Consider the following 65,000-nt stretch of genomic DNA (forward strand, 5'->3'; position numbering starts at 1 on the left):
TTAACATTTTGTGAGCTTTATTCCGCAGTCACCGTGAACATATTTTGGCTTTACAACCTCCATCAGTCTAAGCAACAAACAAATGATTATTGGTTGGGTGTTTAGTATGGGACCACTTCCTGGAGGGATGGTTAAAGGCATTGTTCACACAAAATGAGAAGTGAATGAAATGCATAAATCGTGTTCAAGTTTTCCAGATTTTTCCACCTCCCTTGTCATTCTTTAATTTTTGAGTTGAGCTCCCCCAACTTCTATTTCTACTATTCACTGCTCCTCACAGCATTCGCTATTAAACATGCTGGGTTCACATTTTGCTATGTGACTATGTGACTGGTTTCATACACCATAGGAGATCCAATAATTACTGCCATGACCTCACTGAACCACAGCTCACATGGGGTCCGCATTACACATCAGGTCAGCAATATAGCATGTAACAGGCACCAACCTCAGTTTGGAGGCAAAAGTAATTATTTTACGATAAAAAAAACAATACCTGAACAGGTAAGGAGGCCCAGCCAAACTGAAAAAGATGGGGAAGTGCCTTGGCCAAACACACAGTGCGCCGTTGGACTGAGATATTCCCCCTAAACTACCAGAAAGATAAGAGAAAACCAAACCTAACCAAGCAGAGCGGTGAAAACAGTACTACTGGTACCTCCTTCCTCTAAAGAAGAATTACTGCCAGAGTTCTTGTTTACATAGCCAGTAAACAAGAATGGCTACTGCCAGAGTTTGTTGTCAAGGGTTACAGGTGCAAACAGGTAGCAGATTAATTGGAGACAGCTGGAGAAAGAAGCAGACAAAAGAAGAGAAAAGGCGGAAGCATACATAACAGTCACGATCGCCCAAATTGGTATGCCATCTGTTGTGCTATATGTTTCAGCCTAATTAGTACACTCACACTTTATACAGAGCCACTCAACCTCTGTGACAATGTTTTCACAGCCGCTTTGCAACCGCAAATGATTTGAAGGTTTTGGTTGGGAAAGGTTTCATATGTTTTCGTCTCAGGGTATTGTGCCTTTTGTTGAGAGTCAGGTATGCTGTGTTAACTACGCTACTTTTGGTGCCCAAACACAACAACTTTTCCCTCCCTGTTCGTCCTGTTTAGTGGCTGCGGTGCGGGTGAGCCCCTGCCACTCCCGCCAGCCCTCCATCATCTCCGACGCCTCGGCTGTGGAGGGAGACCGCTCGTCCACGCCCAGCGACATCAACTCGCCGCGCCACCGGACCCACTCCCTCTGCAATGTAAGAGCTGCCCACCATCGCACCCTCCCAAGTAATCACCTCCTTCGTAGTAGCCTACTATTCTAGTGCCCTGCCGCTGCCTTTCCGTCTGCCATCTTTCCGGCGCTGAGTGAATGCATGCCCCTTGCAGTCTATTCACTTTGCAACTGTGACTTGTGATGATTTATTTGAAGGTCAGTTGTTGGGTTGTGAATAAGTGCATGTCTGGCAGCTTGTTCACTTCCTCTCCGCGTTGTGAACTTTATCTCTCCCTTGCTCTTTTTCGCTCACTCTCCATCCCTTTCGCCGACTTCTCTGGCCCTCGCATCCCCTCTGTTCCTTTGCCCATCTCGTCATCTCATCTTCTTCCCTCTGATCTCTCTCGCTCTCTCTCTTCAGTCCCCTAGAAGATCTGGAGGAGGCGAAGCGTAAGAAGAAGAAAGAGAAGATGGGGCTGGGCTCGCTGTCGCGTGTCTTCGCCCGGGGCAAGCAGCGCAAGTCCCTGGACCCTGGTTTGTTTGATGGTACTTCAACCCCCGATTATTACATAGAGGAAGATGCAGACTGGTAAAAACACACATGTGTGAACGAACCACCTGAGGAGCCTTTGTGGCAATTGGTGGAAGAGAGCATAGTGTTGATGCGCATGCGTGTGTGTGTGTTCGAGGGTGGATGAGTGTTGTTAAAGGTGAATGTTGGTGTCAATGTGTATGGACATTATTGTGTGTGTGCGTGTGCACTCTCACACGCACTCAAGCAGATGTGTGTGTGTCTGTGTGTGTGTGTGTGTGTGTGTGAGAGTGTGTGCATGTACGTGTTGTCCATGGTCAGAGGCCATGTCAGAAGCCTGAGGCGCGTCTTGCTTCGCTGAAGTGTAAACCTTACGAGCAAATTGCACCTGTATGTATGTACAGTACTGTAAATAGAGTGGGCAGTGTGACACAGCTAAGATGTGGATATGTTCTATTGTATCTGCCCTCCAAAATGGCTGTGTTATTGATTCTTTTAATTGTTCTTTACATTTTGACTTTTTTTTGTTTTCAATCAACTGGAAACTTGAAGGACTGCTGTACTTGTAAATAACAGTTGATGTGCACTTTGTGCTTGTAAATGTCTCTTTGTCCTGAATGCCTTTTGTTATTTTTGACATGTTTTCCCCCCCCTCACTACCTTTTAACTTAAACTCCTCCTTGTTTATTGTCCTGCTTGGTCCATCCCCTTTCACACTGCCATGATGAGAACAGTTTCCTGTAGGCAACATGCAGACTCCTCAAATCCACCTCCAATTTGGTTGCACCATGCCTCCCTCAACGACCAGCAAAACTGTGGGGAGGCACTCCTTCATGTTTGCTCAAATCAGACTTCAAAGACACCGCTAAGCAAGGATTAAGCTTTCTCTGCAGAACTATTTGTTCCACAGCAACATGAAGCCAAACAGGAAATGTAAGAAATTGACCAATGTGTTTTCTATCTGTTGAGAAGCATGTGTGATATGCATGCATGTAGCCCCGGTACCCAAATGCATGGTGAACAAAACCTTTCCCCTATTAAACAGAAATGTCTCCCTCTGGATATGCTGTTGAAAAGGTCATAGATTGTCTGTGTAAAAAAAAAAAAAAAAGAGAGGTCAGTTACTGATTTCCTGATGTTCATTCATGATTTTCCTCCATTTAAAATGAAATGATTAGACTCACAAAACTGACCTTGTGTTATTCAGGGATGTTCTGATTAATGTTCAAGAGGAGACAAGCATCCTGAGATAGAAATTGAATTTTTGAATCTGCACCTGAAAGGCACACCGACCAAAATTACATTGCAGAAGAATTATGAAAGGTCAGCAAAGTTAAGTCAAAGAGAGAACCCGCTTTCAATCATTAAATAACGATTATTCTGCTTATTCAAGAGATCTTTTTGCCATTCCCTCGCTGTAGGAACTTACAGCTTCATTCTTCAGAATCACGTACTGAAAGAGTTTTCGGAATTGGAATTATACTGGGAAACGTTATGATACAAATAAATGACACCTATTATCACAAAATAAATGATAGCACAAACTTCAATTCAATCAATTATGGTAACTTTTAATTGATAGTAGATATGATGAGAATGATGGTCAAGACTAGAAAGCCGTAGCTTCAATTTAGAGGCCTGAGCATGGAGTTGATGCTAAATTAACTATTTATAACAATACAAGTGCCATCCCTGGAGGTTTAGAACCAGATTTAGGCAGGCTAATCAGTCCGAGGCAAATGCATACCTTCTCCCATGACCTCATGAACTCGCCAGAAATTCTGATGCCGAGTTCAGGCCTTTGCTGAAAAAAGCAATTAACCGTGTGCCAAAGGTTAATAGTGTTTCTCCAAGCAAAAGAATTGCCACAGACGTTGGATTATTTTCATCCTTTCACTGGATTGAGCTGGAGTCTGCACTGCCCCCCAGGAAATCTTTTCTCTCCCTGATGTTAAACTAACACCGGGTATTTGTCAATCTCACCTGAGTCAGTATAGAGACACAGATTACATTGGAACTGTATTTAACCACAATGCTTGTCAAAAGAGCGCCCATATTAGCAGTGAGAGGATTATGATTTAACCCTTCGCTCAACCCACATTTGGAGTTGAAGATATTGGATTTAGAGGTGATTAACTACAGTAGCTCAAAGTTAAGTCATGAGATAAAGTGTATAAGGACAATGACGGGTTTCTCAACCTGTCAACACACTCATTTTCATTAAACATTAGTAAGCTAGACGTACATCATGGATAACTTTTTTTCATTCAACCAGCCTTGATAATCCTCTCCTGATAAAAGTACCATATCAAATGAGAATCACTGTATCGTTTTATGTTGTGAGCCAAGGTCTCTCTCATGTTTTTCTGGCAAATATTTTACTTTTTGTAAATGAGATAACATTACAGAAATGAAATTAATATTATTATTATTAAAGAGTTTTATTTAAAGTCAAAGATGTAGGCCTCGATGGAGGACTTCTGTTTTGAGGTCCTGAGATGTTTAGAAGTGGATAGTAGCAGAGAACTTTTAAAGGCATGGCAACAAAATTACACTCAAAAGAACTAAGTGAGAAAATAAGATTATTTTAAAATAAAATAAATGACATTGAATTTCCATGTGGCTGTCCTCTCTTTCCCTATGTTGATGTTTGTGTGTGTATTTGTTCATGTTGTTGTGGTATGGCTCTAATCCTAATACCTCCCTTTATGCTGGGGGGCTGCCATTTTTAACATACGCGTGACAGCTTCCCTCAGCCCTGCAAGTCCATCTGTGACCGGACTGCATCCCAAAAGCTTCCAAATGGCCTCCTTTCCTCTCTTTCCCACTTTTACCTCATTACTCGCACTGAAAAGCATTCCCTCCACTTCTGCCACATTGGAATAAATGATCAGAAAAGAGAGGAGATGGAAAGGAAGCCATCACAGATTGTTGGAGCAGAACTCATGTGTGTCAGCACTGGTGTCAATAACATTCTGCTTTGATTTGACCCCTAACCTCTAATACTGACCCCTCCTGTCTGACCTCCCCTGGACTCTGGACACAGTCATGTGACCCAAGTAATCAATCCATCCCAGTAAGACTAAGGTCCATTGGTTCCAATCAATTTCAAAATTAGTGCTGCTGGGTTGCAAACTGTGTTTGCAGATGCCTTATAACTCACAGAAACATCAAAAAGTGACCTTCGAATTAAGCCCTTCTTCAAGTTGAATGAAAATTGTTTGTTTTTTATATCAGATGATCCAATTCAAATACCATCCTAAAATAATTATGTGCTATATAATATTGTTTTGAGGGCACTAGCAAGTTTTTTTTGTCGTTGTTTATTAACCTTATTCCCACAGCGTCCATGAGCACGTCACACTCAGGGTGAGAAACTCGACCCGGAGGTTTTGCATACTATATAAAACTGGCATTACTTCAACAGATAGGCCTAAGTGAGGACTTCAGATAGATCTAACAGTTGTCAAATTATCTAGCAATCTTGGGAACAACAACAACTGCTTGAATTTAGCAGGGACGTTAGCTAGATTACTAGCTACTTAGCTACTAGCTCGCTATAGGCTAGATTCTGGTAGATTCCGGTATCTAGCTATAGTGGGCCAAATATATTAACTTAAAATGTGAACCTATATCCCTCCGGATTCTTGAGATTAATTTGTTTCTAATATGCTTTTCAGTGGGGAATCTGTGAAATGATAAATTTACATCTGAGCCATAATTGCTCTTCTGGTAGAGTTTCCCACCTGTGTGACCAAAGTTCAAAATGGCTGCTGTAGGGATAAGGTCCTTTACACAAACAACTGAAAGGGACTGATCACTTACACAAGACAAGTCCCTTGTGTCTTATAAGAACTGTACATACAGCTATAATCTCTCTATACCAACCATTCCCTCACAAGCTTTACAAATCACTCCACACCAAGCACTGTTCTTTTACGGCCTCAGAAACATAGAAGAATATATTGAGTGGACACAAATCTTTTCACAGTGGTGGAGCCACACAGCTCAGATGTTCTTCTAACCCACTCTATTCGCGAGGAGTTTTTAAAACCGAATAAGAGGGATGGTGTCTCTCAGAGGGCCCAGTTCTCGGGTCACAGCAGTCTCCACGGCAACAGTTTGGCCTTTAAACGGATGTCAATCAAGTCTGCAGGTCTGGAGGAGTGTGCCGTGCCCTCTCTCAGTCTCCGGTGTTTGAAAAGAGACCTTGTATCTGCTCGATAGTACATTTCTGGTGGAAGAGCAAATCCACTCAGCTCAATATGAATTGCTCTCAGAGGGGCACTTAGAGGAGCACCTTCAGCTTATGCATTGCTCTTAGGAGAGCACATAAAAGCATCCAGTTCAAGATGGATTACTCAAGTCACGTTTAATAAAATAATTTTATTTGGGCCCCCCAATCATTCAATTGTGGATCTATTTTGAGAAAATGTCTATTTTGGTTTTATTTATCCTTTACTTAACCATGAAGTCTCTTGAGATATATCTCTTTTAAAAGAGAGACCTGGCCAAGGCAGCAGCATGAATAAGTTATAAGCAAACACACATTATATATACCACACATAAAACACATATAACATACATTACAAGTCACATAGGGCACATAAAGCAGCCTTGTCTGTTATTAAAAGCAGTTACAATGTTCCTGGAAAGATTTCTGAATAAGATATTTAAAATCCTTGATTGGGGCAGTGTCTCCAATCTAATATCGATACTGTAGGTTATTCCATGCCTAGGGTGCATGATGAGAGAAGGCAGCATTGCTAAAATCAGAGTTGACCCTAGTCACTTTATATTGTGGATCTAGTGTGGTAGCTGTTTGAGGCAAGAGACAACATGTTCCGGAGATAGGAAGGAAGCTTACCAAGAATAGTTTTGTAGATAAAAAGATACATGTGAAGCTTTCTACGTGGCGACAGTGAAATCCAACCAACCAAATCATGAAGGCTACAGCGATGAGTGTGCGATTTAGCATTCCAAATGATGTGCAGAGATGCGTGATAAACAGAATCTAGCTTGCGTAACAATGAGCAGGATGCATGTATATATAGGACATCACCATAGTTTAACACAGTCAAAATTGTGGATTGGACTAGCTTCTATCTTGCCTCAAAGGAAGAAAAACATTTCTTAAAACGAAAGTAAAAATCCAGTTTAAGCTTAAGCTTCTTCACAAGGTTTTTGGTATGTATATTAAAGGATAGCTTTTCATCCAGCCATGTACTTATACTTATAGGACAAGACTTTTTCTAATTCAGTCCCCCCTAATGTCAGGATGGTGACGTTTTGTGCAGGCTGTATACAACCTAATACATTTAGTTTTATGTGCATTTAAGACTAACTTCAACTTGAGAAGTGTAATAGCAATATTGTAGCGTATAGGCTATCCAAAAACATTTGAAGAATGTGAATGGGATGAAGTGGAACAAGGATTGCACCTGCAATGCAGTTTTATTGCCCAAGATGTTAGAATTCCTTGAACCGGGCATGAAATCATTTCCTCTCCTCCAGACTCTTTATAGGGTTGTAGGTCTCATCTTGGTGTTGCCCTGCGTTTTCTGTCTGTCTTTGCTGGAAACAACAGAAACAAGGGAACACAAGCAGAGGGAGAAGTGTTGAAAACAAAAAGAACATGCGGATTGAATACTTAGTACTTAGTCTTTATTGTTCCACTGAGATAACTGTTGAAACAAAGTGGATGCAGAGTCAAGCACCCAACAGGCAAGACAGTTGCTTAATAGATTCTGTGGCCTTCCCTTATAACCGAGCTCATATGCATACTACAATTAAAACAAACATTTATGCCATTACGTGGATCCTTTTATCCAAAGCATTACAATACCAGGAGTCCAAACAGTTGTAGCACTGATGGCCCCAGTGGGAAACAAAGCCCCGACCCTGGCAGTGTTTACCTGTTGAGCCATATAGGAGCAATTGAATTTTTCATTTTTTGGCAGGAGAGCAGAAGGCTTTATTGATGTGTCTGTTGTGTAAGTGGATGATGCAGCCTAGATTCTTGAATAAGCTAGGTTGGAGATGATGGTGTATGCATTTATATGCCATTATATTATATGTGTCCATGTAGCATTGGCTTATTCTGAGGGCTGCATCAAGAAGAAGTTTTTGAGGTGAAATAGGGATTTAAAAAAATATTGGACAAGGTATGCAACACTGATTATGAGATATTTGGGTGTTTTTTTTGTCTTATTTGAAGGAAAATGCTATATTGTTGTAAGGCCATATTGTTGTATAAGCAAGACTAGGTGTTCCCAGTGACGGCTGGGCCGTTCTCCTGTCTTAGGCACAAACCAAGCAACACCTCACACCTCTACTCAACAAGCCACGCCTCCAGGCATGCACACTTCAAAATGTTCAACATGAGGGCAATGTATGGTGCTGTGCCTACAGCCCAGGCCAAAAATGGTCCTAGATTGCCACCCACTGGTGATCACAATGAAATGGGTTTCACACTGCTGAACTAAAGCACAGGTAAACTGAACTGAACCAAAGTGAACTGCTTAGCTGGCCAATACTTTCCTGGCCTGATTACCCATCCACACATGGAAATCTGTTGTGAAAAATGTAAACAGGAAATATCTGGGCCAACTCAGTACAATAACAGGTAAGCATTACAAGTCTACAGGGAATTAGCATGCACAAAACTAATTTAAAGGGGCTTTGAGTATACATCGCAATTCCGAGGCAAAACAGATAACAGGAATTTCTAAATTGCAGACCCTTTGTTTTCATGCAACAGTTGCTGCAGGCTAATTTAGACAGACGAGCTATATTAATTCAACCGCTCAAACAGCTGCCCGTTTAATGGACTTGGTAAGTGGGAAGCTTGTTTGTAAAAGTGGCAACTTTGTTTACAACATCCTTGGCAAACTCTTGGCTTGTTGTCATGCAGCCAAAAGTGTAATATGTTGTTAAAGCGTGTTCGTTTTGAGGAAACGAGGTGCCACCCAGTTCTCTCCCTTTGGTTGATTTTATTTTATGTTGAATTGATTTTAATTTGTTTTAATCTATTGTAATCCACTTTTGTTTTTCATTGCCCACTACACCCACTACCACCTCTGCCTTCACTCACACCCACAACTGCCTCACCCACATGTCTCCCCCTCCCCTCGCCCACCTACCAGACTCAGACAGTCTCTCCAGCCCCACCCGCCTCAGTCTTAGCCTGTCAGATGGATCGGAGGACCAGCTGGACCGCCTCCAGCAGGTGGAGCTAGCCAGGACTACACCTATGTCCCAGTGGAGGGCGGGCACTGTGCAGGCCTGGCTGGAGGTTGTCATGGCAATGCCCATGTACATTCGCACCTGCTCAGAAAATGTCAAGAGTGGCAAGGTGGGACCCAAACCATCAACATGATGTAGGCTGACTTATCTGCTTGATAGGGCCATGGAACTTTACATTCAATTATTATACAATATTTTAACGAGACATCATAGACTCCACTTATCATTTTACTTTATTGTGCACAAAGGCATACATGTAGGTCAGCAACACATTGTTTTATTTCAATCCACTATTTTGAAACCACCGACCTTGCTTGTCACCAAGCTTTTGGCGATTTTATAGGACACATAGATTGTGTGGCTTTAGTTCAAGTTCAAAGAGTGCAGTGTAACAATGTTACCTTGACATTTTGCAGGTTTTGCTGGGGCTAACGGATGAGGACCTGGAGCTGGGTTTAGGAGTCAGCAGTTCCATGCACCGCAGGAAACTCCGCCTGGCCATCGAGGATTACAGAGATGCTGAGAACGGCAGAGGGTGAGGGAGGGAAACGGACACTTCTCTGTGACTCTCACACTGAAAATACTGTAAATATGCAATTCATGACAGTGTGAGAGGGCCATCTGTTGGACATATATAGTCAAGGCATGTACATAATGTAGTGTGGGATCTACATCTCTCATTATAGCCATACATCTCCAAAATACTACTTCAGTGTTCAGTGAAGCCATAATATTAACTCTGAATCCTGAGATAAAATGGTTAGTCATACACATTCATTAAAGGCCACATTTTCACTATGTTTGCAACTATTTTGAAGATTATTTTAAGGTCAGGAAAATACTTGATATATTGAAGTTGTATGTAGCAGTTTCATAATACAGTGCATTTGTTGATAAGAGTCAGGTGGTTTTCTGTGCTTGTTTCTGAGTCACAGTGAAAATTAAGATAATGGGAAAATTAAATGTTATGAACAGTATTACAGGTTATCAAGAAATTGGCACACGTCTCCCCTCCCTGCAGGCTGTCCAAGGCTGCAGACATGGACCACCACTGGGTTGCCAAGGCCTGGTTAAGCGACGTGGGCTTGCCTCAGTACTCCCAGGCATTTCACACCCACTTGGTGGACGGGCGCATGCTGAACTCCCTGACACGGCGCGATCTCGAGCGCCACCTCAACATCACCAAGAAGTTCCACCAGGTCAGCTTGCTGTTGGGCATCGAGCTGCTGCACTCGCTCAGTTTCGACAAGGAGGTATGTGAGAATCTGTTCCGTTTTCACACACCACACACACAAGCAGAGGAATACAGTGACTATACTCTTTGCTCAAATGAGCCTTCAGGTGTATGAAGAGGTTGTTGTTTTTGGTGTGTGTGTGTGTGTGTGTGTGTGTGTGTGTGTGTGTGTGTGCGTATGTGTGCGTGTGTGTGTTTCAATGCTATCCCAGGCACTCCAGAATCGCCGGATGCAGTGTGAGCACCAGAATGTGGATCCACTGGTCTGGACCTCTCATCGGGTCATCAGGTGGATCAGAGAAATTGATCTCAAGGTGGGGACAGAGATAAAGAACGTACCTTATTCATAGTATTACCATGATGTCACATGCATATCCTAACATTACCATACACACAGCTCACTGGCTGTGACTGTCATTTAGATATAGTCTTTATTGTCCCGCAGGAAATTTGTTTTCACAGCCAGTACATGCACAGAAACATAGATAACCACTCCATACAGATATACATACAGATACATAAACACATACCATTCACCCCCTGTCTGTATCCCAGCACATATACATTTGATTATGATAACATGTGAAGTTATTACAATCACCTGTTATTTGCCTACCGAGATGGCTGTGAGGTGATACAACAGAATACTATGTATGCGCTGACCACATGTAAAGCATTCTGTTAGCAGGTTTAACAAGTATGCAAATGATGCGTTTGCTCTTTTGTACTCACACGCTGAAACAAACTAAAGCTTGCAAAGTCATAAAAGTTGCGGACAATCACAGTACATGCAATCAAGCAAATAATTTTTAGGAAATAATGATACTAAAAAGACACTAATGTGTTGAGAGTTATATAATACTCATGTGTTTTTCATTGTGGTGAACGGAGGCTATTTTGTTTACTCGGTGCTTCTTATCTCCAGAGAGTGATAGAAAGCCTTTGTTATTGTAATTCTAAGCTGCTACTAGTTGATTACAAATCCTTTGAGATTAGAGCTTCTATGCAGATGCTGTAATATGAATATCCAAAGTCAACATTGTCTACGGTCTTGGCACAGGAAAACCTGTTTCCATTAAAAGGCATGACAACATTCAGGGTGTATAGAGATAAGACTGTTTGGACTGACATCCTGTTAATATCCTCAGGGAGTTTTAATTTTGATATTAAACAGCAATTATTGAATTTAAATATATTTTCTCACAGAGCAAGATAATTTTTTGAGAGAATATCACCTTTCGCCCGCAGAATTCTGTTTTATTAGTTACACCGTAATAATTTTAGATTTGACTTTTTGAATGAAATAAATCACTTTTTGACCTGTATCTACCTGTCTGCCCAGGAGTTTGCCGAGAGTCTCCAAAGCAGTGGAGTGCATGGAGCCGTCATGGTGCTTGACCCCACTTTCAACACCGATGCCATGGCAACAGCACTGGGAATCCCCAGCAGCAAGCACATGATTCGCCGACACCTCATTGAGGAGATGAAAAGCCTGATTGGGCCGGCCAGGTGAAGGGAGGGAGAGAGAGAGAGAGAGAGAGAGAGAAGATGAGAATTAATGTGACTCTCTGTGTGTTTTGTGATGCATAATGTGTTTGATCTGCATTCGTTTACAGTTATTCTTTAAAGTCTGCGGTTACAGTTTCATTTTCTTTGCTTATGATTATTATCAGTTATTGTTACCATTATTTATGTAAGCTTTGGCAACACACAAATTACTTGTCATGCCAATAAACCTGATTGCAATTGAATTGAGAGAGAGAGAGAGAGAGAGAGAGAGAGAGAGAGAGAGAGAGAGAGAGAGAGTGAAAGCGAGATATTCAAGATAGACCTCAGCCACAGTGCTATTGATACTCAGCCTTTGTTTTTGTGTGAGTAGATTAGCTACACTGTTACATTGATAACATTAAACTATGTTCATGTGATTCTGTATCACACACCGCTGACATCCTCTGACCTCAGTGGGACTATTTGTGACAACATTGAAGATTGTGAATATTGCATGTTGTATTCATCTCTAAAGTTTCTAAAAGAGTGGATTCTAGTGTCTGCTAAAAGCTGTTTTGGTGCTATCCCCAGCACACTGATCCTTCCCTTGCTCCCCGCAGGGCGAATGCCAAGCAGGACTACGAGCGGCTCGGTCTGGGAACGCCACCAACCCTGCTCCGCCAGAGCTCCCTGGGCAGACCACCCAGCTCCTCGGGCCGGCACACCGATGACGAAGGCTCTCTGAGGAGGAGGGCAGTCAAGGTGGGCGAACGTGATTGGACTGGGAACATTTTCTAGAGTCAAAGAGTTTCTCCTGACTTGAGTGGCAGAATCAAGATCAGACTCAGAATCGGCTTTATTCGCCAAGGAATTGCATCTGGTGGACGAGTGCTGACATGTTACAAGACAGTTAGACAATACAGGATTGACATATTAGGCACACAACAACATGCATATGGAGCAGACAAGACATACAGTATGACAGCAGACCAAATCGACTTTACTCGATCATTATGATAAATCTTGTCGGCAGTAGTCATAGCACCAGCAAAACAAAACAAGACAATTGTTTGAGTGAAATTGAGACAAAAATGAATGTAACAGTTCCTAACTCCCGCTTGTTTCTATCCCAGCCTCCGGTAGGGTTCAGCCCCAAAGCCCGCAGTGGGCGGGACTTGAGCTGCCATAGCAGTTATGGCTCCCTGCCTCGGGAGATGCGAGACGAGACTCCGCCCAGGACCGAGGGGAGCCCGATCCGCGGCTACACCAGTATCGAGGTCACCAATGTGTGAGGTCATCAGTGTGTGGCAAACACCAGACATCAGCTTCATTACATCTAAATCTACATCATGGACGTTTGTCTTCCATGTGCAGCTGAACAAGGGATGTTTGAGCCTTTAATGGACAGAATGCACTTTTTTTTTTAGAGGGAAAGGTTTTTTTTTTTTTTACCAGTTTCCTGGTCTAAGAAAAACCTTTTTACAACTCATTGAGGAGGGAGAGGGGTATTTGAGCATTTTGAGGGCACCGATTTCTACTCCCCAATGCCAGACTCAAGAGATGAAGAAGGACTCAAGCTAAATGATGATTTATTTTTCTATTTTCCTTATGTGTTATGGTTCTTTGTAAACCAGGAAGTGACTCAGCAATTTGTTTTTGTTTAGTGGTTCTTATTAACAAGCAGTCTGTTTGTCTGAGGGGGAGTAAGAGATAAAGGGACAGACTGTTTGTATGTACAGGGTACTTTGGTGAATCAGCTTCAACTAACAGGACAAAAGAACATGACAAAAGAGTAATTTTTATAACAGTGTAAAATGTTCCATTCAGTTCACTTTCAATAACTGCTGTCTGTGATGCCTTGTCAACGTAGCTGAGGACAATGAAAACAGAAAACTTGAACTGAATTTTAAATGATATTGTGTATGTTTGATAGTCATTTTTCAGCCTGCACATTTACACTGTTGTGTCTAAACAGAATTAGCACCCTCTTCTAATGTTTTATACTGTACAATAAATGTGGAAAAATATCATCAGAACATCGACAAGCAACGCCATCAAAAGATTACTGCGCAGTTGTACTGTACGTCCATAGAAGTCTATGGGATAAAAGATGAGGTAATGCAAATATGTGAAAGGTTAAAAGTGATCCTCATAATGAAATAAAAACCATGTCTCAAATATCATTGCCCTGTTGCACCCATCTTTAACTGGAAATAGCATGGAGGAGTGTGTGTTTGAACACTTCCCAGGCAATGGGAAGTCCATACTAAAGTCTAGACTAATGTTTACCTAATATTGCACCTATTTAATACACCTGACTGATTTCACAGTATGTCGGTGAGTCAGCCCTGGCCCAGTATCACTCACTGCGCTGCTCTCTGCAGGTTAGTTCTAGTCCCTGTTACTGCCTCCACACAATAAAACATGACGCAACTTCCTCTTCTTATTCATGGTGACTGTTTCATTGTGGTAAGTGAGGGATGACACACCCCAAAACGACGGCCTTTAGCTGGCTGCTGTGCCTCACAGCCACAGAGACGGCTGACCAAACCTCTCTTGGTTATCCGCCCACAGTTGGAAAAAACCCCCAAAACAGGCCAATCATTATGTGATGTCCCTTTGTACTCTGGGATATCACAGATTTGATCTGGAAGGTAAGTAAGACGAGCAGGCGTGTTGGGTGAAGGTCCATGGGGGAAATACCTCAGTTGCTCATTCCTGACAGCTCCAGTGGAATAATCCAGTTGCATGTGTCATAGCCAACCATAAAGCCAAGATCAACAATGACAAATGATTGCATGTGAATAGATGCGTTATTGTCGTCATTCCTCCAGGTTGGATAATTACAGGTGAAATTACAACTGCACCAACAAAATCAAGACAGCATTGTTTAAAATATATTGTAAAGTATATAGTGTGAAATTAAGCTTATCCAAATTTTACTGTAACATTTTGTCTTTGTAGTTGTTCACATATCACTTGATTTGATTACAGGCTGACAGTGCTCCTGGTTCAAGCCAGAATACTACCAGATGTAATCAAGGCTGGTTTACTGTGGTCATCTCTCCCTCTCTCTCTCTCTCTCTCTCTCTGAGTGTGTATGTAGCACAACAAAGGACCCACACAAAAGGTAAAGGTCTTAAGATCAGAGGAAGAGAACCTCCCCAGACCCCAACACAACACTTCAAAGGAACAATACACTAAGTGACCAGGGTTGACACTGGTTTTGTCATTACTGCAAAGCCAGGAGTAGTACAATCCCCTACACTGCATGGTAACATACAGGCCGATGTAAAGGAGGAAACTGGTATAAGGAAGTGGTGATAAAGTGAATTGTTTGTGTCTCGGGTGACCCTCTTCAAACAAACATACAGCGTACACACACACACACACGTACATACGCACACATACACAACACGTACACACAGTTCTATAGTGTATTGACTAAATGCATGACTTCTGACCTTCTATATCAAATGACAGTGCTGGCAGGGTCAGTGAATCACTTTCCAAAGTGCCCAAAAGCAGTAATGGAGCGGTTCCTACTAACTGGCCTGGCACACAGTGACGCATTTACAAAGAGGAAGTAAAACGCAGATTAGACATTTTCATTTGTCACTGGAGAAATGAGTTAAAAGTGGTAGATAATTAATCATTGTGAGGTTCAATCTTATTAGCTGACAACAGTGATGTGTGTGAACAGTGGGTCACAAACATTTCCACACAGCATCAGTGATAGATAAGCATTAGACCATCTCCATTTGATAAGATTGCACCCCACCAAACTCCATATGAGAAGACTTTTATTGTTTGATATGACTTGGTACAGACAGCCATCCTTTTACATTCTCTGACTGCTCTCTCAATAGTGAAAGTAAAGCATTACACATTTTCGGAGACCTCCTGAAACCCTCTCAAGGACCCCTGCTGGTCCCCGAACCCTATTTTGTGAATCACTGGTGTACAGTCTACATGTAAACCATCAGCAAAGATAATTTCTCCAGGTCGTTGGTGACTACTACCATTTATTTTTTTATTTTTTTATCAACTTTATCAACTATTAGCAACTTGTCTTCTAGTCGGGACCAACCTTCCAGAAACACAAAACGAAACTGACATCTTTGCTCCTTTTAACACATATTTAACAAGGAAATGGATAAAGTAGATCAAGCTACTGAGTTGTTCCATATGTGCAATTTAAACCGATTGTATGACAACAAAAGCTACCCATGAAACGTTTAGCATGCTTAAAGATAGTTATTTAGCCTATTGATACTTTCGTCTATTTGCGTGTCCTAAACACGTTATGCTGTCCGATGGGACTTTGGATTCTACAGCCGGTTTGGGTGGGGGGGGGTGATGGCCCAAACACAGTTCCCCACTTACTTTAAGAGGCTCGCATTTATCAACAAACACGACAGTGAAAGGGTTAAAACTGGAAGTACGACAAACCCCCTCCCTCCCCCCGGACCCATCCGTCTGAAAGGAAAGTTCCTGATTCTCAACGCAATGCAATTTGTCTCCGTATGACACTGGCTTAACTCGTGTCAGTGTTGGCAAAGTTTGGAAACAAACTAACTCCCCAGCTTTCAAGAGAAGAGGACTATTTGCCAAAGTATCCCGGACCTTTCAAAAAATAATGCAAAGGTGAGTAAGGCCGATATATATATATATACACACACACACACACACACACCGATGAATACATCTATACCACACCCCTTGAAGTGTAGCTCAAACTAACTTAATGCCGGGGGTTTTCTAGCTAACGTTAGCTAGCAGTCAGTGTGTTGCTTCATTGCGGGAAAAGTTTTCATTTCTGTAAAAGTTTTCTGTATTGTATTCTGCGCATTTCGTGATGTATCGTTAAGACAAAGTACCAGTGTTTTCCTGACACGAACACAGCGTAGTTGTCGAAACGAGGCTAAAATTTGAGCCTGGGTTTCTCTGTGTTAACACCGTTAACACCGTTAACGGTTATCGTCCAAGCTAACTAACTGCTTAAACGTATGGGAATTTAATGCTCTCCCATATCTAGAGTATTGCACATCATGTCATCGTATATCCCAGCACAACATATAACAACGTTTGACCCAAGAAATTATGGTGAATAACATTAACAAACAGTAACTGAGCAAGATGGCTAATTTCAAGCTTTTTTTTCCAATCAGTCTGCCTGTATAAGCAGGGCTATTTTAGACTGTAGCAACTGACACAGTTAATTAGGAGGAATTCCATTGCCCCCAAACACACACACACACACACACACACACACACACACACACACACACACACACACACACACACACACAAATAACATGGTATACAGGTCTGTGTGGAATGTCAGGCCTGTCAATATCTTACTTACTTTACTGTAAAACATGAGCTATGATGAGTTTATGGCATGCTGATATTTGACAAGTTCACACACTCTTTTTCAGCTTTGTGTTGCACATAAAGTGTAACAATCATTGTCAATAATGCTGGTCTGTGTAGGCTAGTAGAAGCCAGTTTTTTTTTAGTTTTTTTTTTTTTACTGTATTTCAGTGGCTTTGCATGTGTCCAGTTGTCATGAGGAGGGCGGAGTATAAGGCTCATGCCATACATTCTTTAGTGAGAGGGTATTTCTGAGTCAGAGGAGGCTTTACTAACCTTATTCTGCCCCTCAGTCTCTCACTCTCACTGCAAGCAGGTCTGGACATGAACATACAGACCCTCTACGCACATAGTTTGCATGCATGATAACAAACTGTGTAGGTGTATCAAAGACAGAGTGCCGGTATCAGTATTTTATGTTCTTGAATGGTCATGCAGCCTGCAGATAGACAGTTTATTTCTTTGCAGTTTATCAGCAGTGAAATCTGACTTCCCTCTGAGTATGTTAAAACGTTTCCTGCAGTCCTCCACCATTACCCCTTGATCTATAACAAGCAAACATAAAAAAGCTATGAGGTGTCCATGTTATGAAGACCATGTTAGGAATATGAATATGAAAGTATTTTTGAGATATTGTAAAGCTCACACAGTAGGACAACAAGTAACTTGTGACTCATTGTATTGCAAGAGCCTTGTCTTGTTCTGCTATGCGCAACAAATTACTGCAAAACCAGTAAATTGGTTTGATTTGGATGTAACAAGTAATGATCAATACATTAGGCTAACAGTTGTAGTTTACTAGAAACTGATTCTACAAATGCTAGGCTACTCATTCCTATTGAAGGCTTAGCTGATGAAGACTGTGATATACAATTGGTTTGACTACTGTTGACAAAATGCACTTATTGTAAGTCACTTTGGAAAAAAGCGTCTGCTAAATGATGTAATATAATGTAGTAGATGCAAAGATAGTATGCCCTAAGAGGAATGTATTATTGCATAACTGTATAGACAAGATATTGTAATATGTCAAGAGCTTCTCATTTTACAGTGGCCACAGACTTAACTGGAAGCCATAGAATAGCTTTCCTTATCTGCCCTTGTGATGTCTTGACATTGGGCAACAGGCGCCTGTTGCAGCAGTGATTGCTGGGCAAGTCTGCTGTAAAATTTTTTACCATAAAACACACCCATCATGTAGGAGTCTCCGTGGTATTTGCGGACAGTGAAATTGATAACATGTGCTTGGACTCTCATAAGGAACTAAGCTCTGGTGAGACAACAGCAGGTACGGTAATATCTTCAAGGCTGAGATTTCTTTCCTAATACGAGAGCTCAGAGCGGTGAGAGTGTATCATTTCAGATACCTGCACACTTGCTGCCTTTTCTACCCATTCAAAAGTAAACAGTTCTCTTTGATTCTGAATTTTTGGGTAGGTGTTTTTTTCCAGATGGACCAGAAATTACTAGCCTATGTTGCAAATTTGAGGGTCTTTATGTTTGATGTTTGGTCTTCTGATACGGACGTTATGTGGTATGCTATTGTAATTCTACCTGGTACATACTTCTATCTTTGTATAAAGAGCCTACATTCCTTTCTTTCTACAGTCTTTGACCTCTGGAGCAGTGCAGCTGGTCTGACGAAATGCGCTCCAGTGTTGACGGACCACCAAGCCCGCCTGGCAGTGGAGGCACCGGCAACAACAACAACAGTGGAAACTCAGGTTCCCAGTATGCACTGTGCGCCCTGGGGGTTGGGCTTGTGGCCCTTGGGATTGTTATGATTGTGTGGAGCGTCGTACCTGCAGATGGCGCCGGGAATAACAGCAGCAGTTCGGGAGGAGGAGGTGGAGGTGAAGGCGGCGGGAGGCCAGACAACCGCAATAAAGCGTCCTCTGTGGCCTTTGTCTTAGTAGGGTCCGGAGTGGTTATGCTGCTGCTGTCCTTATGTCTGGGGATGAGGAACAAACAGCGGGAGCAGCAGCAGAGGCTCCGGGAGGCCCAGAACCAGGCAGGAGCGGCAGCTGCGGATCAGGAGGAAGGAGAAAAGTGAGTCAATCTCTGTAGACAACATATCAGCATCAGGAATATTCTAGTTTCTAGTCTGTGGTTGATGCTCTTTCCTGTTTACTATGACAGAAAGCTCAAATCATTTAATTGGATTGAGTATGTACAAGCCATCTTAACGTAGTAATTTCGTTTGGAGAACTGGCTCAAGGAATATCTGGACTTGGTCTCAATGAACAACAAGCCACAACCCTACAAAAGTATGGTTGGACAGTAGACTTGAAGGTCCTTGGACTTCATTTAGGTCATTCTTGAACACACCACATCCCATTTAGATACACATGGAATTGATATTTACGTATGTGCGACTGTTGTCAGTCGGTAATGTAAGTTGAACTGTCGGTTGTAACCAGGTTTGCTCTGGGGTATTTTTGGGATGGTGACGCTGGCAACTGACCTTGTGTGGGGTCCCCAGGCTAGTGCCCCTTCTCAATACCCCCCCCCTTTCTTTTCCCCTTTTTGTTTTTCTCTGTCTCTGTTTTGTTATGTGTGTGTGGTTTAAAATGAAAAAAGAAATCGTAGTAATTTAGTCTACTATTGAGTCTAAAAGCTTGTTTCTCAAGTGAAACAACCTGTGAATGGGGTTAGATAGTTTCACTTGCTTGCAATGTGGTTTCACCTGTTTCAAGAATTTTTTTCAAACAAGTGAAGATATCTTGAAATTTGGCAGATGACTCCACCTTTTCCATTTTAAGAGACAATACCGGAGAAAATGACTTATTAAGATGGAAATTTTTCGGTATTGTGTATTACTTAATTCTTATCTGGATATGTTTTTGACAGTGATAATGCATGGATTATATTTTGACCCACACTTTGTAGCTGTAGCTCTGGAACTGATAGTCTACTCTTGTATGAAAATTACTGTCATTTATGTCTTTGTATTTCTCTAAATGTCCACAGTGCTGAGGAACAAGCCCAGCGTTACGCCGTACCCAGTTACGAAGAGGCAGTCGGCAGTGGCCAGTACCCCATCCGCCAGAGCAACCCGCGCCAAAGCTCCTCCCAGCTGCCCTCCTACGACGACCTAGTCCAAGTCGACGGGGTGCAGTACGAGTCCGAGGGGCCCGAGGTCACGCCTGCGGGGTCGCAGCCTGCTCCCACTGCCGCCGGCCCCACGGCCGCTGCTTCTGCATCCAGTCGTAGAGCTGGGAAAACCAGCCGCAAGCTCCTCCCTCTCAAGATCCGCAGGATTAAATCGGAGAAGCTGCACATGAAAAACGCTGATAACTCTCAGCCAGCAGCTGGAATCAGTATAGAACCGCTTACCCCACCGCCGCAGTATGAGGATAAGGTGCCTCCGATTTGAGACTAGGTCCTCCTTGGTCAAAGCGAGCTACTGCAATTCCTGGAATCCATCATGATCGCCTTTTGTGGATCTGCCGTGTTAACGGAGAGACGTTAAGAAGGCACTTGAGATATGACTCCTTACAGAATGTTCTCAGTGGCACTTTGTCATAAAATACCTGTCCATATCATGAGTTTCAAGCCACATAACTCCAAAGCATTGAACAGCAAACAGTTGTTTTTGTTTTTGTTTTTTTTACATTTTGGATCTCACTGGATATCTGAGACAGCACCAACATTGTTGAACAAAGTTGCTGGATACTTTTCAAACTGTGATGGATTAAATTCAGTTTGTCACACTGATGCACATTGGATAAAAGCACACACCAAATCTAATCATCTTCTATGTCTATGTCAAAGTATCTATCAGTATATGTAATATCTGTATGTAACTAACTTTTAAGTGTGCACTGTCTGTCTGGGTGAGCTGGCAATGCAAGGGAACACAAGTCCTTGCAGAGGATGTGTGTGTGTGTGTGTACACTTAAATAGATATGTGTTGGGCATTCATTCTATGAAGGGGCTATATTATGGGCAGTGTTTCTACCCTGGGAGGTTAAAGAGTGGATTACTTCTGCTGCCAGTGGTTTACCAAGCATAGGCTCCACAGAGAGTGACTGTGCACTGTACGTATTGGACAGGCTTGACTTGGCTACAGTGCAGAAAGTCTTTCTCACCGTCAACCTCTCCTGAGCTTCCACTGGGTTGCAGCAAGTGAGAGAAAAGTTTGATAAGTGTTAATTGTGTGTGTGTGTGTGTGAGAGAGAGAGAGAGAGAGAGAGAGAGAGAGACAGTTCCCTGCATCCTACTCACTCCCCCTAGCCGACTGAGCAGAGGACTTTGTGCTGAATCAATAATTAATTAGTTCTGCATTCATTGCTTTGACGCAGTGTTAGTCTTATCATAAAAGGAATGGTAATAATAACTGACAACAGTTCTAAGTTCGTCATCAAGTTGTTCCAATGGAAGAAACATTCTTCCTGTGCAGAGTTACGACACTGCTGTTCCTCCTCAGACATTTCAGAAGAGACCCTATGACTGAACCTAAGCTCCGATGTTGCCTTTCCAGTGTTTGTTCTCTTGCAAACAGAGGGTAGAGGAGGAAGTATGAGAGAGTGTGATGGAAGGCGCTAGTGAACGAGGGGCTTGTGAATAGTTGGAAGCCTTTGCCCTGTAGCCATGGTGAACGAAGTTGGGTTGTGAAGGCAGTAGTGTAGTCTCAGCTTCTCACTCGGCTTGTTTTTGTACTTATTCGAGATGCGCAACAGAAAGACTCTTTCACTGAGCAGCTGGGCCATAATAATGGCAACTATTGCTCACTCGCTTGCTCATCACCATTCTTCCAACCACAGCTTGACTTGCAGCACTCTTTTTACTTGGAGTATGCAGAGAATGAACAGAAAGAGAAGGGAGACAGCCCTAGGCTCTCTCCAGGGAACTAGTTTGAGTTCCCACAGCACATACTGTTTTATGAATGCCTGTCCAGAAACTGTTCTTACTCTTTTGGGTTAGAGTTGTGTAGATATGACCAGCTGAAGCTGAGGAAAATAGGTAGCTGATTGCATAAGTGGAATGATGGTCATTTTTAGCCAACATTACAAATTGTGAAGTTGTGCAAGTAAAATGTTTCCTCTTTTGTATTGAAGCACAAGAGGCACTTTCTTTAGTGCCTTTATTACCCAGTTTGCTATGTTAAAGTGTTAAACTCAAAGTAATTAATGCAAAATGCCCCCATCATTGTCATCTCTTTGTATTGTATTGCCAGGTTTTCTTTTTAGCAAAAGGCAAAGAAGTCATTGAGTCACTTTAGTTTTGTCATTGGAATTTTACAAGAGCTATGTCTACATAACCTGTTAGTTGAAACTTGCCACACATTGTGTTGATTTTTTTATTCATTTTTTGTCATGTTTTGTACTGTAGACATAGTCACTGTACCTCATTAGCAAAAGACCAGTTGTGACTACAGGAGTTTTTTTTATTATCATGTAGCCAAACATATTTTACATTTATGAAATAGTGCTGTGAATTAGCAGTCATTTTTATGTTTTATTTAGATCAGTGCCCATTCAAAACACATTAGTATTTGTCGTCAGTTTCATTTATTGTTGCTTTTTATATGATTTAAGTCTATATTTCTTTTATATGTTCTGTGAAAATATGCTTTTGTATGATAATTCTAATGTTTATGTTGAAAATGAACTTTTTTTGTGAAAGAGTGAACACTAAGAGTTATCTCATGAATATTTTGCGAGAAATAAAAGGAAATATTTGTAAGTTAACCGTTTTAATTTATTATTACAGAATAATTGTAACACTTCCTGGTTGACTCATATGACATCATGTGCAGAATAATTTAACGACATCTGTGTTTCCTACCTTTTTGTTACTGTTCACTACTTCTTAGTTAATTTATGGCTGTTGGAAGCTGAAGGGGAGAGCAGCATCTGGCTATGTTCTAGTAGGCAACGCCCTGCAGGGCCTAGTAAAAAGGACACATTTCGTTTCTTTTTTTAAGTGTCCAGGAAGTGGATTCAATACTTGTCATTACTTTTATAGGTTTTTTTTACATACTAGCTACAGAATTACTGTTTTGATAAGCTTTGACTCATCAGTTGAGGCCCCTGCTGGCTCATAGGTTTCCTCTTGTGGTTGCAGAATGTCACCTTTACTGCTCTTAATTCTAGGCTGTGTCTTACTTTTTAAAAAGCTACAATAGTAAAGTAAAAGCAGTACATTACCTGTAAATTAACATACAGTAGCTCTGTATGTGCACTGATGCATTTTACTTTTACTTTGCACTAAAACAAAACAATGAAACCACACTTGGTAAATCATAGTTGCTGTTATTGATGGCAAACGTTGTTGAATAGCTTCTTCAGTATGTGGTCATAACCTGCAGAGGGAGCAACAGAAAACACAATTACGATACACTTCCTGTTTTTCAATGCCGAGGCTTTTGTTTGCTTCAGGTTGCATTGTGTACTCTGGTAAGGCAATCAAGACCATATGAAAATGAAAATGTTGCTCACAGTGTTGATCCAGTCGATGTAGGAGCTGACTTGTGTGAAGACAGTGGGCTTCTGGAGGACGTTGCAGCCCTGACCGGAGCCGAAGCTCACCACGCCGTGGACGTCCCAGGAGCCGTCTGGGTTCTGGCAGTTCAGGGGGCCACCAGAGTCTCCCTGTGGGTCACCACACATACTGTAGGTCAGTAGGACATTTTACAGACTCTACTGTGATTAAGAATTTGGTCTTGGGTCATCTGCAATCACTTAGTGCTGTATTTTACTGCTCAGCAATTTCAAAGCAAATCTCCTTTCCCTGAATCTGATTTTTTTGTCTTTCTTTACTGCGTCTTCCCATTAGGAAAGTAAAGTGAGCACTGTATGAAGAGTTTCATTTCAAATAAGATATATATCAACTGAAAAAATGACACTTATGCCTACAAAACTATAGCTGGCATAAACACAGAGCCGACTATGGATTATCATTAAAGCTATTGTAAGACCTTTGCTTACAAAATAGAAATGTTTTAGATGATATAATCATTTGAATGCTGAAAAACAGAACAATTTACGTGACTTTTGTATTTACAAATGGCTATATTCCATTTCAGAATGAAACTAACTCACGTTACAGCCAGCCTTGATGCCATCTCCTCCGGCACAGACCATCTTGTCGGTGGCCAGGACGCTCCACCAGTCGTCCTGTGAGCAGATGTCATGGCCGACCACAGGCAGGAGAGCCTGTTGCAGGATGTCCGCCGTGGGACCGCTGGCTGTGGGGCGAGAAACACGCTCAGCTCGGGTAAGAAAGGAGATTTTTGTTTTGATGGAGGTTCAGTGGGGGACAGCAACTGGGAGGGTGCATGGGGATTATTTTGATGTCATTTCTGCTCTTGTAGATAGCACCCAGTGGAGAGAGGGAGGGACATGCGATAAACATCAACTATTCTATTGAGCTGCAAGGGTGCCCTATTGATTTGACTGGATGTGATGCTGTCATATTACTGTATAAAAACTGATTTTCTATATTACTATAACTTCTTAATCCTTTAAGATTAAGAGTTCATATTAAGTGTTATGTGAAGACAAGTATGTTGACATGGAAATATTTGCTTAAGATTAATTAATTTCGTTATTAGCATATTTAATATATCATGCTGATTATGGCGGGACGTTAGGCAGCTCAATTGCCTCTTGTTGAGTTTATCTAGTGGGTTTTGAAAAAGTTTCATAAACCCAAGAGTTGAAGAATTTTCTTAATTCATAGAGGAGCCTTGAGCTGAAGTTAAAACATGAAAATCACCAAAATTGGAGTTTTCCCCCCAACAACAGCAATAGGCTATTTGATGACACTTTTATCCAAATTGCCTTATACCGCCATGAATGCACTGTATTGAATCATATCCCCTCTCCTTTTTTCTCTATTCGCTCTGCCTCTCTCTTTAGCTCTTATTTATTTTCCCAGCACTTCCCTCCTATTCTATGGTCGGGGGGCTATGACTCTGACCCTTGCATTCCTCACTATTGGTTGTTTATAATTATGTTGATCTAGGAATTTTATTTTATTTTACTGTTGCACTCATGTTAAATTGCTCAGGGTGAAAGTGTCAGCTAAATACCAAATAGATTGGTGGCTCCTGTGGGAAACGAACCCCTTACTCTGGCAGCGTTGGTTCTTTGAGCTTCACAGAACCACGATCGAAATTAATGAATACTTCTCACATTTTCCTGACTAATGAGGGTGAGAAATTATTGGCTTAACTGTCCTCCGCTTAAGTTAACCGACTGACTGACCTATACAGCACGGTGTACAGATACAGTAGATTCAGTAGTTCAGTCACTCACTGGAGAGTCGTCCCCAGCCGGTGACGTAGCAGGGAGCAGCGTGGGGCAGGACGAAGCCCGAGTCTGGGAGGCAGGTGGGCACGATGGTGTCGGAGAAGGTGACAGGAGAGGACAGCTTGATCAGGGCGATGTCATTACTGCAGAAGACAAAAGGCCAAACAATGAAGCAGGGAAACAATGATAGATAATGAAACTCTGTGTATGATTTGCACTGGGTGACACCATGATCGTCCCAGTTAGGGATTAATTAATATCAGTTAACCAAGCGGTGATGATACTCTGATCATTACGCTCTTCACTTGCACTCGTGAGGTGATATTGAAGTGAGCGTGCTGCTGCTGGCTGTTACCGGCTGAGAAGGATGTTGTAGTCCTCGTGAGTGATGATCCTGGCTGCCCTCAGAGTGAGCGAGCCCTCCTCAGTCTCCTTCAGGCTGTGTTTGCCCAACTCCACTCTGTAGTTGTAGCGGACGCTGCAGGATGGCAGAGGACATGGTGTTTCAAACAGGAGTATTGGATTTTTGTCTGTTTGTGATTTAGCTTGCGGTGGAGAGAAAACGCTGGATAGTGCTGTATGGGTAATGTGTAGCAGGTTGAATGACCAAACAATTTTCAGTGCCTGTTTTGATTCGTCATTAAAGTCCTAATCTGCGAGATTCTCATTTGTTTTGTATTTTGGCGGCATTGTTGGTGCTAAACAGTCGTTGTTGTGGTGTTTCTGCACTGCACTTCTCACAGATCACTTGTCAATCAATGAGTGTGGCCAGAACTGTGATGACTTTTTCCCTAGATTTGAGTTTATGTTTGAGTTTCTGTTTGAGTTTCTGTAGGTGGCGTTCTTTTCTTTGTCTGTTCAGCCATGGTGGCAAACAAACCACTGTTGCTACTGCCGGAAACGTAAAACGCATCACTTCCTGGGTGCCAGAGGATTTTTTTCCCAGGAAAGACCTACCTGACGAACAAATGTAAAAGCTTTCATGAATTCGTTATAGGTTGAATCCTATGGTTGAATCACTATTGTGTTATATCAACCGGTGGTAAAGAGTAGCAAAAGGACATTCATTTATATGAAAATGTTGCTGATTGTTACTTAAAGATGTTACTAAAGATGAATGACTTAATTTAATGATTAATTTATTCCTATGGTATAAAGCAGACCAATCTATATCCATATTTGTAAACATAAACAACTCACGACCAAAGACAGAAACCAGAGAATCAAGACTAGAAGCTTTAATGTCTGTAAGATGTAAAATCAGAAGCTGCTCGTCTTAAGCTGAGTGGTTTTCCCTTTAAGACAACCGAGCTTTGTAAGCCCTTGAAAGAGAACATGCTGTATGTACTGTTTTTTTTATCACCGCTTTGCTGATATTAATAACCTCTCCGCAGTGTTCAGTTGCACGTACTTGATGCAGTGGGCAGCGGTGAGGACCCAGTCGCCGGAGAGCAGCGTGCCTCCACAGACGTGCCTCCAGCGCCCACTGCTGTCCGACTGGAGAGAGATCTGAGAGGAAGGGAGAGAGGACAGTGTGCATTGCTACGCTGGAGGGATAGATACACATATTGTAAGCTGATATTGACTAAAATTTCATTCCTGAAGTTCAACATTTTTAAAATATAGAGGATCCAGTGCTATTTTGTCAACAATGGTCTTCAGTTACCTGCTATCCTTTAAAAAACGATCAATCATTTTGTAACAGTAGGTGTCACATTTTTTAAATGCCATGGCAGGTAGCTCATTTTGGTGGGAAACTCAGATTTTCACACACACAAATTTTCCTTTTCTTCTACACAATATCGTTGTCCCTGAACATGAAGATGACTGAGATACAGGAAAAAAAAATACTATATAAGAAAAATGGCAGTACAGTAATTTACAAGACATTCAAAATGCAGCAGTGGATTCCTTTTCCTTCTGTCTGTTTTAGTCAGGTAAATATAACCAGGACCTTACCTGCCAGGGCCAGCTGTGAGGCCGGACATCCTCTCCTGCAACCACCCTGCTCAGCACAGGGGGGAAGGTGGGCAGGCCGCACCCGTAGGCTGGGACCAGGTTAACAATGTCAGACAAACCATGGCCATTTGTTTCCTTACCAGATCGTAACTATCCATAAAAAAGTGAAACAGCCATTTTTTTTTTGGCAAAATAGACTATAATTTGCTAAGTAGCTCTATATAGAGAGATACTTTATAATACAAGATATTGACAGTTAACAGCAGGCATACAGACTCATTAGCACTATAGATGTACAAAACAGTTGCCCTTGATTTTATTGAGGCAGTTTATTGATGGGACTTCAATTATAGGAAAGCATGAACACATTGCCGGCTGTTTGAGCTTAAACAATTCAGATCTTTCAAACAAATTTGATTAGTACTCTCCACAGGACTTTTGAGGGAGGATTCCTTACCAGATAATTGTACTTTCCCTCAGTTTTATTCTATGCTAAATGTCTTAAAAATAATTCTATAAGAAGGTTTAAACTGTCTTACCGCTAGCTACCATGACAGCGAGAATCACAAACCTCATCATGACTGTACTGCGTGTCCAAATCTTGTATTAAGAGCAGGTTTGTATTTATACTGTGTGCCGCGGACATCTGTCCAAGGTATAGCCTGTTCTGGGAAAACTGGCCAACACATGCAGAAAGCCAAACAAGGACACAGCATGTGCTCTGTGATAGGATTTTCCCATCACTGTTCCCATCCCAGCAGAGTCTGTCCCTGTTCTTCTAATTAAATGTGGTTGGTAAAACTGTGTATTGGTGATATATTAGCTTGTCAGGATCAAGTTAACTGGTCATTCTTCATCCCACTGCTCAGTGCAAAATATCTACTGAGAAAATAAGTTGTTTTTTCTGTTCCTTCCTAGTATTTGTTGGCTTTCTTTGTCAGCCTGAATATTCAGAGCTGTTTCATCACCTTGCATATTTTTTGGAAAACTGCTAACCTGATAATGAGAGAAAAATGGTACAGATAGCACAGTCATATCTTAATGTTTTATTTTATTTGTATTTCCATATGGTGGCTTTGATCCCAAAAGCATATCGTCCTAATAGGTCACCATTTTCTGTGGAGGAGATGAAAGAGGCGTGTTAGATTTATTGCAGCAAATGTTTTCAGAGCAGAAATGCAGCTAAGAATAAACACATGGCGTCATTTATCAATTTTCAAGATTCAATCAAGATCTTCATTATTTTAGTCCTTTAACTGACACCTGGAAAGAACACCTAAATGTTTAAAATTCCTCCAAAGTTATTTAGTTCAAGAGCTTACGGAGCTGAGCCAGTCGCTGTAGGAGCTGACTCGGGTGAAGACGGTGGGCTTCTTGGGGAAGTTGCAGCTGAGGCCGGAGCCGAAGCTGACGATGCCGTGAACCTCCCAGGCGCCGTCCACGTTCTGGCAGTTCAGAGGGCCGCCAGAGTCTCCCTGAGCCATGTGACAGAAACCACACAATCAGCTCACAAATCATACATTCAGCAGTAACGTCTCATCTTTGAGTTGCTAATGAGTTAATAATCAGAATACTTAGGATACTTAAGTGTTCTGTTTGAGTGTTGATGCTTTTAAATGCCATATCCCCTTTATATTCCATTACATTTTAGGTCTTTAACTGATGGTCTTTTTCAGAGTGACTTATAATAATAATAAGTTGTGCTATAGGCAAGATTTTAATGTAAAAATACACCCGGCTTATCAGCCTAAATCACAAAGTGGGGCTGCAATAGAGAAGGGCGTCCCATACCCAGTAATTGAGACCCTTTAGATTCAACCTATTTACCCAAATTAAACTCTGGTGTTGGATATGTACACGTCTCCGCTGACAGACCAGCTAGGTTGGCAAACTTGAGTGTGCTGTGTGCATTTTACTGACATTAGAAAGGATGGCTGTTCAAATTCATGAATCCGTATGATAATTATGGGTGTAATGTAATGCGTCGGTGTCATTCTTTCTTCTTCTTAGACTCACGTTGCATCCAGACACAACTCCATCTCCACCGGCACAGACCATGGTGTCCTTCACCTGAGGGCCCCACCAGTCGGGCTTAGTGCAGGTAGCGTGGTCCACCACAGGCAGGAGAGCCTGCTGCAGGATGTCAGCAATAGGACCTCCGGCTATAGAGGAGAAAAGCGTACATCATCATGCTCATGCTCAACTCAGGTAAAGAGTGGTAACAAACACCGGCCTGGTGAGCTGGACCCCTCCATCCAGCTGTAGCTTTGGGTCAAAGACTCACTGGAGAGGCGACCCCACCCAGTGACGTAGCAGGGCTCGTCATGGGGCAGGATGAAACCAGCCACGGGAAGACAGGCAGCCATGATGGTGTCAGAGAGGGTGACAGCGGACGCCAGCTTGATCAGGGCAATGTCATTACTGGAGAGGACACACACAACAACATTTACAGTCATGATAGACTTGACCTGTTGCTGTTGCTGCCTTTAATGTTGTGCAAAGTTGTTTTCCTGATCAAAACTTCAAAAATGACAAAACAAAATGACAATAAATTTCAGTCTATGTAAGCACAGTCTTGATAGCCAAAGCCTCAGTGTAAGGTCATTTGTACCGGATGAAGAAGGGGTTCCACTTCTCATGCACAATGATGTTAGCGGTGCCCATGTACACAGCACCCTCCTCAGTCTCCTTCAGGTTGTGCTTGCCCATGGCCACTCTGTACTCCTTGCCACTGCTGTTGAGTTGACAGAGAGCAGAATATGGAACAATATTAGATATTCAGCTCAAAGGTCCTTTTCAAATGCCAAATTATTATAGGAAGCTTTCCTGTGCTAGCTGAAGAGTGAGCTCAAAAACACAATTAATAACTAGTTTATGCTAATTTCGTAATGAGAAATGTCCCTCTTAACAAGCCTTTTAATCTACTATTGAATTCACAAAATGTATTTTTTATTAGAACAAATTAAAACATCTGCTTGTGGGTTGAGATAATTTCACTTGGTGTTAATAAACACCTGCTTATTATTATCAGCTGAATAATGTCCTCGAATAATGAAGTGACTGACTTTATACTAGTGGAGTGAAATAGCTTATGTCACTTGGTTGTAGGAAATTATTGAATCAAGTAAAAAGGCATCAGAAACATTAAATTACCTCACTCCAATGACATAGTTGGTTTAGAGAAAACACTTTTTAAGACTCAATACAGGGTTTTCTATGTTAATGACTGTTGATATGGATATTTTTGCAGTGTAGCATGGAGTTATGATAGCCCATTCTGAATTGTTTCTGGCTCCACAGTCTTACCTGATGCAGTGAGCAGCAGTGAGAACCCACTGGTCAGAGATCAGAGTGCCTCCACAGGTGTGTTTCCACTCTCCCTGCCTGTTGTACTGCAGAGAGATCTGAAACACATACATGTGAATACAATTAATTATCTCCAAAGTTGTTGTTGCTGGCATAAATGGAATCTGTTGAGGAAACCAATGTCATTACTCTGTTGGTACAGTTGTGTTTTATTAAATGTGAGCAGCTGCAGCCCACAGAGTTGCAAAAAACTCTGAAATTGGACAATTTCATCTTTCTCTGCCCTCAATCATTTACAGGCACACATGCAACTGTTTCTCTCTTGGTAGCTGCCGTATGTTTTTGCCGCATGTTTTAATTTCTTTTAGTGATGTCGTTGTGGTCAGTGGTGTTATTTGTTATGCTGTTTGCGGTCTCCAAGTCTTAATGTGTGTCCATCCAGCATTACTGTTTTGATTGTTTTCTGTTGCCTGCTGCAAACTGAAAACAAACAAAAAGCATTCTTGTCTTGTCTCTGTTTTGTTTTGTTTTTTGTCACCTTTTCCCCGTTACCCCCATTTCCCCATCAAGAAGACCTTTGCCTCTTGTAAATAAGAATTTATTCTTTATTGACTAAATAAAGTTTAAGTTAAAAAAGAGTGCCGTTAGTATGAATAAGAGATAAGAGTAAGAGACACTGGGGTAATTGCATAAAATCTGAATATATATAAAACCCTAGTCTACTCATCACTTATGTATGTATATAGTATATACAGTATATATTAACATTAATAGTAGCTCATAATGTGCTATATTTTCATGTCAGCAGTCTTAGTAGGTGTCGGTTTGTTCTTGTTTTTTTGCATGTTTTACCTGCCAGGGCCAGCTGTGAGGCCTGACATCCTGTCCTCCCACCACCCTGGTCACCACAGGGGAGAAGGTGGGCAGGCCGCACCCGTAGGCTGGGGGACAGACAGATTTAAAATGGTCAATATTGTGCACAACTGGTATGCAGCTGTCTGGTCCTGTCACCACATGACAGCAGTCTGCAAGGACTTTGTAGAAGAAGCAGTAATGCCACACAATAAGCTGTGGTTTGGCAAGGTAGAATTTTCCTAGTCAAGATGCTGTAACAGTAACAGTATTCTGCATGTTTTTAGCAACAGAGATATTCTTACCACCAACAACAAGGACAGCGAGGACCACAATCTTCATCATGTCTGTATCTTCACAGTTTGTCCTAAAAGCTCAGACACATTTATACCATTAATGATGTTAGTCAGATGACAAAAACTGGATCAAATTCTTGGAAGTTTGCCCTTTGATGGGGTGGAGCCAAGTGGACATCCAAAGTGGCAGAAATAAACAGAAATATTAGGCCAAGGTCGAAGTATGTTTTAACCCTGTACATCGAAAAACCCAATGGATTATAGCCTTTTTTTCATTAAGTGTGCTTTGGATTTGGTGTCTTTGCTGATGCATTAACCCCACACAAAGAGCACATACCTGAATATTTCCAAATATAGCACTCCCTACCCTGATTTCGTGTTCAAACACAAATGTTGTCTCCTCCCTTAGAAGTATAATATTAACTTAATAAAGTTCAGTAGAACCAAACATATGTCTAGTGGCTGGAAGTTCCCACTGCTTATGAAAGATGTTTAAAGTGTTTCCATATCACAAGCATGAGAAACTGGATTACTAAATTGCAAGTAGTACAAAGTAGGTACTACAATATAGAAAGTACACTTTCCTCTTATGTCTACATACAAACTGTTCTGTTCATAAACATGTTGAACTATTCCTAGTATAAAGGTTTTATTGCAGTATATGCACGTTAACACATTACATGAAACAGTAGTTCCTCTAAATGAATTACTAGTGGTTTTCCACCACAGCAAAAATACTGCAACCCTGGTAGAGAAAATGTGATTTTAAAATGAATATCAGCATTTTGCCCTATTTTTCCAGAAAACAAGTACGGAGCGATGCCAAGAATGAATATTTTTATCATAATGAAGTATCCATTTAGGAATAGCACAGCACACTACAACTAAATCTGGTAACAAAACAGGAAAGGCCATGGAAACAAAGCTGTTTACCCTCCATAACAGCTGCTACAATTTTTATAGGGAAAACAATGATATGAGATTCATTTTATGTATTAAAACTATAAACCTGTTCACAAAATTGGTAACATTTACGATATTTATAAGTGCAGTTGTTGCATTTTTTTTTCTAAACGCATACAGAAAGATACACTTTCAGTAGAATTTCTGTTGTCCAATTTCCCCAATGACTTCCATGGTAAAACCTGACACGAGAAAGTCCACCTTTAAGTGTACATTGTATATTTTCACATATGATATTTTTTTTTGTCTTTGATACATGCACAGCATTGCAGATGGAGTAACTGTTTGAGCTACACTGTAGGCTTACACTTAAATCCCTCCACAAACAAAATTTGAATGACCTGACCCACAGACGACATTCAGTGACACCTGTGAGTTTCACAGAGAGGAGCAGCAGCTGAGGAGATAAGGTGTATTTGGGGATATTTGGGGATACTTATCTCCAAGGTTGATTTTTTTCCCCACCAGGTTTTCCTGGCTGCACTGAGGCAAAGATTAAGTAACAGGCTTGAGGTCCTTAACTAGCCTGTTAACAGACTATATAAAAGGGGAGCAGATCCCACTGCACTTTTACTGAAGACAGTCACAATGAAGTTCGTGATCTTGGCTTTGTTTGTTGCTGGTGGTAAGCACTCACACTATTCTGACCAGGCAATCAACTTTTTTTGGTATACAGAATTGACCACTTTCTCTTACATAAAGTGGTCTGTAACTTTGATGTCAACCATTACTTATATTTCATGAAATATTCCCACTTGTGTATAAAAATCATGACCGACTTTGTCCCTGAACTGCATTTATGAATTGCTAAATGAACATTAGTTAATGGAAACATAGTTAAAGAATAAAATTAATCATTATTTACAGCTGATGTCAAGGCATAAGCCTGTTTTATGTTTTTAAGATATTTGAAGGAAAATGACCATATTTACTGTTCTGCTGTCTCTCAGCCTACGGATGTGGGCTGCCCACCTTCCCCCCCACCATCACCAGGGTGGTCGGTGGAGACGATGTCCGTGAGCACAGCTGGCCCTGGCAGGTACACTTCTTTGAAACTCTCTCATTTATCACCCAGCAGCTGATGGAAACATCCTATGGCTTCCATCCAATTCCAAGAGTCACATGAAATGTCTGTGCCTTTCATGAGTTGTTGTTCTGTCTCTGTGTCTTCCCCAGGTGTCTCTGCAGTACAAGAGTGGCAACAACTTCTACCACACCTGTGGTGGCACTCTGATCTCCAACCAGTGGGTCCTCACCGCTGCTCACTGCATCAGGTATGGCTGAGGTGAACGAGTCACTCTAACAACTCTAACACCCTGACTGATATACTTTCAAGTGGATTTCACATGCTCCAAGTTGAAGTCTGCTATGTCTGTTCAGTTGGTGGACAAATGGTGATCAAGCATTTGCAATCAGGTTGCTTAAATTTTGAACAAAGAAAATTGAACTGGCAAACCAATCTAATATAGCTTCTGAAATGCGTTAAGTAGGCTTTAATGAGCTAGGGCCATTGATATGTTTGCTTTGTGCCTTTAATTTTTCTGCACTTTGTAACTTGGTTAAGAAAAGTGCAAAATTTTTATCATTATTATTATTATTATTATTATTAGTAGTAGTAGTTTGTTAGTAGTATTAATAGCAGTAACAGTAGTAGTAGTAGTAGTAGTAGTAGTAGTAGCAGTAGTAGCAGTAGTAGTAGTAACAGTGGTAGCAGTAGTTTTGTAGAAGTAGTAGTAGTAGTAGTAGTAGTAATAGCAGCAACAGTAGTAGTAGTAGTAGTTTTGTAGTAGTAATACTAGTTTTAACGTTCTATGTTCTAATAAAGTTGTGTTCTTGAATGGCCCCTGTATGTCTAAGCATCCCTGACCCGTGTCTTTGTTCCCTGGTGGCCCTGCAGCAGTCGCAACACCTACAGAGTCTATCTGGGCAAACACAACATGAAGAACAGCAATGAGGCCGGTTCCATGGCCATCAGCCCCTCTAAGATTGTTGTCCACGAGAACTGGGACTCCTACAGGATCCGGTGAGCTTTTTCATTTCCCTTCATCCCGTAGAGCAGTGATTGAAGTGAATTTAGTCCACATTAGAGCCACGGACCCCCATTTGATGAGATTTTGTCTCTCTGACCCAAATCTGAGAATATTTTTATTGTTAGATATGATTTTGTCCAGAATTCCATGACTATCTGTATTGTAGGTAGAGAAATAACAGAGAAAAAACAGTCATTCTTCTACATTCTCTACTTCTAGTAACTGAAATAATGGATATTATGACATTATTGCTACGATTAACTATTGTGTTATAATAAATTGTATTTTGATGCTTACTAACATGCTATTATGTGGTGTTTGTATTCATGCTCCAGTAACGACATTGCCCTGATCAAGCTCTCCACTCCCGTCATGTTCACTGACACCGTCATGGCTGCCTGTCTTCCTGACTCCGGCCTCGTCCTGCCCCATGGTGCTGCCTGCTACGTCACCGGCTGGGGACGCCTCTGGAGTATGTTCTATTAGCCATCAATCAAGGCTGGCAACATTTATGCCCTTTCATATCTTTAGTATTATATCAACTTCCCTCTTTCATTTTCTGGTGATTAGGCTGAGTAGATTTGTGCCCCTTTCCCTTGTAAGATAAGTTACAATATTAGATTGTAATACAAAAGTCCTATATCAAGAGAGACATTTTTCAGGAACAGAAAAAGGAATTTTTAAGTACGTAAGAATAACAGGGAATCCAGCTACACAGGACTCAAGAAGTTAATCATCAATCTGAATGCCATTGGACAATAATTTGAACATGGCTGTGGTACTTGAGTCCGGTTTCAACATCACAATTATGATGTCTTGGACTTAACTCGGTCTCATACCTTTTTCCCGCCTATCTCAACAATTTCAAAGTTACATTTTCTTCCATCTGGTCCACCTTCATTAAATTTCTCCCTAACACTACAAACATTTTAAGAGATTACACCTGTGTATAGTATGTAATGGTCCTCAAACATCTATGAATTGATTAGTCAAAATTCTATGCATTAATTAGTTGCATGTCAAAGTGTATAGTTCACAGCTATCATCTCTTTTGATCCTTAAGGAACTTCTACACCTTTATTTTTACATTTGGAAAGACATGTACACTGTTCATTGCCTATTTTGGTCTTGACTTCAACACCCTTTTTACCTATTCTTGACTTGAGCTCAACTAGACCTGGTCTTGGAATTGACTTGGACTCCATTAAGGTGGTCTTGACTGTCGTCCTGAATTTGGCTGCCCTGTCCTTTTCCACAGCTGGAGGTCCCATTGCTGACATCCTGCAGCAGGCCCTCCTGCCTGTGGTCAGCCACTCCAACTGCACCAAGCCTGACTGGTGGGGGAGCCTGGTCACCAAGAACATGATCTGTGCTGGAGGAGATGGACAGCTGGCTAGCTGCAACGTGAGTCACATTAATTTCCCACAACCCCTACAACCCCTACCCCTATCCCCCTTTATTCTACAGTCTCATGTAATGTAGAAATGGAGTTCCTGTGAAAATATGCCTTACAGTTTAGAATAGTTTTACGCAGTGCTACAATGATTATTATATAAGTACAATTTCTAAATGTTTTCGCCATCTTTTGCCTGATTTTCATCCAAACGTCATGTCTGGCTCTGTTACCCCTCAGGGAGACTCTGGTGGCCCCCTGAACTGCCAGAACCCTGATGGCTCCTGGGACGTCCACGGTGTTGTGAGCTTCGGCTCCAGCATGGGCTGCAACTACCCCAAGAAGCCCTCCGTCTTCACCCGCGTCAGCGCCTACATCTCCTGGATCAACAATGTGAGTGGAAATGGGCTTGGCTTATACAGTATTTGTTAATATAATATGTGCCTTTTAGTGGATGCTTCTGTCCAAAACACCCTACAGTACAGTGCATAGATTGTTTTTTTTTGGCTCCACTTGACAATGTTAGTGCAGTGCTCTCTCCGTTACTTACAGCTCTGCAGATAGATTCAGCGTACTTACGGTTTACTGTCTTTGTGACAAGGCAATTAACATTAAAACCCACAGCTATTGATGGGCAGCCATTTCTTGGTGGTGATTATGTGGCTCTTAAAGTTGGGCTGAAATAAAAGCAGGAAAATGGTTTTACTTAAAGGAAATCATTGAGTGTTAAAATGTGAATGTTCAGAAATAACCAAATAAAAAAATAAGTTTAAATGTTCCAAGTTTCATATCAACTCCTACTCAAGTGGCAGATAGTTACACTTAAAATTTGTAGGAGTGTGCCACCTGCAGTACAGGTGTAGAATATCTATCATTGAAGTGTCATTCAAGTGACATTAGACAGCATAATCTGAAAATCAATTGTCAGTCGTAAGAGAGCACAGAAATCCCTATTATGTATTCTTTACGTGAATATTCATGTTGCAAATAAAATCCTCCTTTCAAACTTAGCATAGGAAATGCAGTCATTTACCAGAATGAAACATTGCAAAATGCAAATATTATCATAAAATACATGCACAAGAATAATATAATGTAAGCTTTCAGTCCAACTTTAAGTATGTGTGGCTCAGATGAGTGTGGATTAGATATATTGTGATTAAGAAGCATCCAGTGCAGAGTTTCCCTCTGGAATAGCATTTTAAAACATCTCTTTATGATTTCCTTTTTCTAGGTGATGACCATGAACTAAGACGTGGATTGGTTTGTGTTGTTGCTGGTTGCTGCACTTGATCATAAAATAAAGAATGTAGTGCAAACACTGTGTTCTTCTCCTCCTTTTCAAAATCCTAATGGTTTTCTAAATAGGAGTTCAGACATCCAAAAGGTAACACTTTTGGGCGATTGTGTACAAAAATACCCCTGTGTTATATGTTGAACATCACATTGAACCACATCACATTGACATTGTATTACTGTGTTATATTATTATGGGCAGTCACTGCAGTATAAAGCAGATCTTCATCTCTAAGGAGTCGGGATCCCCCAGGGGGTCATGTGATCATTTTGGGGGGTTGTGAGATGATTTATGGGATGGAAAAAAACATACCTAAATTTATTATGATGTCTAATTTTCTTTTTCTTCTTGTCTAATTTCTAATTTTGACTTTTTCATGTGAAATGCTGAATAGCAGCTTCACGGCCTCTAATAATCAAATGAAACGACCAGAAAAGGGGAAATTATTTTTTGGTTGAACCCTGCACATTCAGTCTGTGGCGGGGTGTTACGAGTAGGCATGAAGGTTGCCAAAAAGCCAAAAAGCCAAAAAGGTTGAAAACCACTGGTCTAACAGAAGTAAAACTACCTGTCAGCTGAAGGAAGTAAAGCATAACCACTATTTCCACATGATTTTGAAAGTCTACCAACACTGATTTGTAGCATACAGAAAGTGTAGGGACATTTGGAAAGCTGAGAGATTTCAGTTCTAAAACTCAAAACAGGAGTTAATTGACGGTGGCCTGGCCAATAGGAGCCTACTATCACTCTATCACTAGTGTATGCTATAGTGCCAATCTACCAGGAACACATGCATGATTTGGGTGTCTATGTATATCTAGAGGCACTAGTTTCAGCCATAATCCCTGACCAGCAGTTCTCAGGTAACTTGGTGCCTTTGCAACACCAGATTGTATGCTGCATTTCTTGCATGCTTCAGGGATCCCAGGTGCTATCTTACATAACCACCTACGCACCAAACCCAGTTATGCCTGGAATGGATTTTTTAATTAACTTGCACTCTCCATCTCTCTCTTCCCCCCCCCCCCCCCCCCCCCCCCCCCCCTCTCTCTCTCACTCACTGTCACTCTCACAAATGTGTGGCACATGCCAGTGTCATCTATAGATGAAGAACTTCAAAAAGATGGGGAAAAAGGAGGAAATAAAGGTTATCAGATTACTAGATTGGCACAACTGTCTTACTCTCTTTGTCGCTACTGACCCTCCAGCTGCGTGGGCCCTCTAATAAGACATACTGTCATATTCCTTTTCCCCTTTTTCAGTTTACTGAAAAAGTGGACTACTGGACTGCTCTGACTTTTTGGGAGTTTGGCCCATTGGTCATCTTATCCAATATGACGAGAGTAGCCTATTAGCACAAAATCACCTCTGTGCCTCCGGTAGATAGCTCTGTCTGGTCCACATGCTAATGCTTTAGCATACAGTATGTTAAGTAATTATAGGCGACTACCATTATCCTATTGTGAAGCAATGTAAAGTATGCAAGTATTTTTTCATTTTTCTCCTATTCCTTCTAGCCAGTGTGGTTACATTGATTTTGTCCTGCTTGCCAATCCCATCCCTATTGTAAGCAATACTTCCCTTCTCCACAGCTTAAAAATGTTACTTGTGCATCTTGGACCTAAAGCTTGTGATACAACAAGCAACATTTTGGAGAAGATGACAAGGCAACGTGTCGTGAATTGAAGTCAGACTTGCAGCATAATACCATAGCATTAGAAGCTACCATGTAGACAATGTGAGAGTGTTTATCCATCTACTTGGGCTGTGCAATCCTGCAATGTTGACCAAAATGTTACACAGTGTGCGTATCACGGATATAAAAGTGCTGATACACCCACCAGTTTTTTGGGGCAATGTAGGCTACACTCCCAATACCAACTAACCAAGTCAAAACACAGGATTAACATCTATTCAAGTGTTGCCTTGCAAAAAGACTTTCCTGTGTGATTAAATCAGAAAAGTAAAGGCAACTTCTTGATCGATCTTGATCATTATATTTGCCCAGACATTTATTTTCCCTGGTCATCTGTGCCTTAACAGTTGAACCAAAACACAGTCGATGTGTCATATAGAGCTGAATTCTACTGCCATTGACTCAACAATAAGTCCATTCCGTTCCACAGAAACTTTTTCCCTGAACCCTCATTTGTGCCACAAGTATCAACTGTGTTTGAGTGCTTTTACATCTATTCTGTAGTTGTGAGTTTGGTAGTTGGTTTTATTGTGTTGTTGTTTCTGCACTGTTGATTTGTCATCCAGTAACAAAACATCCATGGACTGGATTGAAGGAGAAAGGGTCATCTATAGACCCATCAAGGTATGTGAGCATTGCTTATTGCAGTTAAATTGTAAAGATTTTTAGTCGTAATGTTGCATAAGAGGCTTTTGAGTGACATTATCACATTTCCTTCAAAGGTATTGTTCAATGTACCGGTGTACAGAGAGACTGTACAGCTCTGCTGGGAGAAGAAATACTATCAAGTACAAGTAAGAACCACTTCTGTTTCAAGCCCGCACAAACACCTGATAAATTCTGGTAAAATGTCTCCTATGATTATACATGAGAACATCTGATGTTTTCTATTGTCTTGTAGAAAAAACTGATGGTGCAGTTTTTGAGGCTTAAGCAACAAAAGCAGGTCCCATCTGAGCTGACAGCTGAGGACATGACTGACTGGATGGTGGAGCAGGGCAAGAAATCTCTCAGGGAGAGGTGAGACTTACTGAGACACATACAGACAGTCCACCACTCAATCTATCATCAACTTTGCTCATGTTAAGATAGTCTGTTACTAATGAGAAGAAAATAGAGCAACAGTTAAGATGAACTTTTTGTTTTCTTTCTATTTGAAGATTGTGGAGGTTTGATCTCCAGAGTTTCGATGAAAGTGTTCAGCCTCTCCTCAAGCTGGTAAGACAAAGATCATGAAAAGACTCTGGAGTAAATGACCACATAACACTAGATCGATCCTATAAATATGTCAAATCTTAATGTGCATCCCATTTCTTGTTTCAGGTGTGGGAGGTGAACATCAGTATGAAACTGAAGGTTATTGAGTTTGAAGCCCAAATGGTGCTCAACTCACCTGAAGCCAACAGTCCTTGTTTTCAGTAAGGCACATTTATGAGATGAGATGAAACCTGAATGATTCCCATGGGGAAATTGTGTCTTTTCAGAAAATGTGTATTTCAACTCATTTTGAGTGACTCTCATCAACAGAGACCCTCAGATCATCCGTCTGGCTGACAAAGCCATCAGGAGCCTGAGGGAGAAACAGCAACCCAGCTCCAGCCTCCTTGGCCCCCAGGAAGTGGTGATACTGGTTGTGCCCAGAGTGCTGCATGGCTTCTGGATTAATCCGGTGATCTTCTCGTCCGTCATGCCCTCGCTGCAGCTCAGTGACCTGGCCGTTGGACTCACGAAAGCTGTTGAGGATAAGGTCTCCGCCTCTCTGACCTCCACGGACCGTCAGGCCGCCTTCTCCCGCTCCATCCGAGATGAGAAGGTCCTGTCTATCCAGAACAAGGTCAGAGAGAAGTACACTCCAGACGTCCTCCTGGAGAAGTTGAACCGCTTTCGGCCAGAGCTGCTGACCAGGATTGTTGACATCACAGTGGGGGAAATCTGTGTGATGTTCGAGCCACAGAAACACACAGAAATGTCTGAAATGCTGACCACCATAGAGGTAAGAAGACCTGTGCAGATGTATGATCGAGTGGCTGGATAAGATAGTAAAAAAGAAAACGTTTTTTATTTTCTAAAATTCAAATGGCTTCTCTCCCTCTTTAGGTGGAACTAAATGATTCCACCCAGCCAGCTGTAGTGGATGGAGCCGTGAACTCAGAGTTCAGAGGAACTCTGGTTCCTCTGAGCCTCCCTACTGAAGCTCCCGTGGTTCCTCTGACCATCCCTACTGAAGCTGCTCTGGTTCCTCCGACCCTCGCTACTGAACCTCCTCTGGTTCCTCTGAGCCTCCCTACTGAAGCTCCTCTGGTTCCTCTGAGCCTCCCTACTGAAGGTCTTGTGGTTCCTCTGAGCCTCCCTACTGAAGCTCCCATGGTTCCTCTGACCATCCGTACTGAAGCTCCTCTGGTTCCTCCGACCCTCGCTGCTGAACCTCCCGTGGTTCCTCTGAGCCTCCCTACTGAAGCTCCTGTGGTTCCTCTGAGCCTCCCTCCTGAAGCTCCTGTGGTTCCTCTGACCATCCCTACTGAAGCTCCTCTGGTTCCTCTGACCCTCGCTACTGAACCTCCCGTGGTTCCTCTGAGCCTCCCTACTGAAGCTCCTCTGGTTCCTCTGACCATCCGTACTGAAGCTCCTCTGGTTCCTCTGACCCTCGCTACTGAACCTCCCGTGGTTCCTCTGAGCCTCCCTCCTGAAGCTCCTCTGGTTCCTCTGACCATCCCTACTGAAGCTCCTGTGGTTCCTCTGAGCCTCCCTACTGAAGCTCCTGTGGTTCCTCTGAGCTTCCCTACTGAAACTCCTGTGGTTCCTCTGAGCCTCCCTACTGAAGCTCCTCTGGTTCCTCTGAGCCTCCGTACTGAAGCTCCCGTGGTTCCTCTGACCATCCCTACTGAAGCTGCTCTGGTTCCTCTGACCCTTGCTACTGAACCTCCTGTGGTTCCTCTGAGCCTCCCTAATGAAGCTCCCGTGGTTCCTCTGAGCTTCCCTACTGAAGCTGCTCTGGTTCCTCTGACCCTTGCTGCTGAACCTCCCGTGGTTCCTCTGACCCTTGCTACTGAACCTCCTGTGGTTCCTCTGAGCCTCCCTACTGAAGCTCCCGTGGTTCCTCTGACCCTCGCTACTGAACCTCCCGTGGTTCCTCTGAGCCTCCCTACTGAAGCTCATGTGGTTCCTCTGAGCCTCCCTAGTGAAGCTCCTCTGGTTTCTCTGACCCTCACTACTGAAACTCCTGTGGTTCCTCTGACCCTCGCTACTGAACCTCCCGTGGTTCCTCTGAGCCTCCCTACTGAAGCTCATGTGGTTCCTCTGAGCCTCCCTAGTGAAGCTCCTCTGGTTTCTCTGACCCTCACTACTGAAACTCCTGTGGTTCCTCTGAGCCTCCCTACTGAAGCTCCTCTGGTTCCTCTGACCATTCCTATTGAAGCTCCTGCAATTACTCCAGTCCAGGAAGGCTTGACCAGCAGCCTGGTTGGCACTGGGGAGAAGGAGGAGGTGCAACAATCCTCTGACACCACATCAGGTAGGGAGTTCTTCATCAGGTCCGCTCACACTGTAGCTCATGGCTGCTTCCATCAAGGTTAACTGAGGCATTGACTGTCCCCTTTTATTTTTCAGAGATCAAAAAGACCAAGAAGAAGAAGAAGAACAGAGTCAGACGCTTCTTCCGCCGGCTGTTCCAAACACTCTGCAGCTGCTGTAGCCGAGGAAACAGAGAGTGACTCAAATCCCTCTGCAAAAAATAAATTCAGTGTTGCATTGCAATCAGTCCATGTCAGTCAATTTTCAAATTTACTCTGAATTGATGCATTGTAAAATTAAGAAATGATTGCATGAAACATATACACAGAATTGTCACCCTTCATGAAAATGTTTTTTTTTTTTTATTGATCTCCAGAAACTGTATTGCTTTCATCATTTCCTGTTTCACTGGGTTCAAAATATGAGGTTGCACACATGAAAAATCCATTTGTCATCCATCACTTTGTGGAAAATCAAAATCATTGATGTCCACTTTAGTTTCCGTATTTATTCTGCACTATTGCATTATTATGACATAAAACATTAATATGGGTGTTCACTTATTGAATTTGGCGATTAAATGCAAAATAATTAGTTTAAAACAGTATTTCTACCTATTTTCAAATCTCGCGCTTTTATTTTGAAGGCTAAGCGGTCAAACCGGAAGTCTTGTTTCTGGTAATTAGAAATCTTACCTATCTAGGCCGGGGTGCGCGCAAACGTGACGTATTTTGAAAACAACAGGTAGAGTGGCGATCTCAGCTAAATAATGGAATGTCTACAAATGTATTTTCCATTATTTTTCAAATAACTCAAGTCAGGATGGCATGGATTGATAGAGATCAGTGCGTGAGAATATCAGTCCGTTAAAAAAGTTGAAACTAGCTGGACTTTTGACAGAGGCCAGGTAAACAAACTAGCAAACAGGTAAAATGCTTCAAATTGTTTCGAGACTCAACCACACAGCAACTAGCCTAAACCAGGTGGTTTCAGCTGAATTTGACAGATGCCAAATGTCCCATGATTGGCTTGTGCACCAGGCAGTAGGCTTAGAAGTCACAGGCATGGACAGGATCCTTGCTGCAGCCAGTGGACATTCACTTACCAGGAGATCAGTGATTTTACCTATAGCAGGTAAGTCAATGCATGAATGAAATGTTTTGTTTTGATCGTGACATCCATTCATTGGTTTGAGATGCAAGGTAACAGACAGGCAAACGAAGGCAGGTAGTTGAACAAGCTTGAGAACTTCACAGAGAGAGATGCCATGGTCACATTACAATGCATGAACCCCCTATAAGCACTTTATGATTAGAAGTAAATATGGATAGATAGATGGTTATGTGTCTGAAAGCCAGAAATTTAATCTCCTTTCTATTCTTCATCACAGGTCTCACTTTAAACAGCAAAAGATGCCTTTGATCTGTTTACCTCTGGTTTGCTGGCCCAGGATGCTTCCAGCGCAACACTAAGAAGAAAGCCAAGATGCCTAGATGGGATGTGAGCAGGTAGGCCCTATAGTTCATTCGCAGATACAGTTTATCAGTACAATCATGACAAAACCTTGCTGGATACCTTGAGTACTCTAGTCTACAGAGTTGACTGAAAGAGGTTCACCCTGTTACAAAGACAACCAACATTGTAGAAGGCTGTGTTTTATGTATTTTACCAAAAAACAAAGACAAAAGACTTACTTACCTTCTTAAGGGGGTTTTGTGGATGACAGAAATAGACATATGTGTCTGGTGGTGGGCAATGCATTCACAATGGAGAACAGCACAGACGCTGTCGCTGTCCCACCAAACCTGTCTTATGATCAGTCTTATGATTTCACTTGCCCTGTTTAGCCTGCAGTGCCTCTTCTCACTAGCAGCAACAATGGTGGGATTCAAACCCATGTGTACATTCCACATTAGATCGCTACTCGACTTCGTCATCCACAACCCGTGGATTGTATTGCTATCCTTTCACGTTTGACAACACTCGCCCATCTGTGGTATCAGGGATCCGTGTATCCCCTTCTGTATTGCCCTGTTGAACAACTTAACCTCCTTTAGACTTGATTGTGACTGGTGGAAATAATCATGCACCCCTTTTTGAGATAAATTGTTTTCAGAGAATCCGAGACGTTTGAACCGTGTCATGAGGTTCTTGCAGGAGGCCTTAAAAGCTCCAGTCTCTTCAGATGTGTGGGATTGAATCCCTCCGGTGCCAAGCTTGATCCTTGATTAAGAGGATTTCCAGCAGAACAAGCTGCCTCTTGCACTGGATTCAGCCTTGCAGTATAAGGAATAGGAAAATGATTGCACTCTCTGCTTTTCTATGCTTTTTATGGAAATGTGAAAAGGAAAATCTGTAACATACTGTCAAGGTGATAGGATACTTAGAAACAATGCCTTTCTACGTCAAACTTGCTTATTTTGAGCTCCACAGCAGGAGAATTGCTCTCTAACAGCGAAACGTCTAAATACGTCCCAAATCCTTTCCCTAAACTCCACCAGGGGCGCCACAGTGCTCTGACCCCTCAGGTGAAATGTTTGCATGTATGTGTGACCCAGAAGGACAAGCCGAGTAACAAATTCCTAATTACATTGTGTCTTTGGCTTCTGAAGTGCTCTAAAATTTCTAAAAAATACATGTAAACGCATCAGCCCATCATCTGCTCTTCATCATGTGAAGGGGATATCTGTTAATCTAAATACGTTAAAGCTTTCGAGGCTTTCTCATACAAACTATTGTCTATTAAACCTGCAATTTCAGCGATTTCAGAACCTGTAATCATCCTGAAAATCCTGAGAGATTTCCGTGAGACGTAATGATATAAACAAATATCCACACACGCGGACCAGCTGTGTTGTTGTTTTCACCTCTTGCCTAAAGCTTGTTGTCAAAGTCGGCCCGAGTGATGGCGAATCGATGAAGAGAGTGAGTAAACGTTTTTAATTTAAAGTAAACTTGCTACCTACCTCTTCACTTGTCATTATGGGACATGTAACCTTCAGCAGGAGAAAAATCTGGCAAAGCGAGACTGGTAACTGGCGATACTTCTCCATAGGTACGTTTATTTTAGCCATTAGCCTTTATGCACGGTTTGTCCTGAAGGGCTTCCGTCGCAGTAGCTTTGCTGTGTGTGTTTAAAAAATCTGTTGCGGTTGCTGTCACCCTCTAGTGGTCAGACAAAATCACTTAGTGTAGCTTTAACCTTCTACTTGCATGTTTAGCTGGATTGCTTGTTTCCAAAAGTTTTCATGGAATAAATCATAGCTACATAGATTAAAAAGATCAAAATACTGCATTTTCCCAGGTGTTTATTTTTGTCCCTTTTGAAGCTCTCCCCCAGATATGGACATGTGAGTCTTACTTCATTGGACTGATTACTTCATTTCTTCTACTCTTCTATTCTATTCTTTCGGAAACACAAAGACGCTTTCTATTTTTTTCAATGTCATGATGACAAGTGCAAAGGTGAAACCAATTTCAGCAAGAAGGCTGGAGTACAAAAAATCTTATTTTTCCTTGTTTCCAGATTTAACTCTCCTATTGAGCTCACATTTTCTCCACATTTTTTGTATTATTACTTTTTGTATTATGTATTAATACATTTGATGTTGCCCTCAGTATTTCGGTGAAAAAAGAACAAAATGTACTACATGATGTCTTCGGTTAGGGTCTTTGATATCAGCTACAAATGGCCAAACTGTGTTGACAATGTTTGTCCTGAACTGGGCCCAGTTTCCCAAAACCATCTTAGCACTAATATCAACTTAGTTCCATAATAATCCAATGGACAAAGATGATTTAAGCGCTAAGAAGCTTTTGGGAAACTCGGCCCTCGAACTTGACCTTTAACTTTTTACTTAAATGTGTAAAACAGAGGAGCCTGACTCAAAAAACCCAAGAAGCACAAGGCTTGGTAAAATGCAGGATAAATTCCAGCATAAAAAGATATGGCCCAAAAATGTATGGCTTTTAAATTTACTATATTTAAGACTAAACATATTATCTTCACATTTTTTCTTCAAAATATTGGGGATGATCATCCTCCCTATCCACTCTGGACCAGCCTCCCCAGTGAATAGACGCACCATAAAATGAACAGAATATTTCTACTGACACTGCACTACCAATACTATTTTTCTGTGGCGCAGGTTCTTCAGTCACAACCCCAATTACTGTCCTGCCTCTATCTCGAAAGATCTCATTTATAACCATGATGTTCCACAGTAATTATGAACAGCGGACCACTGCGCCCCTGCTTTGCTCCCAGGGCTCATTTGCATGTTAATTATCATTAGCAACACAGGGAAACAAGTCATCACAGTCAAATAAGCAACTTCATCTTTTTTTTCCCCCTCCACCAGCATTTCTTTGAGGTTGTCATTCGGCTTCTGCAACATTGTTATGTCAGACTGTGGGCTTCATCCTTCATCTTTAAAGATATTTTTGCTCATAAACACCACTTGAATCATTTTGCAGGGATGAAAAGGAGAAACAGATTTGAAAGTTTGACAATGACTGTACTGAATATAGATGAGATGGACGGTGTGATGAAATAATGAAGTTATGTTTTTGGACAAAAGAGAACAGTGTCAAATTGAAGCTTCTGTATTTCCTCACTTGTTTTAAGTCTTGTTATATTGAACTCTATGTAAATAGTATGTTGGCCTCCTGAAAATGGAACTTTGAGGAAGAATGAAAAATTAAATCAATAAATAATTCCCCCCACAGCCCAAAGACATTCAAGTGAGGTGGATTGGAAACTGTAAATTGTCTATACTTGGCGTATTGTCTATACTCGCTCATTGTAAGTCACTCTGGAATTATACATAGCTGATTGTTCATTTGATGTTTCTCAATAGATGTTTGTGTGTCCCTTTCCATAAAATCACCATCAAACGTTGGCATCCTAAATGACTCCTTGCACAGAAAAATGGTAATTAGAGGTCCTGTAGTAGCTTTCTCACCATGTGTGGAAGTGTTTTTTTTCTTTCACCAGAAGATGGCGACAGATCACTGATTTTGGAGCCTCTGCAAACTCCCCATGTCAAGCCAAAGAGCAGTGAATGAGTTGCATTACCATTGCATTATCTAAATGAGAAATGCGTCATAAATTTGAACTATGAGTTAGACTAAGCACAAATTGGGCCAAAATAGTGCACATAACACAGTGTTTAATCAATTATATTGTAAACCATTGCAAACTATTGCATATTTACTTAAAGAGATACGTCCACTGTTCAGATGAACACCTGAAAATTAATTCTAGAGTAAATTAAATTAAATTATTATTATTCATTTGTTTTATTTTTTTTAATTTTATTATTGAAGAAATCACTCTCAGGCCTCTTGGTAATATGGATTCATTTTTCAAATCTTGACACAAATTTTAGTTCAAAAAGGAAACCCTAAAAGAAAATAAAAAAAGACAGACTTGATATGTATGATATCATGAGGTAGACATGCTGCTGATTGAGCAGTGATGTTTATTTTACAACTGAATTGAATTATTGGTTCTGTTTAGTGGGCTTATTTTCAGTAGTATTATGTAAGTGAAAAATGCCCCTGCTTGTTAGGTTGTTGTAGCTTGAAGTTCCTCTTATTCAGCTTGTTTCAGTCAATCAGCTGTGATATAATGAACAGTAAGGGTTACTAGGCCTAGACTTAGACAGTATTATGTTATGCCTGGCCACAACCTCCAGAATGGAATGATTTGCCCCGGTCATATAAGCTTCAGGGCCTGCAGAGATGTCAGTGCACACATAAAAGCAAATTGGTTTTATAGAAGCACACTGTCATTGCACATCTTCTGTTTGACGTGAAACAGCAGTATCTGAGCCTCGGACACCAGCAGGTGTGAGGTTTCCAATCCAGGCGCTGAAGCCGACATGCAGTAATGTTGAACAAATGTCACCTTTCAACCCCTCCTGGCTGCGATGAGGTGTTTCTGGCACTTAGTCCGCTCAGTAGAATTCCTGGATGGCTCTCCCTCGCTCGGCTTTGACCCTCGCCCATCTGTTACCATGTCCGGGGTTAGAAGGCTACCGAATGCTACACATGTTGTTGGCCTCGGGGTGTGGGCAAACTGTTTTGGGTGTCAGATGGACGCTGTGATGAACTGTGAGGGTAGACGTTTGGCCTGAGTGCAGGACCTTCCAAGTTCAAGCACAGTTTAACCTATATGCAGCGAATTTGATATCTTAAAGGAAGTCGTATTTCATCTTCGCATAGTTTGGCTGCACTGTTTACCAACTACAATTTCAAAACAGTTGGCTTGTAAATTTTAGTTAACCGTTCAATTCAAATAATGTCCTGGCATTATAATGATTCCAGCTGTTAAATGAAGTGACAGCCGACATGCAGCTAAAGCAGACAGAGGAACGAAGTAAGAGAAATATAAAAATGGCATCGGTCTATGCTTGCCATGCGTAGGGTGGGGTTGCTGCTGGGAAATGGAGTTTGAACACAGTGCAGGGGCAGAAGCTGTTAAGTGGCCCCTCTGCACCAGCTCTGTCAATACATATGACCAGTGTTTAGCACCAGTTAGGTTCTGAGAAACATGATTCAAGTGTGCCAAGTGACAACCGCAGTGACTTCATGCCAGACATCCTCCAACTCACTCCATAGCCTTTCACTCTGCACTCCTGGGTGTGCTAATCGCCTCCCTCAAATAGGGCCATGAGATCAAAATCACATTTTCTTGCTGTAAAAGACCACTGTGAATGAAAAGAGCTGCACGTGTGATGTTGTGTTACTAACATTAAATGTGCTCACTTGTCTCCCCCTCACTTGGTAGACTTTTCCTAACAGGATTATTGGCTGTTGAGATCCCATTGTTGTAATTTGGTAATTTACAGTTCCCATTTGAAGTTTTATTTGGTTTTCACATGCACATGTGTAATTCCAATTTTTTCTGAGTTCTTGTTTCATTGTTTTTTTATACGATGCACTACTCAATACGTCTGATCTTTATTAGTTTCAGTCCGGAGCACTTGGCTTGGTGGCGCTCTCTGCTATTTTTTTGCTTTGATCTAGTGATCCATCTGTCATAGGCCCAGGGATTTGGTAGCGCCACTCGCTGCTTTTAGCAGGCGCTGGTGCTGCAGAGGATAGCAGACAGGCTGGCAGGCAGACAGACAATCAGACTTTAATATCGGCACAGTGGAAATGGACAGCATTGAAAATATTAGTATTGACTTAAAGTTGTGCTGTGGAAGGAGGGGCAGAGAGGGGCGCTGCACTAGGAAGGTGCGATCGTCAAGGGGGAAAAAAAGGTACCTTTATCGACATGGGCTCAGTGGCCTTGCTGATGTCATCATCACCCAGTGTTTTGTGTGTGTCTCTGTGTGTGTGTGTGTGTATATGTGCAATGAGGGCAGACTGTTCCCGTGTGGGCATCAGGGGACAAAGTACTCTTTATGCAGTGTGGCCCGAGCTCCAAGGCAGAAAACATTGTTGAGCAGTAAAAACATTCTGTAAACCAAAAACCACATGTTTCCAGAGTGGGAGGACAGACAAACACAGGCAGGCTCCGCAGCTCCACATCAGGAGCTCGTGCCCTATCAGGGGCTCAGGGGCTCCTTTTGACTCCAATGCAACACTCTTGTTCAACATTGTGCATTTTATATGTATCAGGAAACTCAAATCAAGAACAGATTGTCCCTGACAAAAATGCTGCAGGAGATGGGTGTGTGTGCGGAGAGAAACAAAGGAAACGAGTTTTGGCCCGACACATATTAAGCGCAGTTGAACATGTCGATTGCTGCTGAATAATTTGACAAATTAAAGATGTATTATTTTTTCCAACAGATGGTTAAAGAAAGGTGTTTCTTGCCACAGTCAGTTTTGATTATCAACCGGTATTTCATTGCACTTGTGGGATGTTAAAATGTTTTTTGGTTGCTAAGAGGCTGTGGCTCTGAAACACTTGCAGAAGTCAAACATAATCACTAATCATCCACTGATTAACTGCACCAAGAACAATATTATTGAGCTACTTATAAAGACAAAACCTTTTAAAAGACTTACCACTGTCAGCTGTTGGACAAATGCAATTATTAACAATGTTGAATACATTGCAATGAAGAGGGGGAACACACTGTCAAAATGTCTGAGGCAGGATAATTATTTCATTTAACAGTATGTGGTCACTCCTTAGTGAATTTATGATTTCAAGATGAGCAGGAACACAATTTCATTGCACTGTGCCAGGCAAGTTTATTCTGTCCAAGAAAAGTAATTGACTCCATTTTCCCCAGCCCGCTTTGCATCTTTAGGCTTTTATTTTACACTCCGTCTCATTAAGAGGTCACCTGAATAGATGATTATTACCAGAGCTGCTGTTTTTGCTTAATGGTAGCTGTCTAAATTATTGGAAAACATGTCAGTTGTGGTGTTTTCCTTCATAAAAACTGATGTGCCGAGGGAAGTGCACACTGGAGCTGCTATTTTACTGCTGTTGGTCAATTTTGTGTCTCCGTTCTTCTCCCAGTCCAATAAAGTTTTACAATTCCCCTCACAGAGCTCTTTTCTAATGTGCACTATGGTAATCAGCAAATTGCTACGAGTTCATTTTCAAACGAGCCCCTGCCCCCCCTCGGATCACGAGATGCTCTGTCTGTAAATGCTTCAAACTACCACCGGCTCCCCAGGAGGTCAGCCCTAATTAAAGGGACAGTGCAGCACATTAGCCATGCATGGAGTCTAGCAGGTAACAGAATTTAGATCAGTCAGCCCCCAAGGTTAAGGCTGAACCCTTGACCCAGTCCCAGTGCCCCCACTTCCCTCCTCCTGTTCCTCCTAACGCATGCTCATACCTACTTTGCTTAGCTGAGCTGACTGCCTGCCCACTTATACCTGAACAAGGAACTAAACAGTCTCTCAGAGTTGAATTTGTCCCACATAGGAACTCGGAGTGCATCTCCATCCTATAATAAGCCTCCTCAGCTCAGAACAGTCCCCATGTGTAAGACAAGCCTGTGAATAGACTATTTTTAATTTCTGGAGTCAAAATGATCTTGAACCTTTGCAGGGGAGGCTAATGAAATTAATTTGTGTTTGTTAATATGTGTGTCTTTAACCGCTTCGACTAAGACTGGTAATGGTTTCTTTTGAAGTGCTGGGGCTGTGTGTCAGGGGCCATGTTTGTGTTATTGCAGATCCTCTGAGAGCCCATTGTTTGGAGACCTCACAGGTTCCTCCTAATCTAATTGGCCACGGATGTCTCGGCTCAGGACCTTTCTCCATGCTCTGGGGATTGACAGAGCTGTCCGGGGGTTGAAAAGTCACTTGTCCAAATACAGCCTTGTTTAATTACAGGAGGGGGATGCATGCCTATCACCGCACACAACCCCCCCGAGCCCAGTCTGACTCTTTTGAGTCTAGATATTCAAATCCACCTCCAAAAGAATCTCTATCCAAATAGGAACTGGATTTGGGTCTCCTCTCCTCCTTATCCCAAAGCCCTTAAGCACCCTCCACTTCTCCTGTGTTCCCCTTCACTGTGCCAATGACATACCTCCCAATGGTTCTCCATCCAGTGTAAACACGAGGAGATCCTCCCATGCTATTACTTACACCGCGCCTCCCTGATCCTCGCCGCCGCCGCCCCCACACCCTCCCATCCTCAACCAATCCCCGACTACCTCAGCCTCCACCTCTATATTCCGAATTGCCAATCCCAATCTAATTTATGGAATATTTTGGAGGTAACTGTATACGGCGGCAGGGGAGATAACATCTCCAGGCCCCTGTGACGGACCAGGAACTCGGCAGTGTGCGCTTAATAACATAAACTGCTGAAAAAGGGCCCGGGCCGGTGCATTGGCAGAGGAGCAGGCCGGAGAGAGGGATAGAGGGAGAGGAGAGAGGGGACCCAGTGTTCTGGGGTGGGGTGGGGGTAATTGAGACCATGTGAGCCTCCCCCAGTGGAGGGATTAGAGAAGAAACGGAACTCTCTCAGCCCAGAGATCGCTTTCAATTAGATGCGCCCTGAGCAAGGGGACTGGGGAGACGGGGAGGGCGAGAGACCCGCGTGGCCCAAAAGTCTGGACGAAGGAGAGAGGGAAGGTGAAAGAGAAGAGAGGGTTGTGTTCCCACCTCCACCACCTCCTCCTCCAGAGTCCAGGCTGTCCGGGTCATGTCTGTCTGTCGCAGTACAGCTGATGCATGTCAGTAGGGCTAACACACCATGACAGCCTCAGTACCAACTTTTTTTTTTTTTTTACGTTTTTCTATTTTAACCTTTTATTTATCCAGGGAACGTCAACTAAGCACGCTCGTTCCCAGCGATGCCCTGCTTCACATTAACACAGTTACACACATTCCCCTCTGGACGACCGCAGTCTTCTACTGTTGGCCACTCAGCAGTTGCAGGTTAAGTGCCTTGCTCCAGGGCATCTTGACAGTGGTTGTTGAGGGACAGGAGAGCGTTATTCATTCACTTTCCACACCCGCATTTTCCCAGCCGCTCCAGGGATTTGAACCGGCGACCTTCTGGTCACAAGCCCGCTTCTCTAACCTCCGGGGTGCAGCTTTCCCCGTAGACTAGAGGTCAGGGAACTAGAACATGCATGTGTACTCTGGAGCTGAACAATTAATGGAAAGAAAATTGAAATTGCAATATGAACTTATGCAATTTCTAAATCGCAGAGACCGCAATTAATTGCTTAAGGGAGAGGGGCGTCCAACATCGATTTCTAAAGTGTTTTAGAGCTGCAGGTAATCTTTGGTCCATGAATCAAGTTCAATATTGGTGAAAACCTTTCATCATACTCAAACTCAGTAAATCCTGCACACAGACATCTTTTTTTTTTAAAACCAGATTGATTTTCTTTAAATTGCAATATTCTGTCAAATAATCACAATCAGATTTTTTGTCAATATCTTTCAGCCCTAGTGTACTCCCACACACACACACACAAATTGACGTCATGTCTTGCAATTGTGATAATTTTTTCTGTTGTTTTTAATTGAATTAGTCATGTCCCTTTGTTTGCACTGTAAAGCACTTTGTGACAAATGTATTTAACTCAATGTGATGAGACTGATGACCAGTGAGAGTACGGTGTAAGGAGCTGGCAGGCCAAACCCGCCCAACTCACGTCAAGGCCTCAGTGCGTCCTGTGGGGGAGCTGGAGGACTTGTGGTGGTGTCAGAGTGACTTCACACAGGCAACCTATAGCCATAATCACAGATGACACATCCACGTCGGACCAGCTTTTCCATGCCACTCTTATCGCATGGTTTTTCAATCTGAACACCAAGAATAGCACAGATGTAACTCGTCTGGGGGACTGGAACTTTTCAGTCATGTCACTTGTGTCAGTGATGGGCCCGGCGCCCGCCGTACAGACTCAACTCCCAGTTTTTAACCCCAGTGTGCTCCGAGGCCGTAGAGTGTCTGTCTGTTGACCTGCAGCTGGCCCTGTTCACATCGTCGCTCTCGGTGTGACACATTAATATTGACGCGTTGTCAACTGCTTGTACTAAAGTGTATATATAGTCCTGGTCTGTCTGTGGTTTCCCCAGTCCTCTACTGACTGTCTTACAATTAGAACACATGCCATTTATTTAGGTAGTTTCACTATGAATTAACTAACGGGGAGGGTCAAATTTAAAAAGGCCATACATTGCAAAATGTGAAAGAAATTAGTTATGATAACCCTCTGAAACTTTAAATATGTAAGGCAGTTGGAACAATTCACCGGTTCACAACACAAGAGAATCCAAGTCGAGAGTTAAAAAAGTTAAAAAACGTGGCCATGTGCAGTGATGCGTGACCATTTGGAGGGGAAAAAACCCTCAGGCTCCAAATTAAATCATGTCTCAATTGATGAGTGGTGAGCGTCTCACAGAAACCGATCAGCGGTTATACCGTCTGACGTGAGAGATTGATTTAGATTTTTATTTTCTTTATTTAAGTTTTATTTTACCAGGTAGCCCTGTTGAAATTTTCCAAGAGAGACCTGGCCAAGAATCGTGACAAACAGAAACCCAGATAAACAACGTACAGCGAGTACATCAGCAAAAATGCAGTTTAAGTCAAAATTCACTATGTGAGCACTCAAAATCTAGTTGTGTGCGAAACCCCCATAGACGTTTTAAACAGAGTCACAAAGCATCACTTCATTCTGCCCCCGTCCCACCGATCCAGAGCGCTGGCCTTTTGTACAAAGTGCCACATCAACCCCTCCTGTGTTTAGCTTTTTGTTGGCACCGCAACGCAAAAGCCCTGATTGTTTAGAATTTGCTGTTTATTTTCACAATCTCTAAATGTTTTTGAGAAAACCCCTTACCGTAAAAGAGTGACAGTCAGAAATCTCTATGTTATGCTTTCAGCATCATTTAACTCAAACTGAAGGGTTTATACATGCATGCAGTTTCATGCCTGCAGTCTGCCTCTGTCTACTTTAAAAGCTGACTTGGGTAGGCATTTGTATATCATTTGCCAAAGGTCATAAACTCTCAATATGCCCAACTAAGAGTTGCAATACTAAAAGGCTTGGCAATTTAATAGCCTATATTTCATGTAATCACTGCTTTAAAACACGAAAATGGTATTTCCAATTGTTATTTTTGCCATTAAATGTAGAATTTTTTATTTTTTGGTGTTAAATTTGGCATTAAATACCAAACTCTCAACAAAGAAGAGAAAAAAAGCATGTTTGACAATCTGCAAATGAGAAAATTCATACATGGGGCTGTCTTGACACCATGTGCTCCATTTTTATTACCAAACATCATGTACAGTATAGATGATGTTGAGTTTACATTTCCCTGACTGAGCTGAAAGGACAGACGGGAGAGATGTAAGTGTGCTGGGTTAAAGGCCAGAGTCATTGTCAGCCCCTATGAGGTAATTATGTGTTTGTGTTTATAGCATGTTGACTCCCCACTCTGTCTCTCCTCTGCACTCCATCTTTCTGCCCAGACCCCCCCCCCCCACTCCCCTCCCCTCCCCTCCCTCCCCCTCCTCCCTCCCTCCCTTTCTCCCTCTCTGTTCTTTGCACAAGTCTTCTCCCTCTGGGAAGAGGTGCCTGAGATGTTGGTTCGGCCATACATCTCTGTCAAAATCTCTATGAATAAATTAACCTTTTAAAGATTAGTCCACCCTAATACCTCAGGGTTTTTTAAACAGAACAGTGGAGAAAGCCCCCCCCCCCCTCTCCTACTTCAAGCCTCACCAACTTGGTGCTTACTGTGGATCAAGAACTTTTAAAGGCGCAGACATGTTTTTTTTTTTATGTATGTAGTAACAAAGATGGGCTTAATTGCTTATTTTTGCATGCTCAATGTTAATTTTCTTTTTTAGGATTGTGTTGATTTGTAATAATGTTAAGCTTGGTAATAAGTATCAAGTTCTAGAGTTCAAAATGGTATTTTTTTGCTTTTTATTTTTGATTCCCTGCAGAGATAGGCAATTGTATTTCTGCTAAGACGATACAATAAACTGTAACTGAATAAGAAATTGAAATCGACCACCACCAAGGCTGTGGGTTGTTGAATTTTTGTATGACTCATTTAATGTGGCTGCTGGATGGCAAAACGTGTTGGTGAGAGTAAGTAATTACTGAATTGGGAAACAAAAAATTACAGTGGTATTTTCTGCAGTTCAGAACGAGGACTCAAGGACCAAACTGGAACCACTCTTGTCCCTAGAGTAAAATGCATAACAATATCTGTGGAAATGGGAGAACTTGTAATGAATGAATGCGGTATAGGCACAATTTTAATGATATAGTCTGTCAATGCGCAGTAAGTTTTATTGCTGATAAAATTGGAAAAGGATAAAGCATGCAGAGGTTTCTGCTCTGCATACCCAAATCTTAGGCTGTACGGTATAAACTGTATATTTACATACATAATTTTTGAGGCAAGCTGGTCAGGGGAATTACTTTGACATGCATTCCATTTACACCATAGGAAGTAGGTAATTATTTGTAGCTTGACAAAGCACCAACAGTTCTCTGGCAGAAAAAAGATGCTGCTTGTGTTTGTTCGTGAAAACGAGAAGAATCAGATTTTATAGACAATTTAAACCCTTCACTTGCACAAGTTTAAATATGTTTCCTACAATCTGTTTCAACACTGCTCTGGGAGAATGTCCAGTTTTAAAGACGAGAGTAATTCTCGTTGTTCCTTTATATAAAAACGTCCTCTGGAGACCCGGAGAGAGATTCCGCCAAAAGCAGGGAGCAGTTGGATCAGAGTCTCCCTGGCCTTTTCCAGTGACTGGGGTTATTTAGATGGAGAACTGCACCTGGAGTGGCTCCAAGCACCCTTAGGCGCTCAGACTGAATATATTTGACTCTGGCTGCCTTTAAAATGTGCCTGTTGCTGCCTCAATATTCTCTCTTTTTCAAGAGATTTGCTGAATTTTTGACTCTGTGATGACAACCACTGAGAAGACATTTGCTGCCTCCATTGCAGAACAAGATATTTTTTGTCATTGTTTTAGAAACGTGAAAAATGATGTCTTGTTGAAAACCCCACATTTTTTTTACAACCAAAAATAACAGTGGTCTCTTGTTGGCAATTGGGCCAGGACTATCCACCTTGGTTTTTCAAACAAATCAAGATAATTATGAAGAACAGGTTTTAGGTTGAAATTCCTTGGAAAATAAACCATTCTTGACTGAGAGAATATGACATGTATTGGCTATGTCACTGGTTTTGGGTTTCACTCTCAGGGCAGGCAGAGGCGTCTCCTGGACTTCCTGAACTCTAACTGGTGCCAACTCATGTACTGGAGGACTGGAGTACCCCCTCCACCCCCCTTTTTTTTTTTTTTTTGTTGGGTGGGGAGGGGGGAATCAGCGAGGGGGGAGTGAAGGACGAGAGGTTCTCGATTCCGCCAGTCCTCCTGGTCCTCAGTCTCCCCTGTTCGACCTCATCACTCAATCTTCGTTTAGCCCCTGACATGTTTTAGCCGAGCACTCCTGGGCTAATTTATGTCTGTAAAGACAAGCTTGGCAAAGGGGAGCTTCCAGTAAAAGGCCACTGCCTTAGCCACTGACCCACACTGCGGCAAAGTGGCTAATTTAATTTCTTTTCGATGGGAGGAGGAAGCGGTAATGTCTTTATTACCATAAAAAGAAAAAAATATATATTCTGCCATCTCGGAAAATGTTGCGCTACACAAATGTCCTCCTGGGTGTGTGTTTTTTTCTGTCCCATGTAGACAACTTGTGATGAGAGTCAAGAGGGTCAAGCTGACCTTTGCTGCAAATCCTCAACGGCGGACAACATGTGGCTTATACACAAAACACATCCTCACATCACGGCCTCCAGAAAGGCCGACACTGCAAAACACTGCCCAATTATCTTAGCTGGCCTCCAGACAAGTCTTCAGTGCCCTTTAGATTTATGGCCCAAATTCCCATGTCTAATGGTGAAGCAGAAGTTATTAACTTCTCAAAGTAAGTCTGTGTCCCATACCCATGTACCCGTGTCCCCCTCCATTTTTGTGTCTGCACAAGCTTAGTTTAACTGCCTGATTAACAATGGCCACAGCTGTCCCCAACATGGTTGGGTATTAGGGCTGGAGATTAATTTATAACAGTAATTCCATATAGTCTGTAATGTTGTCGCAAGTCAATAGTTTTTCAGTATAGGTGAATTTTTCCAATTGTTTGGTCCAGCAGAGGACCACAGATGGATTATTGCCTTGGGATAAATCTGACATGCAGTAGGTTAGGGACAGCCCAACATGGGATGAGAGGCAGTTCCTGTTTTCTGTCAGTAGGAGGCTCCAGACTTCACCAAATGCCCCGCTCTCTGACCGGGCTGCCAGTGGAAAGCACAACCCGTCTCTCGGCCTGTCGCACGGCCCCTGCGCTGCCAGAGCCACAACAGCAGCAACAGCCCACATATGGAAATGCTTGATTTGATATAGTGTCATTTTACTTTGCAGAAATGAGTGTATGTATGTTCTCCCCCTTGCTGCAACCCACCACCACCGCCACCATTGTAACCCATGGAGTGTGAAATGCGATCCAGGGTTACTACCAGTGCTAAAAAAAAATAAGAACATACTTCTTATTAAACCATTATCTACTGACACAAAATGATTGCAGATTGCAGGTCGAGGATATGTACAGTTTCAAAAACGTCTCCCTCTTGCCTTTCTCTTGGAGAACCTGTCACTGTATAACTGATAAGAGAACAAGATACAGTATGTCTTGTGTAGCTTGCATAAAGGAGATATGGAAAACATGTCCTCCCTGGGCCGTCCCCCTGGCCCAGCCTGCAGACACCTCAGCACATTGCACAAGCGTTGAACATTATTGGAAAAATGCCCCTAGATGCATCAAGATTCTTGCACATTAGCCAAAATATCTTCTGAGGTAATACCTTGCACGTCATTACAATCTTAGACGTCTACAAAGACAGTACAAAGGATTTAAGCATTTAAGCTTGAATATTCATGAAGACTTGATATTCAAAAGGGACATGATTAGGTAAATCAACCTTTAGTTTTTTTGCAGTAGATGAAGTAGACACATGCACTATGTCCTTGTTGAAAATATGTGGGAGCAACAGACAGTGTGTAAGCTCTGCTCTCTACATGCACTGCTTTTTTTGCAAGACATGGAAAATTGAGTAATTTAACTTTTGACGTCAGTGAAGGCCTTGAACTAGAGCTCAGTTCTTGTCCTTTTTTAAACGATATTTACCTATGTGTGGTCACCGCTGAGTAGCAGCTATACTTCTTTATCTCCCAGGCTTTACTTCTCAGAATCTTGAATTGTTAGCCGTCTCTATTAGATGTGTTGGAAGTAGAGCAGAGCTGAAAAGCTGCGAACTACGAGGCTTTGACAGATTGTGAAAGGACTGATGTGCATTAGTGTTCTCAGCCTTTAAAGAAAGACTGCAAGTCGAGGGGCTGTTTGGGAGTGATCCAGGACCCGTAGAGCACAGTACGGTAGAACCACCAGCCAAGTTCGCCTAAGACCAGAGGAGAAAGCAAGAGGTACACTGTTATGATGTAAGCCATCAAACCTTCAAAATAACAGTGCCAGTTGTGATTTCCTGAGATTTGCCAGAATTTTCTTCAAACTGCTGGTGGTAAACGGCACTGCAGCATCAAGAAAACTTTGTTTTCCCCCATTTGGGGGAAATTCTGCTTTGAATTCGGAGTGGAAAAAGCTCTCTGCTCCAACTGGTCAAATAACTCCAGCTTTTTGAGCTTCTGTGTACAGCCCGCCTGCTGAGATGCAAGCAAGGGGCCAGACAAAACCAAACACAACAACCGCTAGCCAAAGGAGTTGCTCAATGGACTGGATTGCCTATGAAAAATGCAAGGAAGCACAAGGATGTTTTTTCTCCAAAACTTGATATATATGTAAATGAGAAAAACATGATCGCTACATCAACCATCAGTAAGCAACTCAAAACTAATATTACCAGAGGGCCCTTTGTTCAAGTTTAACCAGAGATAGTGATCCGGAACATAGTTTGTCTTCGTAATATTCTTCTGTACTTTATAGTTAAAAAGGGGGATTCACAGAATAACGTGTACTAAGAAAGGGGATAACTCATAACTCTCCAAGTAAAGTTATATTGTAGTTATCTTAATTGAAAGGTAATATTATGTAATACTTTTTAGAATACGACTAATATTAATACTATACTTTTTGGGTTTAGCTACAATACCCTTTCTTAAAATCAAAATGTTTTTCTCAACAGAATGTAACTCCTATAACATTTTCCTCCAGAATTAGCGTACCCTAACAAATGCTAGAGATAACGATATGATGAATATGAATTTGAGAAAGAATCGTATGCAATAAAGTACAATCCATCTTCCTTCTCAGAGAAACATTTTCCCCAACAGAATGTGCCACGGTTAATCCTATGTGACCCCCACAGAAAGGATTTTCACTCCTGAGATGTCTCCGGGAAAGTGAACAGAACACCTATCTGTTACCTTTTACAAAGAGAACCAGAGTTCCTCCTAACTGAACAAATGGACCTGTCTTGTGCGAGAGGGGGACAAAGGCATTCTCACTTTCAACACCCACGCCACTGCGGCCGCGGCCTCCACCGCCGCCTAAAGACCAGTAAAACTGTTCAAATGTTTCCTCCGCCCCAGAGTCTGGGCTAGTTCCCCCTAATCTCGCACTAGTTGAGACCTCGAGAGTCTGTCACCTTTCCTGTCACGCTCGGCTGCCTGCAGCCCATTGGCCGGCAGCAGATTTATTTCTCCCTGTCAGGGCCAATAGCGTGGCGATGTGGCTCAGCCCACTGTTTAGTTACAGTGACAAACATGCTGATTAGAGAGGCCCCGATGATGGATGGCTCCTCGCCGGAGAGCGGCCCGAGTTTTTAGCGGGTCATAATGGGCCTGACACTGCACAGCCCCTCTCTCTCTCTTTCCCCCTTTCTCTCTTTCTGTCCTCCCTCGGCGGCGAGACCCCTCCCCCACAGGTCACACTCAAAAGGTCAGGAGTTAACGGGCCAGCCTTTGCGTATTGCCGCCAAATCAAAATGACCCTGTTTGGAGTCATATTTGTAGACACTCCATCATCATCATGGCGGCCGCGACACCTCTATTCCCTTCTTCCCCGTGGCCTTTTCTCCTGTGACCACCAGCTCCCACACTGGGTAAATAGGAGGGTACACAACCCTGTTGGCTTATTTAAACTGCCGAGCCTTCTTACTCACTTTTTGCCGCAGAGACTCACACACACACACACACACACACAATCTCCTACCTCTAACGCAGGCTTTCTCATGGCGTTGTATTGAATTTATTTCTGCCAATTGGACTGAGTATGTAGCTTGCAGAGTGTGTCGGGGAGTGTTTGGTATTGAGTCATGCTTGAGAGACTGTTCTATCTGGAAATATAGGTCTACCACTTAATCCACTCTGAGGTCTGCAGCATTCAGACCTCTGCTGGAAGCCTGTGCCACTAAAACCTCTGGGACGATTTCACCCAAGAATATTTCAGCTGACCTTGACATTGAGGCCAAGTTTCTTTCACTCTCTGCTACCTGGCTCACATATAATGGTAGATATATAATGGCAAATTCTGAAACTGTGTCATTCGCCGTTAAACAGCCAATACGTTGCAAACCCTTTGTTCTTGAGATGTAACTTCAGTAGGAGTTGATGGGAGCCAGCAAGTTGGTGTGTAACAGTGTTGCTGCATAGCTTTGGATTTGAAGGACCAGATGTTTAACCTGACTGGTGATTTTAAATATGCGGTCAGCCAATTCCAAGGAGATGGTTCTGGCTTAGCGCTGTGGAGTCCGGGTCCTTGGGGCCACTTTTTTCCCCTTGCACATCAGGATGCTGGTGCCCAGAGGCATTGTGTGTGTGTGTGTGTGTGAGAGAGAGAGAGAGAGGGAGAGAGAGAGAGAAGGTGGGAAAGAGCAGAGAGGGACAGCACCTCATTTGTATTCTTTTGGAAACAGATGCTCGGCTGCATTAATGACTTCTAACTAAAACATTCATAAAGTGTTATTGGATTTTTAACAGTGGGGTTAAGGAGTGTGACCTTGCAGGTCTGAAGGTTGCCATCTCCTCTCTCTAGTTCCCTCCCTCCTGGCCTCCTCCCCTTTCCTCTTTCTCTCTGTTTGGACGCTCCGGTGACATCACAGCGGCTCCGCTTCAAATTGGATGCAGAGAGTGAGAAGTTCAGCAGTAGCCCTGGGCAGTGAATATTTTTCCATTTATTTAGGGTGGAGGGGGAGGGGGAAGAGGAGGAGGAGGAGGAGGAGGAGGGGGGGAAAGAGCAGGACATGCGGACAAAAAAGGGGCAGAATACATTACAGGTTAAGTAATGAGTAATCAAAAATAGTTCCTTCTGTGTGTATGCACACTCCACTCAATCTCATGGTTAAGTGAGCCATAGCCGTGCTTGGGTAGAATCCCCTTTGGACACCTGGGGCTTTTGATGAATAAACCGAGAGAGAGAGAGGTAGAGAGACTGTAAAATGGGCAGACAAAGTAAAGGGGCAGTTATACTATCTATCCTGTTTATTTAGTCAAATACTATGAACTGTAGGCTATTAAATCTGGGGAAAATAGACTGTAACTGCTGAAAAGCCTTAGCTGTAGGGGTATGGTTGTTGATATGTTGCGTAAAGACCTGGGTAGCAATTCAAGTTTTTTTTTTTTTTTCTGGAAATATTGTTTTAGCAAATAGTAGTACAAAATTTCAAATAAACTCCCACACACTGCCCTCTTGAGTTTCTTGTGAACATTTATTGAGGTCAGTTTAAGTGCAATTTTGTGCAAGGCTTTTACCTCATTGTCTCCCATTGGCACCTGCACAAAGATTATAATAGGTGTGACTGTCTCTATTATTGTTAAGCAGGATTAATTCTTTGACATGCAAGGTTTGGAGAACCGGATCTGAGATATACTACTACTGCTACTACTACTACTACTGTAAAATAAATTAAGGCCTGCTCAACAGAACAGAAATTGCACAAGACTATATAGGTAAAGTCACTTTGAGATTTTAAAGCAGTTGTTAGGACCGTGGAAGATGTATGTGCTGGAAATTGCTTTTATTGAAAATACTTCTAAGTTGACTGTTTTAGGACAGTGCTACCGTTTCTCCTAATTCTGCCTCTCATCCTCTCTTTCTCTCTCTCCCTCTTTCTCCCCTTTGTCTCTTTGACTCACTTTTTATGAGTCTGTCTTTTACTACTAAGGAAATCTTTTTATTGTTTTTCTGTCTGTAACTGTTATGCAGCTGCTGTCTTGGCCAGGTCTCTTGGAAAAGATACTTGATCTCAAGAAGAACTAACCTGTATAAGAAAGTAAAAAAAAAACAAAAAAACCCCCACACAATGATACCATTGTAACATTATAAAATTTGCGTACATATAATAACACTTTAGGCTTAAGTGTCCATTCAGCAGCTCAGTTGCCACTAAGTACACCATCAAACTGAAGGCAAAATTGCAACTGATACTCCTGATACACATTTAATGGCCCGCCTATCCACATTAAGAAATCATACACTACTCCATCAACAAATAAAAATATGAAAAAAAAAGTTTCTAAAAAAGAAGTTTTCATTTGCATCTCAATAGACAGAGATATGGAGTTTGCTACTCTTATTTCCTCAGTTAATATGTTCAGAAGGTTAGTAGTCCAAATTGAAAATGCTCAGTCCCCTTTTCAAATCTTCATAACCTCCACTGTTGGTTTGTGGTCAGTGGGAAACTGAATTCAGACTCCGTCACAGTTCTCCCACTACAGCTAATAGACCAGTATGAGTCACCTCATTCCTCGGCCTGTCCCTCTGCTCACTGACTCACTGTGTGTTTGTGTGTGTGGCTTGTGTGTGTGTGTGTGTGTGTGTGTGTGTGTGTGTGTGTGTGGGCGCCCATGCATGTGTATGTGTGGTGGAGAAAGAGGCCCGCAGAGAAATCCAGGAAATCCTAGGCTCTGGTCCCATTTCTTGAGAGGATATGTGTTTTCTGTGTGTGTGTACTGTGCACTTTGTGTGTTAGTGGGTTTCAGCCCGGGCCTGGAGGAAAAGCCATGGGGAGAGACACACACTCACACAGTCATTCACACAATGTATATCACATTTCGCAGCCTGAGCTCTCAGAGTCAAACTCGCACTCATGTCGCAGTTATGGTTCTAATCACCAGATCATTCTTGGTATTAACGCTGCACCTTCCAAATGAATTGCAGTTGCATTAAATAAAGGTTTGGACTGACTGGTCCTGTGGCATCTATGACCAAGTCTTATTCATTTTGCACTACCCTTTCACATGCTCTCTCCAGTAATATCTGGTAAAATGGATTGGCCAGTGGATTGGTAAGTCGGTCTGAAGGACCGGACCCTCAAAACACATCAAGTGTAATCTGGTGAGAGAGAAAGTGCTAAGCCACCATGAAATAGAGGTTGGAGTTTGATGCCAGGCCCAGTTTGTCTTGTCACCCTGCCAAACCATCTGTATAGACCAGAGGGAAACTCAGAGCAGCACTTGCTCTACTCCCATCCATCTTTGACTAAATGCCGGCCAGTGGGAGTGACCGACCAGTGGGACTCCAGAGCCTCAACTGGATGCTCAAGGCCTGAACATTCAACAGTCTTGATTTTTTTCCCTTTCTTTTCAGTGGTGAGAGAACTCTTCTTTCCCGGAAACTACCTAAAAAGCTGCTTACAATTGATAGTCCCTGCATACTGTATATGATGGCTGCGGGGTTGCCATGGAGACAAAATATTTTTGACATTACGCCGTTGTCGTGCCAAGTATTTGCCTGGTGGATCGGTGCTGGAAGGGATCTCCATTATATTCCTGAAGAGATGTAGTCCAGAGACTGCTCGTTAAACTGGCCACCCATGCAATAAACACAATAAATACACCGCAGATTAGAAAAGGCTG

The 65,000-nt window shown here is 42.2% G+C and overlaps 4 protein-coding genes across 5 annotated transcripts; 2 read left to right on the top strand and 2 right to left on the bottom strand.

Moving 5' to 3' along the window:
- Positions 1 to 1,114: 1,114 nt before the first annotated feature.
- LOC139644554 (kazrin-A-like) lies at positions 1,115 to 12,999 on the top strand (the record flags this gene model as incomplete). The annotated part of the gene is made up of 10 exons (XM_071519958.1): positions 1,115 to 1,251; positions 1,430 to 1,436; positions 1,638 to 1,754; positions 8,886 to 9,094; positions 9,402 to 9,520; positions 10,007 to 10,238; positions 10,432 to 10,533; positions 11,562 to 11,728; positions 12,328 to 12,469; positions 12,841 to 12,999. Coding segments are annotated over 10 exons (1,391 nt in total), but the record flags the coding sequence as incomplete, so codon positions are not given.
- Positions 13,000 to 16,203: 3,204 nt separating this feature from the next.
- Positions 16,204 to 22,757, top strand: LOC139644555 (transmembrane protein 51-like). Its single transcript, XM_071519959.1, has 3 exons — positions 16,204 to 16,354; positions 18,692 to 19,132; positions 20,054 to 22,757. Exons 2-3 carry the CDS (start codon positions 18,729 to 18,731, stop codon positions 20,457 to 20,459), a joined length of 810 nt encoding a protein of 269 aa, XP_071376060.1. The 5' UTR covers positions 16,204 to 16,354; positions 18,692 to 18,728; the 3' UTR covers positions 20,460 to 22,757.
- Positions 22,758 to 23,383: 626 nt separating this feature from the next.
- LOC139644558 (chymotrypsin-like elastase family member 2A) lies at positions 23,384 to 27,879 on the bottom strand. The gene is made up of 8 exons (XM_071519960.1): positions 27,840 to 27,879; positions 27,301 to 27,389; positions 26,753 to 26,850; positions 25,697 to 25,819; positions 25,348 to 25,484; positions 24,130 to 24,275; positions 23,501 to 23,679; positions 23,384 to 23,390 (listed from the first exon to the last, which is right to left on the bottom strand). The coding sequence occupies exons 1-8, from the start codon at positions 27,877 to 27,879 to the stop codon at positions 23,384 to 23,386; spliced, it is 819 nt and encodes a 272-aa protein (XP_071376061.1).
- Positions 27,880 to 28,610: 731 nt separating this feature from the next.
- Positions 28,611 to 31,818, bottom strand: LOC139644553 (chymotrypsin-C-like). Of its 2 annotated transcripts, none has more exons than XM_071519957.1 (7): positions 31,764 to 31,818; positions 31,459 to 31,547; positions 30,607 to 30,704; positions 29,912 to 30,031; positions 29,585 to 29,721; positions 29,317 to 29,462; positions 28,611 to 28,775 (listed from the first exon to the last, which is right to left on the bottom strand). In XM_071519957.1, exons 1-7 carry the CDS (start codon positions 31,801 to 31,803, stop codon positions 28,611 to 28,613), a joined length of 795 nt encoding a protein of 264 aa, XP_071376058.1. In that variant the 5' UTR covers positions 31,804 to 31,818. The 2 variants fall into 2 exon arrangements, with proteins under 2 accessions (XP_071376058.1, XP_071376057.1); XM_071519956.1 differs by having other exon boundaries at positions 29,912 to 30,034; positions 31,764 to 31,803.
- Positions 31,819 to 65,000: the final 33,182 nt, after the last annotated feature.

Source organism: Centroberyx affinis, unplaced genomic scaffold (assembly GCF_046629955.1).
Source record: "Centroberyx affinis isolate AG114_WGS23_722 - 3 ecotype Tasmania unplaced genomic scaffold, CSIRO-AGI_Caff_v1 ptg000752l_1, whole genome shotgun sequence".
NCBI classification, from domain to species: Eukaryota; Metazoa; Chordata; class Actinopteri; order Beryciformes; family Berycidae; genus Centroberyx; species Centroberyx affinis.

What these genes read in the sequence shown, in the direction of transcription:
- LOC139644555 (XM_071519959.1), top strand. Translation starts at nt 18,729, where the DNA reads ATGCGCTCCAGTGTTGACGGACCACCAAGCCCGCCTGGCAGTGGAGGC. An exon ending in GATCAGGAGGAAGGAGAAAA is followed by an intron (nt 19,133 to 20,053) that starts GTGAGTCAATCT and finishes AAATGTCCACAG; the next exon opens with TGCTGAGGAACAAGCCCAGC.
- LOC139644558 (XM_071519960.1), bottom strand. Translation starts at nt 27,879, where the DNA reads ATGATGAGGTTTGTGATTCTCGCTGTCATGGTAGCTAGCG. An exon ending in CGCTGTCATGGTAGCTAGCG is followed by an intron (nt 27,390 to 27,839) that starts GTAAGACAGTTT and finishes ACCTGGTCCCAG; the next exon opens with CCTACGGGTGCGGCCTGCCC. An exon ending in ACCGCTGCCCACTGCATCAA is followed by an intron (nt 25,820 to 26,752) that starts GTACGTGCAACT and finishes GCCATCCTGCAG; the next exon opens with CGTCCGCTACAACTACAGAG.
- LOC139644553 (XM_071519956.1), bottom strand. Translation starts at nt 31,803, where the DNA reads ATGATGAAGATTGTGGTCCTCGCTGTCCTTGTTGTTGGTG. An exon ending in CGCTGTCCTTGTTGTTGGTG is followed by an intron (nt 31,548 to 31,763) that starts GTAAGAATATCT and finishes TCTGTCCCCCAG; the next exon opens with CCTACGGGTGCGGCCTGCCC. An exon ending in TGGAACCCCTTCTTCATCCG is followed by an intron (nt 29,722 to 29,911) that starts GTACAAATGACC and finishes TGTCCTCTCCAG; the next exon opens with TAATGACATTGCCCTGATCA.